This window comes from Syngnathus acus, chromosome 2 (assembly GCF_901709675.1).
Source record: "Syngnathus acus chromosome 2, fSynAcu1.2, whole genome shotgun sequence".
NCBI lineage: Eukaryota > Metazoa > Chordata > Actinopteri > Syngnathiformes > Syngnathidae > Syngnathus > Syngnathus acus.
Genome location: NC_051088.1, coordinates 2,156,267 through 2,228,355, shown reverse-complemented (window position 1 = coordinate 2,228,355; position 72,089 = coordinate 2,156,267). Strand labels below are relative to the sequence as shown.

At 45.1% G+C, this 72,089-nt stretch overlaps 1 protein-coding gene across 1 annotated transcript; it reads right to left on the bottom strand.

The window, feature by feature from the left end:
- Positions 1-36,003: 36,003 nt before the first annotated feature.
- Positions 36,004-64,781, bottom strand: LOC119119493 (peptidase inhibitor 16-like). Its single transcript, XM_037245920.1, has 6 exons — positions 64,405-64,781; positions 58,433-58,583; positions 46,024-46,091; positions 38,688-38,797; positions 38,299-38,390; positions 36,004-37,002 (listed from the first exon to the last, which is right to left on the bottom strand). The coding sequence occupies exons 1-6, from the start codon at positions 64,696-64,698 to the stop codon at positions 36,386-36,388; spliced, it is 1,332 nt and encodes a 443-aa protein (XP_037101815.1). The 5' UTR covers positions 64,699-64,781; the 3' UTR covers positions 36,004-36,385.
- Positions 64,782-72,089: the final 7,308 nt, after the last annotated feature.

The window sequence follows — 72,089 nt, the reverse complement described above, 5'->3', positions numbered from 1 at the left end:
GATTCGGAGGTCGAACGTCGCGAGATGAGCCGAGAGGACCCGAGAAAACCCAACCGCGTGACCCGGATGCCGACTGACTCCGTTCGTTGTTATTGTATTTTCGTTACTTTGAGGATTGTATTAACCCCTAATCATGCCTCCAAAGAAAGCAAGTGGGAGCAGTAAAGCCATCCTAAAACACAAAGACGCTCTTCAAGCAATGCGACAGTGAGCGCCCGGTGCACTGCAGTTGCGCGATCGGACCAAATTAAGCTCCCTGCGCACTGAGGTCCACTTAAATTTTGGAAAGTACATCAGGACTTTAAAAATATTTTCTAAATTTCAGCGACGGCTCTGTCACAATAATGCGACCAGCGCGGTGTAGTTGCGCGGTTGGCAACGCGATACGGTTGCGCGTTCGGCGGAGCGCTGCAGTTGCGCGATCGGACAAAATTAAGCTCCCTGCGCACTGAGGTCCACTTAAATTTTGGAAAGTACATCAGGACTTTAAAAATATTATCTAAATTACAGCGACGGCTCTGTCACGATAATGCGACCAGCGTGGTGCAGTTGCGCGGTCGGCGGCGCGCTACGGTAGGCGCATTCGGCAGTGCGCTGCAGGTTAGACATATGTTTCCTCAATTAAGAAGTTTTATTTTGACTTTTAAATGTTTTCTTAATTTGGAAAAAAAATCCGCGATGTAGTGAAGCTGCGATAAACGAAACGCAAAGTACAGAGGGATCACTGTATTATCAATTGATCCAATTATACAGAACCAACAAATCCACTATTTATCAAATGAAATATCATGAAATTCTCTAATCTGGTTGAGTTTAAAATAGCACAATTAATGTACAAAAAAAATGGTGCTCTGCCACAATACTCAGAAGCTGTTCGAACTTAGAGAGTAGCTATAACTTAAGATACGATCATAATAATAATAATAATAATCCTAATCAGATGCCCGAGCCACCTCATCTGGCTCTTCTTAAAACAGAAAAGCAGCAGCTCAACTCTGAGTCCTTCTCGGAATGCTACAACACCGAGTCTACTCTCACCTAGACTAGGGAAGAGCCACAGCGAGGATTCTCTTCCTGGACATCTCTATTGCCTTCAATACCATCCGCCCCCCCATGCTTGGGGACAAACTGGGCAGGATGGGAGTGGCATTTAATGGCATGGATCTCTGACTACATCACAGGCAGGCCACAGTTCATCAGGCTGAGAGATGCCATCTCTGACACTGTGGTCAGCAGCACTGGGGACCCCAGGGTAAAGTGCCGACCCCTGTCAACTCTGAGCTGTGTTACATACAGAAATATGCAGATGACACAGCCATGGTGGGGTGTATCAGGGACGACAATGAGGAGGAGTATGGTGGAGATCTTTGCCGCCTGGTGCCGCTCCAACCATCTGGAGCTCAACGTCTCAAAGACAAAGGAGCTGGTCATCGACTTTGGGAAGTCTGGATTGAAACTCAGCTGGATGGTAAACTGGACTGGTCAGCACACACCAGCCAGCTGCACAGGAAAATGCAGAGCAGGATGTACTTCCTGAAGAGGCTGCGGTCGTTCAACATCTGCAAAAAGCTGCTAGAGATGTTCTACCAGTCTGCGGTTGCTAGTGTCCTCTTCTACACCGTGGTGTGCTGGGGGAGCAGCCCATCCAAGAAGGATGCTGCCAGATTGGACAAATTTGTCAGGCGAGCCGGCTCTGTGGTTGGCAAGAAACTAGGCTCCCTGGGGGGGATGGCAGTCGAGGGCACTGAACAAATTGGGGACATTATGGACAATGCCAGCCACCCTCTGCACACCATAATCGTCACTCAGAGGAGCCTGTTCAGTGGGAGGCTGCTCCTCCCCAAATATAGGACCAACAGATTACTGAACCCCTTTGTTCCGCATTCCATCAAACTGTATAACTCCTCAATTGAGGGAAGGTGCTCATAGGAACGGGGACAAAGGGAGACATCTCATGATTGGCATACACAAGTGGAATTACCTTCAATACTTTATTACTTGATGATTATTATTTTTTATTATTGTCATTTATTTCTTACTCAACACTTTTTCTTTTTTTAATTATTGCTATTGCTATGCACTTTATTTATTACTCTCCTCTTTCTTTGTTACTAATGTGCAATGTTCTCTTTTGTACTATTTTTGTGTGAGCTACTGTTACCAGAATTTGTTGAGGGAGCAATCCTAAGGGATGAATGAAGTTAATTCAACACAAGAGCCTATGCTCCGAAAGAAAAAAGAAAGGTGCATTTCACAGTTAATACCGTATTTTTCGGACTAAAAGTCGCTCCAGAATATACGTCGCATTAGCCATAAAATGCACAATAACGTGAAAAAAAACATATATCAGTCGCTCCGGAGTATAAGTCGCATTTTGGGGGAAATTGATTCGACAAAATCCAACACCAAGAACAGACATGAACGAGCAACAACAGGCTAAACGATAGGTATGCTAACGTAACATAAAAACAAACGAAGAGCTGAGAACGGGCCTGACGTAACATTCAGAGTTATTGAAATAACTATTACATAAATAACACGTTTATAAACCATCTGTGTCACTCCAATTCCTTAAATCCATCGATCGTCCTTTATGTCAACAACGGCTGGGTGCGCGCCGCTGACGGCGGTTGCACTTCAAAATATTCCACAGGCCCATATAACGATATATGCTGTGATTTTCCATGCATAATGCGCAAAATTTAACTAATTTATTGTCCTAAAATCTGAGGTGCGCATTATGCATGGGTACAACAATTTTTGAAGAAAATCTCCCTCGAAATAAAACTTGAAATCACACCTTTCTTCTTGTTTGTTGTCAATCGCGCATCGCATTCAGCCATCCTGCCCAACACACTTAGTCAGTAAAATTCATAATTGACGACACATCGTTTGATGCGATGGTGCAATCCTTGATGGTGTGTTATTGTCAAATATTGTTTGTTTTTTAATCTCCATTGCAGACCGGATATCATACGGAGGCCGCCATGACAGTATGCGCAGAACGGATGCGCAAGACACGTCAGCTATATAAAAAGCGAGAGTTCAGTTCTCTACCTATTAGTTTCAATTCACAGTTTAATTAGCAGTTTCAATCAGCAAATAACAAAATGCGTATTACAGGTAATATTTTATTTCACAACACTTTGCCTTGTTCCTTTCTTCTCTGCTGTTCACTTGAAACACGCTCCATACGAACACAATGCTCTCGTATCAGACGCTTGCTCGATCACCTGCTCGTTTGCTGTCACAATGTACCCTACACAAATCCGAAACATTTCTTCGCTATCGAGTTTGCTAGTGCATGCGCAGTGATACTGACCGGCAGAATAACATCCGGTTGTTCCCAAAGATTATCTTTTTTCTGAAATAATTTTACGTTTACGGACTTAAGTAAGAGTCCAAATTTGGGTGCGTATTATACATGGGTACAGGCTTTTTTCCAGCATCGACATTAAAAGTCCCAATGATCGTCACACACACACCTGGGTGTGGTGAAATTTGTCCTCTGCATTTAACCCATCCCCGTGTGATTTTAATCCATCCCCTGGGGGAGAGGGGAGCAGTGAGCAGCAGCGGTGCCGCGCTCGGGAATCAGTTGGTGATCTAACCCCCCAATTCCAACCCTTAATGCTGAGTGCCAAGCAAGGAGGTAATGGGTCCCATTTTTATAGTCTTTGGTATGACCCGGCCGGGGTTTGAACCCACAACCTTCCAGTCTCAGGGCGGACACTCTACCACTAGGCCACTGAGCTGGTGCCATTTTTAGCGTGCGTATTATGCACGGGGGCGCATTTTGCATGGAAAAACACGGTAAATCAAATAACTATTATATAAGCAATAATATTACCAAACCATCTGTGTCACTCCAAATCATTAAATCATTGATCAAATTCCTCGTCCTTTGTCAACAACGCCGCACGTGCGCCGCTGACGTCAGCCTCTTCGTTACTCCACAGATCTAGTACATAACTATATTGTAGCGTTAACAAAGTACCAGGAAAGACGTGGGTCTGGTAAACGGCTCTTTATTTAACAAAACAATAGTTCAACGAGCCAACAACTACTGAACTGTAACGATAAAAACATATACAAGTTGCTACACGAAATAAAATATATCAAATAACTATAACATAACTAACTATAAATAAATAGCGGCATGGACTTCCATCCCCGGAGGTGGCACTTCCAGCCACGGAGGTGGCTAGGACCTACGTAGAGTAGGATCGGGCGTGTGTAGCAGCAGTGTCCGAACCCCATCCACCGTCCCCGGACAGGCACCCGGCCGAGCGCTGGCCCCCGACTTCCATCCACAGAGGTGAAAGAGAGCTCCGTAGAGTAGTACCGGGCGTGCGTAAAAGCCATGTCTGAGCCCCATCCACCGTCTCCAGACAGCCACCTGGCCGAGCGCCGGCCCCCGACTTCCATCCACGGAGGTGAAAGAGAGCGCCGTAGAGTAGGACTGGGCGTGCGTAAAAGCCATAATAGTTTCTCAAACCTTCTGTGTCATTCCAAATCAGTAAATACTTCAAACTCTTCGTCCTCCGTGTCACTTACAAACAAAGCCGCTAATGATGCCGGTAGTACATTCGTTGGGGCCCTTCGTCATCTTCGTCATCCCGTGATCCAATCTTTGTCCTTTATGTAAATAACCGCCGCACCGCTGACGTCACTTGAACTTCAAACTACAGTAGTCCCTTGCTACATCGCGGTTCGTTTATCGCGGTTTCACTTTTTTTTTTTTTTTGAATTTTGAAAATTTGTGAAAAAATTCACATATAAGTCACTCCTCAGTATAAGTCGCCCCCCCACCCAAACTATGAAAAAAAACGCGATTTATAGTCCGAAAAATACGGTACCAGAAAACGCACTTGAAATATGAATTTACAGCAAGAGTTGAAACTCCAATAAGTCAATGATGCTTGTTATAGCCAATTTATTAGAAATTGATTTTGATTCTTTTTTTGGGGGGTTTAATAAGTCAGAGGAATGTTTAGTAACGCTTTTAACTACCGTATTTTCCGCACCATCAGGCGTACTTAAAACCCTTTAATTTTTTCAAAAAACGAAGGTGCGCCTTTTAATAAGGTGCGCCTTTTGTGTGGACCAAATTCCAAAATCTGTAAAGTTTTTACAAAGCCAGTGTACGTCTGTTACTGTTAACATATTTTCCGCACCATTAGGCACACTTAAAAGCCTTTAATTTTCTCAAAAAAACGATGGTGTGGCTTTTAATGAGGTGCGCCTTTTGTGTGGACCAAATTTCAAAATCTGTAAAGTTGTTTTGTGTGGCTTCTGTAATATACAAGCGTAATATGAAGACCCAATGAACCAATCAGAGGACATTACGTTTTACGTAGATCGGGGCAAAAAAACAATCAGAGGACTGGACGTAACACGTAGAGTACGTACCTCCGCCCCCATTGGTAAATAACTACTATCGTTTGTGCAAATCTGTAAAGTTGTTTTGTGTGGCTTCCGCCACATAATAATAATAATAACAATAATAATAATAATAATAAATAATAATAATACATTTTATTTATAAGGCGCCTTTCAAGGCACTCAAGGTCGCGGTACAGACATAAAATAGTATACACAATTAAAAGAAAAAAAAGAGTATAAAAGCAAAGAAACATCTGCAGCAGAGTGATGAGTTCAGACATGCCTGCCTAAACAGGTGGGTTTTGAGGTGGGATGCAAACAGATTAATGGAGTCAATGGTTCTGATGTCTGGGGGGAGAGAGTTCCAGAGGCGAGGGGCAGAGCAGCTGAAGGCTCGAACCCCCATAGTGGACAGACGGAATGGGGGGACAGTGAGGGTGATAGTAGAGGCAGACCTGAGAGATCGGGTGGGAATGTTGATGTGGAGGAGGTCTGACAGGTATGGAGGGGCGAGGTTATGGATGGCCTTGAATGTGTGGAGGAGAATTTTATAGTCAATGCGCTGTTTTATAGGAAGCCAGCGGAGTTGGTGTAGAACAGGGGTGATGTGATAGTGGTCAGGGGTTCTGGTGACGATGCGAGCAGCAGCATTCTGGACCAGTTGCAGTTTATGAAAGAGTTTGTGGGGGAGACCAACAAGGACGGAGTTGCAGTCATCCAGACGGGAGGTGACGAGAGAGTGGACCAGGATAGCAGAGCTGTTTGGAGTGAGTGATGGACGGAAGCAGTTGATGTGACGGTAGTGGAAATAGGCAGAACGGATGATGTTGTTGATGTGTTTGCTGAATGATAGGGTGCTGTCGAGGACGACAACCAGGCTTTTAACCTGAGGGGAAGGGGAAACCGAAGAGTTGTCAATGGTGAGTGTAAAACTGGGCTGTTTGTTGAGGGAAGCTTTGGAACCAATGAGGACTACCTCAGTTTTGTCACTGTTGAGTTTAAGGAAGTTTGAGGTGAACCAGGATTTGATTTCTTGAAGGCAGGCACGGAGGGAGGAGGATGGAAGGGGGTTTGGAGGAGACGTAGAGCTGGGTGTCGTCCGCGTAACAGTGAAATTTGATGTTATGTTTCCGGAAAATTAGGCCGAGTGGGAAGAGGTAAAGATGGGACCAAGGACAGAGCCCTGGGGAACACCAGAGGACAGGGGGGAGAGATGAGATGTGAATGACTTCAACTGGATAAATTGATAAATCAGACAGTCCGATAGAGGCTAGTCGGTCAAGGAGGATGGAGTGGGAAATGGTGTCAAAAGCTGCGCTTAAATCAAGGAGAATGAGAATGGATATTTAACCAGAGTCAGCTGCAATTAGGAGATCGTTTGTGATTTTAATGAGGGCTGTTTCTGTACTGTGATGAGGGTGAAAACCGGACTGGAACTGTTCATATATATTATTACTGGAGAGGTGAGTCCAGATCTGCGATGCAACAACTTTTTCGAGAATTTTGGAGAGAAATGGAAGGTTGGAGATGGGGCGGGCGTTACTGAGGATATTGGGGTCTGAGCTGGGTTTTTTCTTAAGAGTTGGTGTAACAGCAGCAGATTTGAAAGATAAAGGGACAGAACCAGAGGGGAGGGAAGAATGGATGATGGCAGCAGAGAGGGGAGAGAGGCTATGACCAGGGAAGAAGGCAGGGGGTCAAGTTGACATGTAGATGGTTTTGAGTTTCGGATGACTTTAAATAGGTCAGCAGCAGAGGGAAGTTGGAAGATGGAGAGAGAGGGGGGGATGGGATGGGGGAAGAAAGGAGATGGACAGCTGGACGAGTAAGGGGTCAGTTGCTGGTGGATGGTGGCTATTTTGTTGTCAAAAAAGGACATCAGGGTGTTACAGTGGTCAATAGAGTAGAAGTGTAGGGGGAGGGAGTCAGGGGGGTGGGTTGAATTGTTAATCACGGAGAACAGGACCCTGGTGTTCCCCGCACCGGCAGTAATTTTCTCCGCAAAATACTGAGATTTGGCGGAGGAAATTGCATCCTTATATTGGAGAATGTGGGTGTGGAATAACTGTTTGTGAATGGTGAGTCCGGTTTTGCTAGAAAGCCGCTCCAGCTGTCGTCCTTTAGCTTTCAGTTGATGTCGATGAGGAGAGAACCAGGGAGGAGAGTGGGGGAAGGAAACAGTCCGGGTTTTGAGGGGGGCAAATGAGTTCAGCAGAGTTTGTAGTCCATTGTCGTAAGTAAAAACCAGCTGATGTGGCGTGCATGGGGAGGTGAGGGTGGGAAGACTGCCAATGGCTGAAATCTGCTGAATTGATGTTTTTGATGTTGCGGAAGGATATGACACGTGACAGTTTGGTTTTGGACAGTGTGAGACTATGATTAAATGAAACCAGCAAGTGATCAGACAAGCCTGTTCCCAGATCCACAGCAGAGCAGTTAAAAGGAGTGACACCGGAGCAGCAGACTAAATCTAAAATATGGCCTTTGGTGTGGGTAGGGAAATAAATGTGTTGTGTGAGTCCAAAACTGTCCAGGCAGAAGGTGAAATCCTTAATAAGAGTGGTGTTAGTGTTGTCCATGTGGATATTTAAATCACCTAGCAGAATGATGTTGGATGAAAGTGAGCAGATGTGGGTGAGAAATGTGGTGAATTCATTGATAAAGTCTTTATTTGGTTTGGGTGGGCGGTAAATATTAACTAGAATAATTGGTGTGGGTCCATTCAGCTGCAGAGCCGCAGGTTCAAAAGAACTGGACACTGGCACTGAAACAGATGAGACCTTCCAAATTTTGCAGTGAAGTATCGCAAGACCTCCTCCTCGACCGGTGAGACGTGGTTTGCAAGTCTAAACAAACCCCAGGTGGAACTGACTCGTTCAGTTGAGAGAAATCGCCAGGATGTTGCCACGTTTCAGTTAAACACAAAATGTCATACTCGCGGTTGAGGAGGAGGTCCTGTCGTAGTTGTCCCTTGCCAGTGAGGGAGCGGATGATGAGTAGTCCCAGTTTGACGCCGCAGTGTTGATTGGAGAAGGAAGCGTTAGCTGACAGCTAGGCTAGCTAACGTGCTGTGGTCCACCTTCCTGTGGATGTTTCTCGGTGGATGGCGGCGGGTGAAGGACCAGATGGAGTTTATGGCAGTGGAGTCATCAATGCAGTAGCTTCGTCCAGCACCATGGTGGATGTATCTCCGGGGTGAAGGCAAGCAATGGCCGGGAAGTGTTGCAGTACAGGTGGGAGAGCAGACCGGAGGAGCCGGACTGGGAGAAGCTCCGCATTCGTGTACTGGATCAAAGTTGACACTGGATAAATCATGATGGACAGGATAGTCCACCAGAGCACAAAGCTCACAGCAAGGTTGTACAAACCGGATTCGGTTGAAGTTGGGAATATGTGTAAAATGTAAATAAAAACAAAATACAACGATTTGAGAATCCTTCTCAACCCATATTCAATTGAATACACTACAACAGGGGTGGCCAACCGGTCAGAGACTAAGAGCCACATTTTTCTACTGTGTACCGCAAAGAGCCACATCCCCCCCAACCCCCCCGAAGCGAAGCGAACACGCAGCGTTTGACGTCCCATTAACACAACCGCGCCCCCCCCCCCCCCCCCCCCCGGAGCGAAGTGAACGTAAAGGAGCCGCATGAAACACGGCAAAGAGCCGCATGCGGCTCGCGAGCCCGAACGTAAAGGAGCTGCATGAAACCCGCGGGTTGGCCACTCCTGCACTACAAAGACAACATATTTAATCTTCAAACTGATAAACTTAATAGTTTTTTTCCAAATAATAATTAACTTAGAATTTCATGGCTGCAACATGTCCAGTAGAAGTTAGGAAAGGCGGCAAAAAATACTGAGAAAGCTGAGAAAAGCTCATCAAACACCTATTTGGAACATCCCACATGTGATCAGGCTAATTGGGAACAGGTGGGTACCATGATTGGGTATGAAAGGAGCCTCCCTAAACATGCTCAGTCATTCACAAGCAAGGATGGGGCGAGGTTCACTACTTTGTCCACATCTGCGTGAGAAAATAGTTGAACAGTTTAAGAACAACATTTCTCAAAGCAAAATTGCAAGGAATTCAGGGATTTCAACATCTACGGTCCATAATATCATCAACAGGTTCAGAGAATCTGGTGAAATCGCTGCACGTAAGCGCCACGGCCGGAAACCAAGACTGAATGACCGTGACCTTCGATCCCTCAGACTGCCTTAAAAACCAACATGAGTGGCCCAAGCTCATGTATAATAGACTGCTGCACAATGGAAAAGTGTTTTGTGGTCTGATGAGTCCATTTTTCAAATTTTTTTGGGAAACACTGTACGTCGTAACCTCCGGACCAAAGAGGAAGCGGACCATCCGGACTGTTATCAATGCAACGTTTCAAAGCCAGCATCTGTGATGGTATAGGGGTGCATTAGTTCCCATGGCATGGGTGACTTACATTTCTGTGAAGTCAACATAAATGCTGAAAAGTACATACAGATTTTGGAGCAACATATGCTGCCATCCAAGCAACGTCTTTTTCATGGACGCCGCTGTTTATTTCAGCAAGATAATGCCAAGCCACATTCTGCACGTGTTACAACAGCGTGGCTTCGAAGTAAAAGAGTCCAGGTTCTCCCCTGGCCCGCTTGCAGTCCACGCCTGTCTCCCATTGAAAATGTGTGGCGCATTTTGAAGCGTAAAATACGACAGGGAAGACCCCGGACTGTTGAACAACGGAAGGGGTTCATCAAGCAAGAATGGGAAAGAATTCCACATGAGAAGCGAAGAGAATTAGTCTCCTCTCTTCCAAAACGTTTATTGAGTGTTATTAAAAGGAAAAGTGATGTAACGAAGTGGTAAACATGCCCTTTCCCAACTTCTACTTCACGTGTTTCAGCCATGAAATTCCAAGTTAATTATTATTTGAAAAATCAACTAAAGTTTATGAGTTTGAGCATTAAATATGTTGTCTTTGTAGTGTATTCAATTGAATATAGGTTGAAAAGGATTTTCAAATCATTGTATTTTGTTTTTATTTACATTTTACACAATTTCCCAACTTCAACTGAATCCGGTTTGTAGATTGGCATGATGCACGGGACCGGGGAAGCAGTGACCAGGTAAGTCCCAAGCCCGCCGCTGGAGAAAATGTTAGGTACCAGGAGTGGATTTTTTTTGTCACCTCAGGAGGGGGACGTTGACTGGTTCGGTGTCCGGGGGAAAGTGCTCTTTTCTCGGGCCGGAGAAAGATTAGACCCCCAGCCCGTCGCTCTTGTGTAAAGCAAACACACTCGCACACAGATAGCACCTGGGCGGTCAAAGACACGCTAAAGACAGACAGGTCTGCTTGGGAGTTGACCCAGAATGAAAGCCAACAATCCCACATTCATCAAAATTTAGTGGTCTGCTGCAGACTTTGCAGAAAATCAAAGCAAAACGTTAAAAATGACTGGAGAACAGCGGCAGCAAGTCGCGCCAGCGTTCATTCACATCCGGGGAATCATAGAGACGCAATAGACAAGCGTAATATGTGGACCTGATGAACCAATCAGAGGACATTATGTTTTACGTAGATCGAGGTGGTAAACCAGAGGACTTCATGTAACACGTAGAGTACGTACCTCCGCCGCCACTGATAAATAAATACATACTATCGTTTGTGCAACGAAAACAGCATTAGGACCCTCTAAAATGGCATAGACAAAGAGACATGCTTACGAGGCACAATTAGAGCTTTCTGGAAAGCCAGGATCATTGCAGAAGAGCAACTTGACAACAACGAGACAATGACGAGAGGGAACTTGGCATGTTTAACGGCGAACTTGCCCAACTGTTTAATTTGGATACAGAAAATGAGGACTCAGACGGATTTAGGTATTAATATCAATCAATAATAATCTGAGTACAGTAGAGTACATGGTTAAACAGTAGAATAAAGTACAACTGAACTCACTGTCTTGCTCTCGGGACCAGCTCAGTGGCCTAGTGGTAGAGCGTCCGCCCTGAGACTGGAAGGTTGTGGGTTCAAACCCCGGCCGGGTCATACCAAAGACTATAAAGATGGGACCCATTGCCTCCCTGCTTGGCACTCAGCATTAAGGGTTGGAATTGGGGGGTTAGATCACCAACTGATTCCCGAGCGCGGCACCGCTGCTGCTCACTGCTCCCCTCTCCCCCAGGGGATGGATCAAAATCACATGGGGATGGGTTAAATGCAGAGGACAAATTTCACCACACCCAGATGTGTGTGTGACGATCATTGGGACTTTAACTTTTAACTTTAACTTAACTTTTTTGTTTACCGTAAGTCATGGCATGCATGTACCCTATAATGTGTGGATTAAATACAAAATAGACCCCACACTTGACTTTGCGCCTTTTAACCTGAAGCGCCTTATGGTGCGGAAAATACGGTAGGTTTCGATGGATATGGGTGATTTAGAATAAAAGACGCCCCGGAAGAGCACAGGGACAGCAACGAAGGCATATAGTTTTTTTTACCTTGTCCGTATCTGGTGCCTTATGAGATCGATAGTGTATGATCGAGTGAATTCGCTATGTTATTTGAACCTTCTTATGTGTTGTATCGACATGACACTTAGAAAGTAAATTTCAGCGAACGATCCTGAAACGCAGGAAACTCTGTCAAACCTTGGCCGGAAAGCAGCCACGTACGCCAACTATGACGCGCATGTAAGCGCCCATGGTGGGTACGCACACAACGAGCAGCGTGAGGCGATCGTGGACACGAATTAACAAAACCAAGGAACAAACAAACAAAAGGAAACTCAACTGGTCCGTGAGTACACAGAAGTCATGACGGAAATGCATTGAATATGGATACGAGTCACAAAACCTTAAACTGCCCGCATGAAGAAGTGGTTTAATTAATGGAACCCATGAAAGAAATGTTGCCACTACATTAAGTCAAAAAACTGTCTGTTTTGTGGAAGTAAGAAGAGTTTAATGCAGCTAAGTGACTTGCAGTGTGTTGAGTTTAGCTAATTAAGTTGATAGGAGGGTACTCTTGGCAGGTGTCCTAATTGAAGGGGTTTGTGCAGCTACTTTCTACTGCCATTGGAGGTGAAGAAGCCCGTAAGCTTGCAGTCACTTGTGATAAGCCAAAACCGAAGACTGTTGGGCTCACCTGAAATGAGGCTGTGGAGTGGAGTAACTGAGTAAAACCTTGTGGATGATGCTAGATGAGAACCAAGACGTTCCGAGTGACACGCGTCATGGCAAACGACAGAGAGCGTTGACAGCTAAAGGACTGGAGGACACATTACACTGTTCAACAACAACCAGAAGAAGTAAATTAGGACAAATGACAGCAAAGTCAAACGAAATAGAGAAGCTCTTGCAACTTAAAAATGTACTAGCTCTGGAAGATTTTAAAAACGAAATGAAAGTGTACAAGTTATATGAAGTTGTATGAGTTCATTGAATCAGGCAGTGTTGCTGTATCTTATTAAGGATAAAGAAAAGGAAACTGAAGGAAGGAAGCTGTGGTTTCAGTCAAAGTCAGAACAGTGCTTACAGTTTATTACTAAAATAAAGAATTGGATTGAAGCACAAGTAGCTGATCAAGAGATAACACCAATGGACAGTGTAAAGCCATCCACTAAAAGACCTATAGACCAGACACCTTCTAATAGTTATCAAGGTGCGTCGGCCGGTGTCATACCGAAACAAACCAGAGGTCTACAGCCGCCACCAAGAGCTGCATCGCTGTCGCCGCGTAGAGCTCCCCAGCAATTGTCTGGTGTGACGCTGCAGCAACCCAAAGCTATGCAGCAGCCGCCTATAGTACCCAGAGGTACTTCATACCAAGACACTGCTACCAGTGTGACTAATGCTACGCTGCAACCGCCTATGCTACTCAGAGGTACTTCAAGACACTGCTAATAGTGAGATGTATTGTATGATGGAAAAACAGACAAACATCACAGAGATGCTTGCAAAACAACAGCTGTTACGCCTACCTCAAAGAGAGGTGCCGGTGTTCCAAAGGGATCTGCTGGAATACAGGTTGTTTATGAGAGTCTTCCTTCATCCCATTGACTCCTGAGCAGACAGTGATGCTGGCAAGCTGTACTTTTTTTTATCAGTATACCAGAGGTGAACCTTGCGATTTAGTGAGGAGTGGTCAGCATATGCCTGAGAACGCGGCTACATTAGGGCGTTGAAGATGCTTCAAGAAAAGTATGGACATGAGCTGAAGGTGGCTACAGCGCTAGTTGAGAAGGTAACCAAGTGGCCTCAGATTAAGGCTGAGTATGAGAAAAGTCAGAGTGCATTCTCTGTGTTCATGGTGAGCTGCTGTAATGCCATGGAAGATTTGAATTACATGGAAGAGGTGGATAATCCCACTGTCATGAGGGCCATCAAGATGCGAGAAAGATCATATGTATTCATTCATATGTATGATATCCAGGAGAAGCGCAACAAAAGAGCGAGATTCACAGAGCCAGTGAGATTTGTGGTCCAGCAAAGATTGTGTCTGACCCACTTTTCAGAGATGTTGATGCCATAGGTAAGGTCAGGAAGAAACCACAGAAAGGAAAAGGAAAGCAAGAAAGTAGTTTTGCTACAAAAGTCGGAAGTGAGTCAAGCGACACAAAGTCGAAGTCGTATGTGTCACTCAGCAATGCCTTCACAAAGCCCTTTTTGTTTTGTGAGAAGAATAACACATTGCAAGAGTGTCGTAAGATTAAAAAAAAGGCGCATAATGAAAGGGTGGCCTTCTTGAGAAAAAAATTGACTTTGCTACAGTTGCCTAGTGAACAGTCAACTGAACAAGAAGATGACATGCGATATTTGCGCTCTGAAGCATCCAAGCCTGCTGCGTTTCTCTAAGGACATTACAAAGGTGAAAAAAGTTGGAATTGAAGTCAACAAAGTCGGTGGGACCAGTGAACCAGGTGTCAAAAGAGAAGGAGACTAGTGCTTGTACTGGGTCTGGAGACGCATGTGTGCTTGCCATCGTTCCTGTGCGAGTGAAAGTCAGCAAGAGTGACTGTTGAGCTCTACGCATTCATGGACCCCGACAACTCTGCTTTATTTTGTACGGAAGCTCTGGCAAGCAGGCTGAATGTGTCAGGCAGATGCACTGATCTTATTTTGCGTACCATCAATTCCAAGGGAATGGTTAAAAGCTATGTTCTCACAGATTTTTGGAGGTCAGCAGCCTTGAAGACAACAACTTCATCGCATTGTCAAAGGTTTACACGCGAGAGCATTCCTGTGAACATCCCGCTTCAGAGAGAGATCAACAGGTGGCCGTACCTCAGTGAGGTTAGGCTGCCTCAGATCGATGATGGAGTGGAACTCCTCATCAGAACCAAAGAATGCACCATCTTGGAGCCATGGAAAGTGATCCTAAGTAAGTACAATGGACCATATGCTCTGAAAACTGCACTTGGATGGACACTGAATGGGCCGCTTAGAGAAGCAGACACCACAGCTGATGGTCTTGCACAATCTCATGCTGTTGTGAACAGAATAGCTGTCGACAGCGTGGAACATCTGCTTAAACAACAGTATAACCATGATTTTCCTGAGTGTCACTGTGGACCACAAATTCATGAACTCTGTCCAATTCGTCGATTTATGGATGGACACTATTACATCAGTCTGCCAACAAAGACGTTGTGCGTCCAGATGCCAAACAACTGCAGTTCAGTGCTGCAGTGTGCATTAAACCGCAAAGTTAAAAAGGAATCCTGAGTTCAATGAAGAACTGAGCAAAGCACAACTGAACTGTCATGATGGAATACTGTGGTATATTCCCCACCACAGGGTATATCATCCACAGAAGAAGTTCTTTGACGGTGCGGCCAGCTGCCAGGGAATCTCATTGAACAGTGAGCTACTTCAGGGACCTGAGTTATCAAATTTACTGATAGGAGTGCTCCTCCGGTTCAGGCAAGAACCAATTGCCACGATTGCAGACATAGAGGCGATGTACCATCAAGTCCACATTCCTGAAGATGACACCCACCTGCAGCGCTTCCTCTGGTGGCGAGCAGGAGACGCAAGACATCATTGAGTACAGGATAGAATAGAATAGAATAGAATAGAATAGAATGCCCTTTATTGTCGTTTTACAACTTAGTTGACAACGAAATTCAGAGAGCTGCTCCCTTCCTAGTGCAAACATTACAAAATTTAAAAAAAGTATAAAAGGAAGTCTGAGAATAAAAGTGAAAGATCTTATTTACAGTATAGCTATTAGTCTAAGAATGAAGGTTAGAAATCTTATTTACAGTATGTTCAATGTGGGTATATGTATTAACATGAATGAGGTTTGTACAGAAAGTAAATAATAAATAGTTATTGCACGTAGTTTTTAAAGGAGTATCGGTGTTGTATTATAGCTGGTGTTGTTTTCTCTCAGAGTTCAGAGCGGTGATGGCTCTTGGGAAGAAACTGTTTTTCAGTCTGGTAGTCCTTGTTCGAATGCCTCTGTAGCGCCTCCCAGAAGGAAGCAGTTCAAACAGCTGGGATGCGGGATGTGTGTTGTCTTTGATGATGTTGTGAGCTCTGCTGACGCACCGGATGTTGTATATGTCCGTCAGGGAGAGGAGAGGGCAGCTGATGATCCGTTGCGCTGCTTTGACTGTCCTCTGTAGCCTCCCTCTATCTGCAGCAGTACAGCTCCCGTACCAGGTGGTGAGGCAGTACGTCAGCAGGCTCTCAATGGAGGAATGGTAGAAGGCGAGCAGAAGCTTCCGATCCATACTGCTCTTCCTGAGGACTCTTAAGAAGTGTAGACGCTGCTGAGCCTTCTTGATGACAGCTGAGGTGTTGCGTCTCCAGGAGAGGTCATCAGAGATCTGGACTCCCAGAAATCTGATGTTGTGGACCCTCTCCACAATCTCGCTGTTGATGCATAGAGGAGGGGGAGAGAGATAACAGTCCACATTGTTGGTGCGACTTCTTCTCCTCGTTATGCGAACTACGCACTTCGAATAGCAGCTGAGGAGAACCGCAGCAAGTCATCACCAGAAGATGTGCCCCAATCATAAAGAACTTCTGTCGACGACTGTTGCCAGTGAAGCTCAAGCAGTCAAACTGTACAAAGACCTCACAGCTTTGTGTACTAGTGGAGGATTTTGTTTAACGAAGTGGACAAGCAACAGTCGTGCTTTGCTCTCCTCTATCCCTGACCATGAGCACGGTCGGATCGTCTGTTTACGCTGTCTACATTTACTCAGTTTACTCTGAGTTCACATCTGGTTATGCTCCTGTCATCTTGCCCGGTTGCTGTCCAATAGGCTACCCGTCTGTTGCCCGTGTTGGTCCCTGTTATCCTGTTCTCCACTACCACGTACCCTTCAATAAACCTTTGTCCAAGCATTTGGTCGCCCTGCTCCATTCCGTGACAGTATATCGGTCCACAGGAGTAAAAAGGTATCTTTGCCTCGGTTCTCGGACAAAGCTTCGGAAACAGACGTGACTTGGCGTCGTTTCGCGGATTTTAAACCATTGTGATGCCCTTATTTATTATGTTATTTTTATTACTTTTTTTTTAAATTATTTATTCATCACTCTTATTTATTCATTGTTTGTGCCTTCTTGTTTTTACTTTTTGTGTTGTTTACTTGTATGTATATTGTGTACTATGTCTTGTCACCGTGGGATAGTGGGAACGTAATTTCGATCTCTTTGTATGTCTTGACATGTGAAGAAATTGACAATAAAGCAGACTTTGACTTTGACTGTGGTCGTGTGCGGTGGGGTCCTGAAAGCTGCACCGGCGAGACCACAAACAAGATCACGCTGAAGAGTTGAGTTCAAGCGATAACAACCGTGTAAAAAGAGAGCTACTGTATTTTATATTTTAGAGGCTGGAGGACGGATTCTTTTAAGAGCAAGCTTCAATGAGGGCCCTTTTCAGTAATGAATATCCACGAGATGCAACACACTAGCTCAACATGCGCAATCACACAGTAGGTAAGGGTGCCTCTGTGCACTTCCATACATCACTGTATTTGTAAACAATAGTTATCCTTTCGTTCACATTGATTCGCTTTAGGGACATTATTTCCGTGACTTTGGCTCTTATGCCATGAGTACCGTATTTTTCGGACTAAAAGTCACTCCGGAATATAGGTCGCATTAGCCATAAAATTCACAATAACGTGAAAAAAAACATATATAAGTCGCTCCGGAGTATAAGTCGCATTTTGGGGGAAATTCATTCGACAAAATCCAACACCAAGAACAGACATGAACGAGCAACAACAGGCTAAACGATAAGTATGCTAACGTGACATGAACACAAACGAAGAGCTGAGAACGGGCCTGACGTAACATTCAGAGTTATTCAAAAAACTATTACATAAATAACACGTTTATAAAACCATCTGTGTCACTTCAATTCATTAAATCCATCGATCGTCCTTTGTCAACAATGGGTGCGCGCCGCTGACGGCGCTTGCACTTCAAAATATTCCACAGGCCCATATAACGATATATAAATTATATATCAAATAACTATTATATAAGCAATAATATTATCAAACCATCTGTGTCACTCTAAATCAGCGGTGGCCAACCCGCGGCTCGCGAGCCGCATGCGGCTCTTTGGCTAGTTTCATGAGGCTCTTTTACGTTCATATCAACATTTGTGTTTATTTTTCGTGCGTATTTGCTTCGCTTGAGTTCAATATGGTATTTTGGTCAAACGCGCATGCGCGTGAGGTGAAATCCCGAAAAGGAGGAGGGACAAACAGAGCGATTGGTTTTGCTGGCTTTTTAATGAATGGCGACTGTGACTACGGGGGACCATTAGGTCCAGAAAAGCTGACAAGACGCTTGCCAAAATGGCAAGGAAAAAATGCACAGCTAAACGAATATATGACGATGAACACAGGACGTTTTTAACAGAGTTAAAGTTGTTTTTTGTTGAACGCTATGGCAAGCCATTCTGCCTGATATGTCGGACGTCATTGGCACATTTAAAAGCTTCAAATGGTCAGCGCCACTTCAGCTCACTTCATGCCAATATCGATAAGGACTTTGCAAAAGGGACTGAATTTCGCAAGCACAAGTTTGGAGACTTTGAAAAGTCAGGCAGAAAAATAGGTACAGTTTTCCAAAAAAATTACGAAGCACTCAGAGACGGTCACACTTGCATTGTTTCAACTGGCTTGGAACATTGCACGGGCTAAAAAGCCATACAATGAAGTGGACTTCGTTAAAATATGCCTCAGTGACGTTATTGAAATCTTGTCTCCTGAAAACGACGAACTCAAACGAATGGTCTGTCTCGCCACACATAGTAAGTGAAAAAACTTGTGTTTTTGTTTGTGGAATTTGTTGAACTGAGAGTTTGTCTGTGTGAGACAATGCACACAATGTTCATTGTTGAAAATGTGGTCTTTGGTCTGTGGTTTTAGTACTGTAGGAGTCAATTTGTCATTATCATGTTGGTGCGTGACATAATAATGTCACACAATAAATTTGGCTGAGCAGAGGGGTGTGTGTGTGTGTGCGCGTGCGCGTTTGTGTGCGTGTGTGTGTGTGTGGGGGGGTGTTCATGTGTGCTCATGTGTATGTGGCTCTTCGCGATGACACAGTAAAAAATGTGGCTCTTAGTCTCTGACTGGTTGGCCACCCCTGCTCTAAATCATTAAAGCCATCGATCAAATTCCTCGTCCTTTGTCAACAACGCCGCGCGTGCGCCCTGACGTCAGCCTCGTCGTTATTCCACAGATCTAGTGTATAACTATATTGTAGCGTTATCAAAGTACAAGGAAAGACGTGGGTTTGGCAAACGGCTCTTTATTTAACAAAACAAGAGTTCAACGAGCCAACAACTACTGAACTGTAACGATAAAAACATATACAAGTTGCTACACGAAATAAAATATATCAAATAACTATAACATAAATAATTAACCGCCACACGGCCCCAAGCACCGGCGTGGACTTCCATCCCCGGAGGTGGCACTTTCAGCCACGGAGGTGGAAGAGAGCTCCATAGAATAGGACCGGGCGTGCGTAAAAGCCATGTCCAAGCCCCATCCACCGTCCCCGGACAGCCACCCGGCCGAGCGCCGGCCCCAGACTTCCATCCACAGAGGTTAAAGAGAGCTCCGTAGAGTAGGACCGGGCGTGCGTAAAAGCCATAATAGTTTTTCAAACCTTCTGTGTCACTCCAAAGCATTAAATCCTTCAAACTCTTCGTCCTCCGTGTCACTTACAAACAAAGCCGCTAATGATGCCGGTAGTACGTGGGGCCCTTCGTCATCTTCGTCATCCCGTGATCGAATCTTTGTCCTTTATGTAAACAACCGCCGCGCCGCGCTGCTGCTTACGTCACTTGAAATTCAAATTACAGTAATCCCTTGCTACATCGCGGTACGTTTATCGTTAACTGAAAATTTTTGAAAAAATTCACATATAAGTCGCTCCCCCACCCAAACTATGAAAAAACGGGACTTATAGTCCGAAAATTACGGTAAGTACGTTTTGTGTTTAAATAGTGTTATTTTGTCATGTTTAATTTAATTCGAGCAAATTTTTTGTCTTAAATGTCCAACTTGTGTCAAGTGCCGCATACGGACCGCGTAAGGCTGTGCTCCAAGCTTTTACTGTACTGTATTTTCATTATTTTTTGTGGTTTATGTACTGTTTTAGACAAAATTAGACACATTTCTTTGGAACACGACAGCTTGACTTCTCGACGCTCCTTCTGGAATGAATTAGCGTCGAGATCCGGGGTTCTACTGTATGTGTCTTGTTTGCATTAGCTGCTATCTGCTGCACAACCCTAATTCTAAATGGGTCAACTGCATGTCACTTGCTGTACTTGTATTCTCACATTTTCATAATCACATTGCGACAGTAAAATGAACAGAACGTATATATTTGTAGGAATCTACAGAGAATACTTTGACACATCTATCGGAGTCTCTGCGATGCTGCTACAGTAGCACACAAGTGCAGTCAACAAACCCCAAAAATACAAAAGTAATGAGACTCACACAATGTAGGTCGGAAGCACTTTTTCACCCTGCCTCACTCTTATGCTCACTATGAATGCCTCAGGCACACACAAGCACGGTGACGGTAACACCAATTGATTCAAGTGGTGCTTCATTCACGCTTTGGCTTTCACTCATTTGTTTCTGGTTAGCTCTCAAATATCTTGCCCTCTTACTTCTCTCACTATATCATCACAATATATTGCCATACTATCCATGGATCTGTTTTCCACATCGTTTGTCCTCATTGGGAGTACAGGTGAACTGGAGCTTATCAGAGCCGATTGCAGTGGGGCAGGACACATAATGGACAGACTATCACACTCACATCTGTGCACAATTTACTTTTGGTTTTTGGATGTGTTTTTGGAATGTATGAAGAAGTCTGAATACCTGGAGGAACAGTGAAACAGACAGATAGTTTAAGACGCGTTATTGCCCTGGCCGCAAAGTTGAATTTAGTGAAAGAATAGATTCATTCATTCATTCATTCATTCATTCATTCATTCATTCTTCATCTCCATATGAAGAGACTCAAGTCCCAAGTAGGCAGGGTAAGTCTTTGTTTTATTACACAACTTACTTTTTCACTTGAATGAGAGTCATGTTTAAATGTTAGTTGGTCAGCAGACCTTGTATATGGAAAATGACAAAAGGGGGCACTGGCAATATTATCCTCATCAACACGAAATGGCTTCTACAAAGGTTTTAAATTAGGTACACCACTTGATGTCTTCAGGTCTGAATTGAACCATGCTTTGATGAACTTATAGTGGATAACAGCCAGAAGATCATCATGTGATAGTGTAAAGAAACAGTGGATAAAAATATTGCAGAAGTGAGTGACAACATTGCCAGTGTGTAGGAAGAAAAATAGGCGGAGGATGGGGATGAGTCACTTTCTTTTCTCCCATTTTATTTATTTATGGTGGTACTGTTTTGTGTAAATAGAAGTAACACATCACATTTTCCCCCTCTGTGAGTCGTCACCTTATCGTGGTGGAGGGGTTTGCGTGCCCTAATGATCCTAGGAGCCATGTTGTCTGGGGCTTCATGCCCCTGGTAGGGTCACCCATGGCAAAAAGGTCCTAGGTGAGGGGCCAGACAAAGCACGGCTCACAAAACCCCTTATGACAATTAAGAAAATTGGAATTAGTTTTCCCTCGCCCGGGCGCGGGTCACCGAGGCCCCCCTCTGGAGCCAGGCCTGGAGGTGGGGCTCGAAGGCGAGCGTCTGGTGGCCGTGTCTTCACCCATGGGGCCGGGCACAGCCCGAAAAGGAAACGTGGGTCCCCCTTCCCATGAGCTCACCACCTGTGGGAGGGGCCAAAGGGGTCGGGTGCAAAGCGGGCTGGGCAGCGGCCAAAGGCAGGGACCTTGGCGGTCCGATCCCCGGCTGCAAAAGCTGGCTCTTGGGACATGGAATGTCACCTCTCTGGCTGGAAAGGAGCCTGAGCTGGTGTGCGAGGCAGAAAAGTTCCAACTAGATATAGTCGGACTTGCCTCCACACAAAGTTTGGGTTCCGGTACACTCCCTCTCGAGAGGGGCTGGACTCTCTTCCACTCTGGAGTTGCCCACGGTGAGAGGCGTCAAGCAGGTGTGGGTATACTTATTAACCCCCAGCTGGGCACCTCCACATTGGGGTTCACTCCGGTGAACGAGAGGGTAGCCTCCCTCCGCCTTCGGGTGGTGGGACGGGTCATGACTGTGGTTTGTGTCTATGCACCAAACGGCAGCTCAGAGTACCCACTCTTTTTGGAGTCCCTGGAGGAAGTGCTGGAGAGCGCTCCTTCTGGGGACTCCATCGTTCTACTGGGTGACTTCAATGCTCATGTGGGCAATGACAGTGAGACCTGGAAGGGCGTGATTGGGAGGAACGGCCCCCCCGAGCGGTGTTCTATTATTGGAATTCTGTGCTCGACACGGATTGTCAATAATGAACACCATGTTCAAGCATAAGGGTGTCCATGTGCGCACTTGGCACCAGGACACCCTAGGCCCCAGTTCGATGATCGACTTTGTAGTCGTGTCATCGGATTTGCAGCTGCATGTTTTGGACACGGGTGAAGAGAGGGGCGGAGCTGTCAACTGATCACCACCTGGTGGTGGGTTGGCTCCGATGGTGGGGGAAGATGCTGGTCCGACCTGGCAGGCCCAAACGTACTGTGAGGGTCTGCTGGGAACGTCTGGCAGAATCCCCTGTCAGGAAGAGCTTCAACTCCCACCTCCGACAGAGCTTTTCCCACGTCTCGGAGGAGGCGGGGGACATTGAGTCAGAGTGGACCATGTTCCGCGCCTCCATTGTTGAGGCAGCCGACCGGAGCTGTGGCCGTAAGGTCGCCGGGTGCCTGTCGTGGCGGCAATCCCCGAACCCGCTGGTGGACCCCGGCGGTAAGGGATGCCGTCAAGCTGAAGAAGGAGTCCTATTGGGCCGTTTTGGCCTGCGGGACTCCGGGGGCAGCTGACAGGTACCGGGTGGCCAAGCGGAACGCGGCTTTGGCGGTTGCTGAGGCATAAACCCGGGCGTGGGAGGAGTTTGGCGAGGCTATGGAGAATGACTTCCGGACGGCTTCGAGGAAATTCTGGTCCACCATCCGGTGTCTCAGGAGGGGGAAGCAGTGCACCGTCAACACAGTTTACAGTGGAGATGGCGTGCTGCTGACCTCGACTCTGGACGTCGTGAGTTGGTGGGGACAATACTTAGAAGACCTCCTCAATTCCACCGACACGCCTTCCATTGTGGAAGCAGGGCCTGGAGACTCTGAGGTGGACTCTCCAATCTCTGGGGTCAAAGTCACTGAGGTAGTTAAAAAACTCCTCGGAGGCAAGGCCCTGGGGGTTGATGAGATCCGCCCGGAGTTCTTAAGGGCTCTGGATGTTGTGGGGCTGTCATGGCTGACACGCCTCTACAACATTGCGTGGACATCGGGGACGGTGCCTCTTGATTGGCAGACTGGGGTGGTGGTTTCCCTCTTTAAGAAGGGGGACCTTAGGGTGTGTTCCAACTACAGAGGATTCACACTCCTCAGCCTCCCTGGTAAGGTCTATTCAGGGGTGCTGGAGAGGAGTGTCCATGGGGAGGTCGAACCTCGGATTCAGGAGGAGCAGTGTGGCTTTCGTCCAGGCCGTGGAACAGTGGACCAGGTCTACACCCTCGGTAGGATCCTCGAAGGGGCATGGGAGTTCGCTCAACCAGTCCACATGTGTTTTGTGGACTTGGAGAAGGCGTTCGACCGTGTCCCTCGGGAAGTTCTGTGGAGGGTGCTTTCGGGAGTACGGGGTGCCGAGCCAACTGATAAGGGCGGTTCGGTCCCTGTACCATCGATGCCAGAGTTTGCTCCGCATTTCCGGCAGTAAGTCGGATTCGTTCCCAGTGAGAGTTGGACAAGCGGATACAACCGGCCGAAATGAGTTTCCTCCGCAGGGTGTCCGGGCTCTCCCTTAGAGATAGGGTGAGAAGCTCGGTCATCCGGGAGTAGAGCCGCTGCTACTCCACGTTGAGAGGAGCCAGATGAGGTGGCTCGGGCATCTCATCAGAATGCTTCCTGGACGCCTCCCTGGGGAGGTGTTCCGGTCATGTCCCACAGGCAGGAAACCCCGTGGATGACCCAGGACGCGCTGGAGAGACTATGTCTCTCAGCTGGCCTGGGAACACCTTGGGATCCCCTGGGATGAGCTGGACGAAGTGGCTGGGGAGAGCGAAGTCTGGGAGTCCCTCCTAAAGTTGCTGCCCCCGCGACCCGACCCTGGATAAGCGGAAGAAAATGGATGGATGGCTGGACTTCCCATTTTTTGTTGTATTGTCAAAGGACATCAAGTGAAGCCTGTCATGCCAAAATTTCGGAATGACGCTCATCGAACAAGCTTCACTTTGTGTACGACAGGCAAAGTAGAAAAACATACAGCACAATAGTATATGCAGAAAGACACCGCAATAATCAACAGTATTACCATGAGGCTCCCTCGTTTAACCCTGTAAGACCCACCGTGGCAGATCTGCAACATTTTTTTTAAAACTATTAAAAATAGTGTTTTCTTTTTTTGTTTTGTTTTTTCCACATCAACATGAGTCAGGTAGTCCTATTGTTCATTATCCACACAGCGATACAGCTGGAGAGGATGCTCTCAATGGTGCCTCGGTAGAATGTGGTCATGATGGCTGGTGGAGCACTTGCTCGCCTGAGTTTCCGCAGGAAGTACAGGTGGCGCTGAGCTTTCTTACCCAGTGATGCAGTGTTGGTGGTCCAGGAGAGGTCTTCACTGATGTGCACCCCCAGGAATCTGGTGCTGCACACTCTCTCCACCACAGCACCGTTGATGGTCAGCGGCAGGTGTTGGGTGTGACCCTTCCGGAAGTCAACAACAATCTCCTTGGTCTTGTTGACGTTCAGCAGGAGGTTGTTGTCCCTGCACCACGTGGTCAGAAGGTCAACCTCCAACCTGTATTGAGTCTCGTCGCCCTTGGTGATGAGACCCACCAGAGTCGTGTCGTCAGCAAATTTCACTATGCGGTTGTTGCTGTAGGTTGCAGTGCAGTCATGCGTCAGCAGGGTGAAGAGCAGCGGACTGAGCACGCAGCCTTGGGGGCCCCCGTGCTCAGCGTGATGCTGGCGGAGATTTTGTCGCCAACACGTACCACCTGAGGCCTCTGACAGAGGAAGTCCAGTAGCCAGTTGCAGAGGTAGGTACTGAGGCCCAGCTTGTCGAGTTTGCAGATGAGTCGTTGTGGCACAATGGTGTTGAAGGCAGAACTGAAGTCCACAAACAGCAATCTCACATACGAGTCCCTTCTCTCCAGGTGGGTGAGGGCCGAGTGGAGGGCAGAGCAGATGGCATCCTCAGAGGACCGTTTGGCTCGGTACGCAAACTGGAAGGGGTCTATGGTGGGGGGGAGAATGGATCTGATGTGCTCCATGACAAGCCGCTCAAAGCACTTCATGATGATGGGCGTCAGTGCCACGGGGCGGTAGTCATTGAAGCAGGACGGAGCGGGTTTCTTCGGCACAGGTACGATGGTGGCAGCCTTGAAACACAAAGGGACGATGGCTTGCTGCAGGGAAATGTGAAAGATGTCCGTGAAGACACCCATCAGCTCCCCAGCGCAGTCCTTCAGCGCTCGACCTGGGATGTTGTCAGGGCCCGCCGCCTTACGGGTGTTGATAGCGGCAAGCGCCCTCCTCACGCTATCGGCAGAGAGGCACAGGGGCCGCTCGTGTGGAGAGGGAGGGGTCTTCAGCGGGCAAGTGCTGTTCCTAGCGTCGAAGCGAGCAAAGAAGCGGTTAAGATCGTTGAGCAGACGGACGTCGCCCTCACAGCTCTGCGGCGCGGATTTGTAGTCCGTGATGGTCAGAATGCCCTGCCAAAGGCTCCGTGCGTCCCTGCTGTCCTTGAAGTGGGCGGTAATCTTGCAAGAGAACGCCCTTTTCGCTTCCTTGATGCCCCGGGACATGTCGGCCCTCGCTCGTCCATCTATCCATCCATCCATCCATCCATCCATCTATCCATTTTCCATACCCCTTGTCCACACGGAGGTCGTGTGCTTGCTGGAGCCTATCCCAACAGTCATCGGGCAGTAGGCAGGGGACACCCTGAACCGGTTGCCAGGCAATCGCAGGGCACACAGAGACAAATCACCATCCGCACACGCATTCACACCTACTATGGGCAATTTGGAGCTCAATCGGCTTACAAGCATGTTTTCCATCCATCCATCCATCCATCCATCCATCCATCCATCCATCCATCCATCCATCCGACCATCCATCCATCACGACGTCTTGAGTCGAGGTCAGCAGCACCCCATCTCCACTGTACACAGTGTTAACAGTGCACTGCTTCCCCCTCCTGAGACGTTGGATGGTGGACAAAAAATCGTGGGCAACTCGAGTGAGAGAAAGTCTAACCCCTCTGGAGAGGACTGGTACTAGAACCGAGGCTGTGTGTGGAGGCAAATCTTGTCTGAACCTTTCTGCCTCACACACCAGCTCGGGCCCCTTTCCTGCCAGAGAAGTGACATTCCACGATCCTTGAGCCAGCTTCTGTAGCCGGGCATCAGACAGCCAAGGCCCTGAATTGGTTACCAGCTAATCACAGGGCACACATAGACAAACAACCATTCACACTTAGACCCACAGGCAATTTTGAGTGCTCAATCGAAAAGCATGTTTTTTGGGATGTGGGAGGAAACCGGAGTACCCAGGAGAAACCCATGCAGGCACGGGGAGAACGTGCAAACTCCACATAGGAAGACTGGAGCCAGAATTGAATTTGCAACCTCTGAACTGTGCGGTGCACATGCAAACAAGTGCTCCGCCAAATACAAATACTGTACAGTCAAATAAAATAAAAAGTTGACTCAATACAGCAATTCAAAATTTAAGGATCTCCTGCATTAGTTTCACTTCAGCTTCACACAATCTGTTATAAAAGATTAATTGATTATAAGAAAAATTGGTAGTTCTAAATTGGAAATTTTATACCAAAGCCACGTTGTCACGACTCGTCCCCAGTCGTTTTATGTGTATATGTTTGCCATGGTTTCTGTTCGCGTCGCCCCTCCCCTCCTGCGTCACCTCACAATCTATGTAATCACAGTCACCTGCCTCTCGTTACCTGTCGTGTATTTACAAACCGGATTTGGTTGAAGTTGGGAAATTGTGCAAAATGTCAATTAAAACAAAATACGATTTGAAAATCATTCTCAACCCATATTCAATTGAATACACTACAAAGACAACATATTTAATGTTCAAACTGATAAACTTAATTATTTTTTGCCAAATAATAATTAACTTAGAATTTCATGGCTGCAATACGTCCAGTAGAAGTTGGGAAAAGTGGCAAAAAATACAGAGAAAGCTGAGAAAAGCTCATCAAACACCTATTTCCCAATTAGCCTGATCACATGTGGGATCAGGCTAATTGGGAACAGGCAGGTACCATGATTGGGTATAAAAGGAGCCTCCCCAAACATGCGCAGTCATTCACAAGCAAGGATGGGGCGACGTTCACCACTTTGTCCACAACTGCGTGAGAAAATAGCTGAACAGTTTAAGAACAACATTTCTCAAAGCAAAATTGCAAGGAATTTAGGGATTTCAACATCTACGGTCCATAATATCATCAAAAGGTTCAGAGAATCTGGTGAAATCATTGCACGTAAGCGCCACGGCCAGAAACCAAGACTGAATGACCGTGACCTTCGATCCCTCAGGCAGCACTGCCTTAAAAACCGACATGAGTGTGTAAAGGATATCACCAAATGGGCTCAGGAAAACTTCAGAAAAACACTGTCAGTAAATACAGTTCGTCACTACATCAGTAAGTGCAGGTTCGAACTCTATCATGCAAAGCAAAAGCCGTTTATGAACAAAATCCAGAAACGCCGCCGGGTTCTCTGGGCTCGAGCGCATGTAAAATGGACCGATGCACAATGGAAAAGTGTTTTGTGGTCTGATGAGTCCACTTTTCAAATTTTTTTTGAAACACTGGCAGCAAGATAATGCCAAGCCACATTCTGCATGTGTTACAACAGCGTGGCTCCAAAGTAAAAGAGTCCAGGTTCTCCCCTGGCCCGCTTGCAGTCCAGACCTGTCTCCCATTGAAAATGTGTGGCGCATTATGAAGCGTAAAATACGACAGGGAAGACCCCGGACTGTTGAACAACGGAAGCGGTTCATCAAGCAAGAATGGGAAAGAATTCCACATGAGAAGCGAAGAGAATTAGTCTCCTCTCTTCCAAAACGTTTATTGAGTGTTATTAAAAGGAAAGGTGATGTAACGAAGTGGTAAACATGCCCTTTCCCAACTTCTACTGCACGTGTTGCAGCCATGAAATTCTAAGTTAATTAGACCCCGGACTGTTGAACAACGGAAGCGGTTCATCAAGCAAGAATGGGAAAGAATTCCACATGAGAAGCGAAGAGAATTAGTCTCCTCTCTTCCAAAACGTTTATTGAGTGTTATTAAAAGGAAAGGTGATGTAACGAAGTGGTAAACATGCCCTTTCCCAACTTCTACTGCACGTGTTGCAGCCATGAAATTCTAAGTTAATTATTATTTGAAAAATAAAATAAAGTTTATGAGTTAGATCAGTGGTCCCCAACCTTTTTTGCGCCACGGACCGGTCACGTGTCAGAAATATTTTCGCGGACCGGCCTTTATATAAATAGATAAATAAATAAATAATACATTTATATGAATAAATAATACATTTATATAAATAATCAATACATTTATAATAAATATATAAATACGATTAAATACAATGGGCGGCTCGGTGGCGCACTGGTAGCACGTCCACCTCCGGCCCTCCCTGTGTGGAGTTTGCATGTTCTCCCCGGGCCCGTGTGGGTTTTCTCCGGGCACTCCGGTTTCCTCCCACATCCCAAAAACATGCTTGGTAGGCTGATTGAGCACTCCAAATTGTCCCTAGGTGTGCGTGCGAGTGCGAATGTTTGTTTGTCTCTGTGTGCCCTGCGATTGGCTGGCAACCGGTTCAGGGTGTCCCCCGCCTACTGCCCGATGACGCTGGGATAGGCTCCAGCACACCCGCGACCCCCGTGGGGACTAAGCGGTACAGAAAATGGATGGATGGATGGATGGATGGATTAAATACAATGATACGACTGGCATAAAAACAAATACGAAGCGCATAAAAATAAAACCCACCATTACTTCCGTAGCTTTGTTTTGGTTACTGTAACCGCAGAAAATCCCGCTTCACAAAGATACGATGTTGGAAAGGGAAGCAGGGTTTTCATTGCTTTTGTGGCGATCTCGGGATATTCTGCCTTGATTTTAATCCAGTTTTCTTATTCTTGAAAATTTCTTTTTTAGGGCCTACGGGCCTTTAAGGTGTGGCGAATAAATACAATAAAGTAAAATGATACAACTGGCACAAATTTTTTTAATTTTTTATTTTTATTTTTTAAAGAAAATCATGGTACAACAAAACCAACAACAGGACTGACCGACAAAGACGTGGAACAAAAAGACAGGGTGACATTACCAAAGACAGGAACAGAAACCAAACAGACATCATGACAGTAACACATGCAATGATCCGACGGTGAGCGAGGGGCAGACAGGACTTAAATACAAAACACGTTACAAGAACAATAGTGTGCTTGTACTGTGCTCTGGTCATTTCGTCAAAGAAGGGATAATAGTCCTCTTCTCTTCTTGACTGACAATGAATGTGATAGTTTGATACAATCAGCAAATAACAAAATGCGTATTGAAGGAATAGGGTCAAAAGACACAAAACCTGCCTAGCCACAATAACAGATACGCTGATATAAGATAATAACAGAGGTTGCTACAACTTCACGATTCAATATGTATTTCTGTGCACTGCAAAATAAATGTCTTTTGATATGTTGCCTAAATAGCTTAATGACCCTTAAGGAACTGTGTAATGCATGCCTGATGTTTTCTCTCTAAATCATGGACACGGCCAGAGTCGTCTTGACCGTTCAGTACTTGATTATATCTTGTGTTTTGACTAAACGTCATATGTCGCCTAATGCGGGACGCCAGCTTTTCGATTACTACTGAACGCTCTGCACAGAGGGAAATGTTTTGCCTAACAAAGAAAAGATATGGTGGGAAGCATGATTAAACTAAGAATATAATGATGTGAGCAAAGACATGGAGTATCAAAAGAACTAACTTTGCATAGTCAGGGAACAGTAATAGATTAATGATGTTACAGCCAAAAAGCTCACATTAATTCGTACAAAATGACAAAAGTGAAAGAATGAGGTACGACAGCATATGTGCAAGAATGGAGGAGAATGTTTACAGGAAGGTCACTCGGAGATAAAAACCAGCTGGTGCCAGAGGGAGACAGCCAAGGACTCGGCCAAAGATGATCACCAAGGCCGAAAGACGGGATGGAAGACGGCAGCCCCCACACACACACCGAATCGTCCATACCAGCACCCACTCCCATGGAATCAAACTCTACTGCGAACTCGCCCCACCCCAACGACTCATCACCCATCAAACTCGCCCCACACCGGCATGAGCAACTGAATATAAGCAGACCAAAGAACCTTGAACGTTGCCTTTTCTGAATGGAGACTTTCTGCTCTTGAAAGGCCCAGCGCTGTATTGTACTTTCCTGAAAACAGAGCTTTCTTAACAAGAATTATGATTGAACTCAACCAACCTGTGTAGGTCTAATTTCTGCTTCAGTGTCTTTGCATTTTCCTAAATCTGAAGAAATTAAACGAGCACGCAGTGAGTGAATTGGATAACAGGTGATTGGCAATGGCTTTTGCCGTGAGGCGCAGATAGCGCTCCCTAAATTGTGGACAAAATCCAACAGTATTACAGGTAATATTTTATTTCACAACACTTTGCCTTGTTCCTTTCGTCTCTGCTGTTCACTTCAAACACGCTCCATACGAACGCAATGCTCTCGTATCAGACGCTTGCTCGATCACCTGCTCGTTTGCTGTCACAATGTACCCTACACAAATCCGAAACATTTGTTGCGGCTCCGAGTCACGACGAGGGGCAAGTTTTGGTTTCCAAGGGTGTTTTTATTCCTCTTCAACGTCTCTCCCATACAGAGCCGCCTTTTTCACATGTCCGCACGTCACTTTCCTCTCTTTTCATCTGATCGCGGTGGTGCCTTTATGGGCAGTCGGAGAAATCAACGCTAACAAAAAAAATACATCCAGCCTAGTTAAGACCATACCAAAGACTATAAAAATGGGACCCATTGCCTCCCTGCGTGTGTGACGATCATTGGGACTTAAAAAAAAAAAAATTTAAAAAAATTAAAAATAAAATAATTGGGTGCGTATTATACATGGGTACAGGCTTTTTTCCAGCATCAACATGCCATTTTTAGGGTGCGTATTATACATGGGGGCGCATTATACACGGAAAAAAACGGTAATATCCACTGTGCCCTGAACACTCTTTGACTCTGGTCGCTATGGTAACGTTTAAACATGGATGAACAAATAAGATTCAGATACAACACAAAAACAAATATATAGTGGATGAAATGGAGAAATGCCCGCCGCATATTATGCAAAGTGGGCTCGGTGCGTAAGCGTCACCTGTTGCAATAAAGCCGTATTTTAAGTAGGACTCCTGGTATAGTCTGTGGAATGCGGGTTTCTTTTTCTTGGGAGTCGTCGGCTCTTGTTCTGTCTCATCACTGGGCCTTTTCCCCTTCACAACGAAACTTTTCAAAGACGTTTGTTTTTTATTCATTTTGCTAGCTTGTGGGTGACAAACTAGCGTTCGCGTGACCGAGATGTAGGAGAGAATCCGGTCAATTTTCAAAATAAAAGATCATTCCGGAAATAATGCAATTATTTTTTCTTTCTTGTGCGGACCGGTACCAAATGCTCCGCGGACCGGTACCGGTCCATGGACCGGGGGTTGGGGACCCCTGAGTTAGAGCATTAGATATGTTGTCTTTGTAGTGTATTCAATTGAATATGGGTTGAGAAGGATTTTCAAATCATTGTATTTTGGTTTTATTTACATTTTACACAATTTCCCAACTTCAACCGAATCCGGTTTGTAAGTCCTGTCTGCCTCTCACTCCCCTGTCGGATTGTTCTCGTCTGTAGTCTCGTCTGTCGTCTCGTCTGTCGTCTTGTTTCTCGTCGTTTTGTCTCGTCTTTCTGTTCGGTTAGTTTCTCTGCAAGTTGGTCTGTTCGTCTGTCGGTTACCCCTGTCTCGCTGCCTCCGTTAAGTTATGTTAGTTTGCCGGTTCTGTTGGTTTGTTCCCCTCACCCTCCCTTCCAACTACCTTTTCCCTCAATAAACCCTGGTCCAAGCTGCATTTGGTCGCCCTGGCTCCATCCGATCCGTGACACGTGATCAGTATTGGCTCAGTTTCGGACAATCACACTCATGGACGATTGGTATCAGTAGGACAAAATACTGATCGAACATCCCCATTTCTAATTTTTTGCATTTTATTTCTTCTAATTGTTTAATTTTTCCCCATTTCATCACACTTTTTGTGGAAAATGGACCACTCAAGAGTTTGGCTGCCCATCCCTGTTTTAAAGGATGAGATGATTCAAGACACCAATTATGCAACTGAACATTTTGATCAACATGACGAATAATAATGTAGTAAATGGGTGAGGATTGTACATGATCATTTGTATGGACATACCAAGCAAATTGTATAAAACATATGGACATACCAAGCAAATTGTATTAAAAAATGATAGACATTTTTTGATATGCAAAATTGACACAATGATGTGAAAATTGAACAAGTAGTTTCGAGATTTTAAATGCTGATCTGAGAAAGGTACCAAAGCGACTTAGAAAAAGGTTTCCTCAGATGTTGTCATAGCACATAACCACAACCAGTTTCAGCACAATATTTTGAACCTTATTTCCATAGTAACCACAAATCAACAAGTATCCAAAGAAACATGTCTTTGACTTGATTTTCTCCCTGGAAAAGGTCACTCACCTTGGTCCTAGTGAAGTGACACCCCATGCTTGCTGCAGGCCAGGTTTTACGTGCTGTTAGGAAGGCGAGGATGGCAAGGGGGAAGGGGGGGGGGGTGAAAGTGGACAGCGGAGAATGACAGGAAGAATCCACAACGCCGGCTCCTCAGTCTTGCTCCTCCTGGTGGGAAAAGGCAGACGCCATGATGGATCCGCGTGCAAGGCATTCCATCGTAGGAAAAATAGATGAAATGGTGAAGAGTTTCTTCCTCCTCTTCCTCTCTCCATTTCTCTCGCTCTCTGCCTTTGACCAGCATCCAATCACAAAGCATAGATGGTTGCCACACACTGTGATTGGCCAAGACCATCACCGCTGAATACATGCATTCTGGCTTTTCTCTTTCTGCCTTGTCGCTCTTCTCTTATCCGGCTCCTATCTCATATTTTACAAGACCATAGTTCTTTTGGTCATGATTTGAAAGATAACAATGGTCATCAATTTTTTTACATAATTTTTAAATCAGAGATGGAAGTAAAATTTCAACATTTCATGTAGATTCAGAACCTGCTCATAATTTTTTGCTACCACATCAGGTTTTTATGATCATAGTAATACTGTAATAATACTGTAATAATATAATGTGTAATATAAAATACCTTGTAATGTATATGAATTAAGAGTTGGGTTCAGCAACAGGTGGAATCTTATCTGCAAATTACAAGGCACCGTAAACCATACTGTGTAAGCTTTTATAGGTCAAACAGACATTCAAAATCAGCGTCAACATTTTGTTTAGGGACACTCAGACACTGATTAGAATTAAAATATCATGCGAAGTCTTTTGAGGAATATCTGTGAGTAAGGGTTGTATAAATAAATCTGACTTGTCTTAACTAACCAGTTTCTCTCTCAATGTTAGTTTCACATTCAGAAATACTTAACGAAAGGAAAGGAGGACATGAATGACGTCACTTGACAATTAGACCGGGCTATAACGCCTTGGCTGATTGGATTATGCCTGCAGAAATAATGAGTGTCAACCAATCACAGAAACGATTACTCCACGGTTGCGCAACAACGAAGACGTCCGCTCTTCATTCTCGAAAACTGCTTAGCTTTTATATTTTGTTTATTTAATAACTAAGAATTTTAAAATAACATTTATCGCTATATGTGTACAGGGAAGGTTCATCATCAACTAAGTAAGAATTTGAGAAAATTCTCAAATATCGTGGCATACATAATCTTAAATCGAGGGGTGGTTCCAACATATGTATATATATATATATATATATATATATATATATATATATATATATATATACCGTAAATTTCGGACTATAAGCCGCAACCTTTTTCTCAAATTTTGAACCCTGCGGCTTATAGTCCGGTGCGGTTTATATAGGATTTTTTCCGTGATTTTTGTGATGACTTGATCACTTTTATACACTCGTAAAAAGGCTGTGGACCGCTGTTGTGCGGCACCGCTTTGCTGGGCGGAGGGATGTATGACACGGTCACTGGGGAGAAAAGTGGTGTGTTGATCGCATGTCCATCCGCCAGGCAAATAGTGCCGTAAAATTTACACAAAGATGAGACAGAACGAGATCAAGACGGACATTACTGAAAGGAAGCTTTTATACACAAACCGTCATTATGTGGGGCTTATATATGATTTTTTCCGTGATTTTTGTGACGACTTGATCACTTTTATACACTCGTAAAAAGGCTGTGGACTGCTGTTGTGCAGCACCGCTTTGCTGGGCGGAGGGATATATGACATGGTCACTGGGGAGAAAAGTGGTGTGTTGATCGCATGTCCATCCGCCAGGCAAATAGTGCCGTAAAATTTACACAAAGATGAGACAGAACGAGATCAAGACGGACATTACTGAAAGGAAGCTTTTATACACAAACCGTCATTATGGGGGACAAAAGAAATGCATATGATGCCGCTTTTAAGCTAAAGGCAGTCGATGTTGATGACATTGTGTTGCATCACCCTTTTCTTTATTTCGTGGTCCCGTCTACTCTGGAGCTATACGTGTCGCTCGCTAGTTTAATGTAATTTAGCGCTTCGTGCATGAATAAAATTAGCATGAACAGACCCTCATCATGGAAAATGCTAGAAAAAATGCATAAAACCGATGACGAAAGAGATACTGAGAAAGTGTGTGGCAAAGGATAACTAACGCTATTCCAATCGGAAGACTTCGATGGTTTCAATGCACAGGAGGAAGATGAAGACGATGAAGCTCTTTTTTTTACTTTTACTTGTATGCTTTTTTAATCAGCCCTGTTAGTGCTGTGCTACCGTGTTGCTGCTGTGTTACTGCCGCGTCTCAGTGACTTTTACCGGTATGTTTTATTTAATCAAACCCTATTAGTGCTGTGTTACTTATTTGTTGCTGCGGTATTACTGCCGCGTCACAGGCAGTGTTTGGAAAGAAATGTTAAGGTATGTTATTAAAACTTTAAAAAAGCTTTCTGTGTCCAGTCTTTCTTTGTTAATAACTCGCGTGCACACTTCCGTGTTGCTGCGGTACTACTGCTGCATCACAGGCAATGTTTAGAAAGACATGTTAAAGTATGTTATTAAAACTTTAAAAAGGCTTTCTGTGTACTGTCTTTCTTTGTAAAAAACACGTGTGCACGTGCGGCTTATAGTCCGGTGCGGCTTATATAAGAAAAAAACTAAAATATCCCCGGATTTTAGCTGGTGCGGCTTATAGTCCGGTGCGGCTTATAGTTCGGAAATTACGGTATATATGTATATATACATATATACACATATACACATGCAGACACACACACACACACACACAAGCAGGACAGGAACACATGGCGCAGACACAGACAGGAGACAACAGTAGACACCGACAGGGAGAAACACACGGGCAGGGCTTAAATACGCAAGGTAACAAGAGGGAGCAGGTGACAGACATAACGGTAAAGAAAGGGTGTGACTGAGGGAAGTTGACGGCCGAGTGTGCTCTGGCACGGGCGTGACAACACATTTTATGAAAAAAAGAAATTTTATTATATTTATATACAACTATTGTTCTTAGCTGTGCTGGTAGCTACAGTATGATAGCTATGAGGTGTTTATACTACCTGTTTGCAACTTTAAACCTCAAAGAAGGCTCGTCAAACTCAAAACAAATACATAACATTTTCAAAAATGTCCTCGTGTCACTCAAGTTCATTAAAGGGACACCTTGAAGGATTTACATTTAGCAGCAGACTAAAGAAAACTAACAATCGTCACTCTCGCCTAGTTATCTCATCAGGTTTGTTTGCATCCATTGCTCAATATCATCGAGTTAGTCATAAAACCTAAAAACTCACAGCAGAGTATGAGTTGACTTTCGAAACCAGAACCTCTCAAAGGTGACCATGCTGCGTGTAAATATTGTACTTAATATACTGAAATATATTTCCGATACTGTAAATGTACACACATCCCCACATCCACAGCATTTTCATGATTAGTATTTTTTTACAAACTGATAGAGATGTGTGTTTGTACATGTGTGCTGGTGTGCATGTGTGTTGTCCTGTTTTTCACAATGGTAGCATGATGAGGATGAAGTTAAAGAAGAGTAAAGAGGCAAGCACGAGTGTAGGTGAAGATAGTGAGGATGCCTCACTCGTAATCTCTTTTTGAGGTATTGTTATGATTGGCAGGCCCTCAAGTCTTGTTTCTTGTTGTCCTGTCCTGTCTTTGAATCCTCCTCCTTCTTCATAGCTGCTTTCCCCTGGGCTGCTGCTGATGTCCGCTTGGTGGTATGACTCTGTTGTTGCAAGGGAAAGAACTAGCACACCCTCCTTCTCCTCTTCTTCCTCACCTGAGAACAATTTGGGCTTGGGTGTCACAAGAGGAAGAGTTGGGGTCATTGACGAATGGGTGGTCCTGCTAGTTCTGGTGGTGATATCCCTGTCGTGGTGAGACTCTGTTGTTGCGAGAGGATGAACAAGTACACCCTTTTCCTTATCCTCTTTATCACCAGGGGTGAAGTTGGGCTTGAATGTCAGAAGAGGGGGAAGAAGAGTGGGAATTATGGACTGAGGCATATGTCTGCCTGTTGTGCTGGTTTTGGTGATCTGGTAGAATGACTCTGTTGTTGCAGCATCTTCCTCCTCTTCCTCTTCTCCACCGTCACTGTCATCCATGTCAGGAACTACAAACCACACCCAAAGATAATATCTTAATAGCTTTTACCATTATTTTTTGTGCCTTGAACAGACTTTAGCTGACATATTGTGACATATTTCATTAAGCAAGGATCTCATCAAAGAACACAACAGGTCCCCCCTTACCCTAACATTTTGTTCTTCCCTTTTTTTATGTTTATATGTATGAATCTTATTTTCAGGCAATATAAGACTTTTATAGTAAAGTTTTATTTTAAGGTGCATATTACAACAGGTGATAAGTTATTAAATATATATAGACTGAAGACATTTATAACCAATGTCTAATAACACGTAACAGCAGCACCATCCAGTGCTCAATACATTCTCTGTAGTGGAAATATAAAATTATGAGATCTGAACAACAGTTTGTACTGTATGTAACAACGTAATAATCAATCAATCTTTATTTATTTATTTATTTATTCATAAATAAATAAGTTACTAATTGGATACTACGCCTGATCTGACTTACTGCATATATAGTAGTGAAAAAGGTTTTAAGACGCCCCTTATAATTGTTTACAATCTCAAACATTATCAAAGCATCAAATTAATGTAACGTGGTTAAATATTGGCATGTTTATGTACTATAATGTAAAAAATCCATGTAATGTAGGCAATTGTAGTGTCTGGTCCTGTCAGACAATGTAATTCATTATACAAATTCAAATAATGAAGTGTGTAATGTTGCGTCATAGTGTATGTAATATTAAAGATTAAAGATTAAAGTAATATTAAAGATTAAAGTCCCAATGATTGTCACACACACACCTGGGTGTGGTGAAATTTGTCCTCTGCATTTAACCCATCCCCGTGTGATTTTAATCCATCCCCTGGGGGAGAGGGGAGCAGTGAGCAGCAGCGGTGCCGCGCTCGGGAATCAGTTGGTGATCTAACCCCCCAATTCCAACCCTTAATGCTGAGTGCCAAGCAGGGAGGCAATGGGTCCCATTTTTATAGTCTTTGGTATGACCCGGCCGGGGTTTGAACCCACAACCTTCCAGTCTCAGGGCGGACACTCTACCACTAGGCCACTGAGCTGGTATGTAATATGTATGTAATGTAACTCAATCAAGTCGTTTTTAATTTGGTCAAATAATGTCTCATGTAAAACAGGAAAACAGTGTAATAAGTAATGCAGCCAAAAACTGTATAGCATAGTCAAATTACATATGTAGTATATAATGTAATAAAAATAAACTGTATTTAAAAATTGTGCATGTGCGTACGTGCGTAGGGGCATGTGTATTAGCAGTAAAGTAATTAGAAAAATGTCATACCACAAAGGTTGTTTTCACATGTTTGTAGTTCTTCCGGACATCGGGAGCAAGAGTCTCCTTCCACATAAGGACGCTCAGATTCGTAGTTCCCACTGCGCACGCACGCGCGCACACACACGCGCACACGCACGCACACACACACACACGCACACACACACACACACACACACACTTCAGTGGAAGCACATTGCACACACTGATCTCACTACTCTTAACATTAGCATTAGGTGTGGTAAGAAAAAGAAAGTACCACTAATGGTGAACAACTGTACTGTTAGCAATAGTAATAGTAATAGTAATGATGAAAAAGCAGCACTAGCACTGTCATTAGGTAGCAGTGATGTTACTATTATCATTAACTCTATTAATCTAGAGAAATTTGCACTGACGCTGGGTAGTAGTTGCACACCAGGAAAGAGATCTTTTCCCACGCCAGACCCTCCATTTTGTTACACAGGTGGGCGGCACAGCCCACTCTGTGAGTATCCGACCACACCATCTGCAAAGTCACAGCAAAGTCTCTCATGCTTTGTTACACCGACAGCTGTGTTGTGAAAGCGCTTTACACGTAAATGAAATGTATTGTATTGTATGTCACTTAGATCCGCACGACTGTAGATAAATGCAGCAACCTTGTCCACTGTGCTGAACATGACAGACACTGAGCTGGACCAGCTGTTTAAGGACGTACTGTACAAGAGTACTCCGTGAGACCAGCAAAGTTTTGATGGTACAGTGTTCCCTCGCTATATTGCGGTTCAGCTTTCCCAGCCTTGCTTTTTTTTTGGGTGTCAACATAGCATTTATTTATTTATTTATTTTACTGCATAGGAATGGTAAATGTCAAATAGTGTGAAGTTACACATCACTTTTAGCTCAAAGCGTCTCACAAAGTCTCACATTCACCTATCCACACCCATTCATTCCCGCAATGAGTTTTGCAGCAGCTCGTGCTTTTCAAGACAAAAGAAGACAACAGAAGACGACAAGAATAAGGTAACAGAAGACTATGACAGAAGATGACAGAAGATGACAAAAGACAACAACGACAGCAGAAGACAGTGACGACAAAAGACGATGACGACAGAAGACAATGGCGATGACAGGGAAAGACGATGACTGAGGAAGACTACGACGATGACAGAAGAGGACGACAGCAAAAGAAGCTGACAACAGAAGAAGAAGCCAATGACAGAAGAAGAAGCCGATGACAGAAGAACAAGCTGACAACAGAAGAAGAAGATGACGAGAGAATAAGAAGAAACAGCACCAAGAGAAGTAGGAGTCATGGCCACCAACTTTCGTTTTGCACAACAAATGTTTGAATTTGCATTAATATACCAGGACTGTACCTTTGTCGAAAAAGGGATAAAGGCGTGGCGGACCTCAGTAACAGGCTTCTCACCCAGCAGGCCTACAGTTAGGGTTGGGGTGATGTCATGTTCTCAACTCCCTTCATGTCTTGGTGGGAAGCCTGGACACATCTACTTAGGCCTATTTTAACCTCTGAAAACAGCATAAAACCATTTGCCTTTTGTTCAGGTCTGAACTGTCCCTTTAAGGCAGTGCTTTTCAATTATTTTCTGACGCCCCACCTAGGGAGAAGAAAACATTTCGCGCCCCCCATGCTTGTACCATTAACATTAAAGAAAACCATTTAATAATTAAAAAGAAAGATCAACTTACAACAAAGAATAACTTTATTAATAACATTGTTTTTTAGTCTGTAACAGATCAGATTCCAAGTGCATCACTTTGCCTAAAGTTAAAAAATAAACTATACTTACTTAAACTATAAATAGTCTTGACCAACTGCCATTTTATGCTAAAAAATACAATAAAATAATAATAAACATAAATAATATTAAATAACAGCAATAAATAATATTCAATTCAAAGTAATCAACAACGTTAACTCAGAACCACAATATATAAAACATTTTAACCTACAAAACAAAAATGAATAAAACCAGGGCTGTGGACTCGGTCGGATTTTTGCTCCGAGTCCGAGTCCGGCCTTTTGACCACCGAGTCCGAGTCCGGCAAAAATGGCCGAGTCCGACTGAGTCCGAGTCCCCGAGTCCGAGTCCACAGCCCTGAATAAAACTATTTGTGCATAAAACATTTTAACCTACAAAACAAAAATGAATACAATTATTTGTGCTCCCCTCCGTGAGTCATCACCTTTTCGTGGTGGAGGGGTTTGCATATCCTAATGAGCCTAGAAGCCAAGTTGTCTGGGGCTTTTTGCCCCTGGCTGGGTCACCCATGGCAAACAGGTCCTAGGTGAAGGGCCAGACAAAGCAAGTAAGAAGTGCTGGAGAGCGCTCCTTCTAGTCCTATCGGGGCCGTTTTGGCCTGTGGGACTCCGGAGGCAGCCGACAGGTAACGGATGGCCAAGTGGAACAGAATGAGTTTTCTCCGCAGGGTGTCCAGGCTCTCCCTTAGAGATAGGGTGAGAAGCTCGGTCATCTGGGAGAGACTCGGAATAGAGCCGCTGCTCCTCCACGTTGAGAGCCAGATGAGGTGGCCCGGGCATCTCATCAGAATGCCTCCTGGACGCCTCCCTGGGGAGGTGTTCCGGGCATGTCCCACCGGCAGGAGACCCCGTGGATGACCCAGGACGCGCTGGAGGGTTCATGAATGTGCATATGATGGTGGTGTTCGGTACCTCCAACAAGGTTAAGAACCACTGCCAGCTCAGTGGCCTAGTGGTAGAGTGTCCGCCCTGAGACTGGAAGGTTGTGGGTTCAAACCCTGGCCGGGTCATACCAAAGACTATAAAAATGGGACCCATTGCCTCCCTGCTTGGCACTCAGCATTAAGGGTTGGAATTGGGGGGTTAGATCACCAAATGATTCCCAAGCGCGGCACCGCTGCTGCTCACTGCTCCCCTCTCCCCCAGGGGATGGATCAAAATCACATGGGGATGGGTTAAATGCAGAGGACAAATTTCACCACACCCAGATGTGTGTGTGACGATCATTGGGACTTTAACTTTAACTTTTAACTTTTATAGAGCAAATACTCCCTACGCACACCCTTACAATAATACCGCCACTCCCACCTACTGCCGTGGATGTCTAATTACCCTTTAATTTAGTACAGCCAAAAAAAAGCATGTTCCCCGGGGTCACACGCGCCCACCCTGGCATCGCACCCACTGCCGGGGTTCATCCTTTCATAATCTGCAGCTCAGTATTCTTCAATTTGCATTTTAAAACTTCAATTTAGTAATTGTTACAAGTATTTAGAATAAAGGGAACCTTGTGTTTATGGCGGGGTGGATGGACGTGTCGTAACGGCATAATAGAGGTATATAATCCCCCAAAAATAAATAAAAAGTAAAAACTAAAATAACTAATTCATCCATCCATCCATCCATCTTCTTCCGCTTATCCCAGGGATGAGAACGGCAAATAAAAAAACACTGGAAAGTAGCCGGGGTCTGGGGGCCGCAGGCCCCCCCACTTGCCGCAGGGGGGCCAGGGGCCGCAGGCCCCCCAATGGGGGCCGCAGTGGGCCAGGGGCCACAGGCCCCCATTGGGGGCTACAGGGGCGACAGGCCCCTATTGGGGTCCACAGGGCCCACAGGCCCCCATTGGGGGCCGCAGGGGGCCAGGGGCAACGCCCCGGAGGGGGCTCAGGGGTAAAAGCTCCCTTGAAACTCCTGGATTTTGGCAGTATAGCAACCCCAAAACCATTAATTTCATCACTCAATTTAAACCGTTTTGTTAAAAAAATATTCCTGCTTGGTGGGCTACCAAGGTGAATATAATACAGTGGAGCCTCGGTTTTCGACCACAATCCGTTCCAGAAGGCTGTTGGAGAAGTGAATCGTTCGAATTCGAAATCATGTTTTCCCATTACAAATAATGGAACCAAATTTAATCCGTTCCAAGCAAAAAAAAAAAACGCCTTTTTTAAGCATTTTTTCATTTGCGCATTTCTGTCCAATCGCACAACTGGAGCGCACCGCCGACCGCCCAACTGCACCGCGCTGGTCGCATTATTGTGACAGAGCCGTCGCTGAAATTTAGAAAATATTTTTAAAGTCTTGATGTACTTTCCAAAATTTGAGTGGACCTCAGTGCGCAGGGAGCTTAATTTTGTCCGATCGCGCAACCGTAGTGTGTCGCCGACCGCGCAACTACTCAGCGCTGGTCGCATTATTGTGACAGAGCCGTTGCTGAAATTTAGAAAATATTTTTAATGTCCTTATGTACCTTCCAAAATTTAAGTGGACCTCAGTGCGCAGGGAGCTTAATTTGGTCCAATCGCGCAACTGCAGCGCGCCGGGCGCTCACTATCGCATTGCTTTAAGAGCGTCTTTGTGTTTTAGGATTTGTTCGAGAACCGGGACGTTCGAAAACCGGGGCTCCACTGTACAGTCAAGCCTCGGTTTTCGACCACAATCCGTTCCAGAAGGCGGTTCGAGAAGCGAATCGGTCGAATTCTGAATCTATTTTTTCCATTACAAATAATGGAAAAAAATGTAATCCGATCCAAGACTTTTTTAAGCATTTTTTCATTTGCGCATTTTTGTCCGATCGCGCAACTGCAGCGCACCACCGAACGCGCAACCGTAGCGCATCGCCGACCGCGCAACTGCACCGCACTGGTTGCATTATTGTGACAGAGCCGTCGCTGAAATTTAGAAAATATTTTTAAACTCCTGATGTACTTTCCAAAATTTAAGTGGACCTTAGTGCGCAGGGAGCTTAATTTAGTCCGATTGCGCAACCGCAGTGCGCCGGGAACTCAATGTCGCATTGCTTTAAGAGCGTCTTTGTGTTCCGAGTTGTAAGATGACGCTGCTCTCGAGCCATGCCCATCTGACGCAGTTCTTGATCCCGTTTGACTTGTCTATTTCCCTGGCACGATCCTTGTCTTTTTTCTCTAAAACCTTCACCATACTGGCTAAAACGTTTGCTAATTAGGCAAATGAGTAGGCAAATTATGTGACGAAAGTAGCGCCAAAATGCTGCCGAAAATAAGGCGGCTGTTGTCGCAATACTGCTGCCAGCCGCCCAGACCCCCCCCCCCCCCCCATATAAAAACAATTTTGTCAACGGATCTACACGATTCACGAAAATGAAACTCCAGACGGAAAAAAACACGGAAATCCGCGGATCTGCGGAAGATTCTCATCCCTGTTATCTGGGGTCGGGTCACGGGGGCAGCAGCTTTAGGAGGGACTCCCTGACTTCCCTCTCCCCAGCTACATCATCCAGCTCATCCTGGGGGATCCCAAGACGTTCCCAGGCCAGCCGAGAGACATAGTCTCTCCAGCACGTCCTGGGTCGTCCACGGGCTCTCCTACCTGTGGGACATGCCCGAAACACCTCCCCAGGGAGGCGTCCAGGAGGCATCCTGATGAGATGCCCGAGCCACCTCATCTGGCTCCTCTCAACGTGGAGGAGCAGCGGCTCTACTCCGAGTCACTCCCGGATGACCGAGCTTCTCACCCTATCTCTAAGGGAGACCCCGGACACCCTGCGGCGGAAACTCATTCTGTTCCACTTGGCCATCCGGTACCTGTCGGCTGCCTCCGGAGTCCCACAGGCCAAAACGGCCCGATAGGACTCCTTCTTCAGCTTGACGGCATCCCTTACCTCCGGTGTCCACCAGCGGGTTTGGGGATTGCCGCCACGACAGGCACCGACCACCTTACGGCCACAGCTCCGGTCGGCTGCCTCAACAATGGAGGCACGGAACATGGTCCACTCGGACTCAATGTCCCTCGCCTCCCCCGGGACGTGGGAAAAGCTTTGCCGGAGGTGGGAGTTGAAGCTCTTCCTGACAGGGAATTCCGCTAGATGTTCCCAGCAGACCCTCACAGAGGGTTTGGGTCTGCCAGGTCGGACCGGCATCTTCCCCCACCATCAGAGCCAACCCACCACCAGGTGGTGATCAGTTGACAGCTCCGCCCCTCTCGTCACCCGAGTGTCCAAACCATGCGGCCACAAATCCGATGACACGACTACAAAGTCGATCATCGAACTGCGGCCTAGGGTGTCCTGGTGCCAAGTGCACACATGGACACCCTTATGTTTGAACATGGTGTTCATTATTGACAATCCGTGTCGAGCACAGTGGTCCAATAATAGAACACCGCTCGGGTTCAGATCGGGGGGGGCCGTTCCTCCCAATCACGCCCTTCCAGGTCTCACTGTCATTGCCCACGTGAGCATTGAAGTCACCCAGTAGAACGATAGAGTCCCCAGAAGGAGTGCTCTCCAGCACTTCTTCCAAGGACCCCAAATGGGTGGGTACTCAGAGTTGCTGTTCGGCGCATAGGCACAAACAACAGTCAGGACCCGTCCCCCCACCCGAAGGCGGAGGGCGGCCACCCTCTCGTTCACCGGAGTGAACCCCAATGTGCAGGCGCCCAGCCGGGGGACAATAAGTATGCCCACACCTGCTCGACGCCTCTCACCGTGGGCAATTCCAGAGTGGAAGAGAGTCCAGCCCCTCTCGAGAAGGCTTGTACCAGAGCCCAAACTATGTGTGGAGGCAAGTCCGACTATGTCTAGTCGGAACTTTTCTGCCTCACACACCAGCTCGGGCTCCTTTCCAGCCAGAGAGGTGACATTCCATGTCCCAAAAGCTAGCTTCTGCAACAGGGGATCGGACCGCCAAGGTCCCTGCCTTTGGCCGCCGCCCAGCTCGCTTTGCACCCGACCCCTTTGTGAACCAATGGGAAGGGGGACCCACGTTTTCTTTTCGGGCTGTGCCCGGCTGGGCCCCATGGGCGAAGGCCTGGCCACCAGGCGCTTGCCTTCGAGCCCCACCTCCAGGCCTGGCTCCAGAGGGGGGCCCCGGTGACCCGCGTCCGAGCAAGGGAAAACTAGCTCCATATATTTTATTCATCATAAGGGGTCTTCTGAGCCGTGCTTTGTCTGGCCCCTCACCTAGGACCCTTTTGCCATGTGTGACCCTACTAGGGGCATGAAGCCCCAGACAACATAGCTCCTAGGATCATTAGGGCATGCAAACCCCTCCACCACGATAAGGTGACGACTCACAGAGGGGAAATGTGAAGTGTTACTTCTAGTTACACAAAACAGCCCCAGACAACATGGCTCCTAGGATCATAGGCGCACGCAAAGCCCTCCACCATGATAAGGTGATGACTCACGGAGGGGAAATAACTAATTCATTCTTCTAAACCACTTAACCTCATGAGAGTCACCGGTGTGGTGGAGGCTATCCCAGCAGTCTATGAGCCGTCAGTGCAGTGCACCCCATAATGGTCGCCAGGCAATTTGGTGTAGTCTATCGGCGCACTATACATGTTTTTGAATTGTGCGAGGAAGCCAGAGCACCCGCAGGAAATCCACGCAGCATGCAAACTCCACTCAGGAAGGCTGGAGCTGGAATTGAACCCTGCACCTCTGAACTGTGAGGCCAACGTGCTAACCAGTGCACCACCATGCCGGCAACTGAACTAAAAATAATTTATACAAAGTCAACCTCTACTTCACGGATTTCAGACGTAACCCTCGCAATAAACAAGGGAACACTGTGTTTGGACAAGGAAGATCCGTCCAGTTTCAAGGTCAAATAACAGACATACCCAGTTTGAGTATCTGGAAGGGGACGAGGGCTTGATTGCATGCCTCTGACCCGGGGAGACTCTGTATGTGTGTGTGTGCGTGTGTGTGCGTGCATGTGTGTGTGTGTGCGTGCGCGTGTGCGTGTGTGTGTGTGTATATCACTAACCTGTGTGTAGTGTCCACACATCTTGTCCTCATCACAACTGTTGTTATGAAAGTCATAGAAGAGATTTTCTACACAAACGCACACATGCACACGCACACAAGCACACACACAAACACACTTTTTTAGTGATTGAATTTGGAACTAGTAACAAGTGTAGCACTACAGTCATTATAATCCAGACAGTTTATATGGCATTAGGCTGCTTTTAATTTCCACTTGAAGAAATGAATGAGATGAACAAAACAAATGGTGTATTGGAGGTGAGATTTCAACAGACCACTCCTCTTATGCAGTATGCAATGTGACCAATATACCGTTTTTTTCCGTGTATAATACGCAAAATTTAACTAATTTATTGTCCTAAAATCTGGGGTGCGCATTATACATGGGTACAAATTTTTTTTTATTTTTTTTTTAATTATTATTTTATTTATTTATTTTTTTTTATTTTTTTTTAAGAAAATCATGGTACAACCAAACCAACAACAGGACTGACCGACAAAGACGTGGAACAAAAAGACAGGGTGACATTACCAAAGACAGGAACAGAAACCAAACAGACATCATGACAGTAACACATGCAATGATCCGACGGTGAGCGAGGGGCAGACAGGACTTAAATACAAAACACGTTACAAGAACAATAGTGTGTTTGTACTGTGCTCTGGTCATTTCGTCAAAGAAGGGATAATAGTCCTCTTCTCTTCTTGACTGACAATGAATGTGATAGTTTAATACAATCAGCAAATAACAAAATGCGTATTACAGGTAACATTTTATTTCACAACACTTTGCCTTGTTCCTTTCGTCTCTGCTGTTCACTTCAAACACGCTCCATACGAACGCAATGCTCTCGTATCAGACGCTTGCTCGATCACCTGCTCGTTGCTGTCACAATGTACCCTACACAAATCCGAAACATTTGTTGCGGCTCCGAGTCACGACGAGGGGCAAGTTTTGGTTTCCAAGGGTGTTTTTATTCCTCTTCAACGTCTCTCCAATACAGAGCCGCCTTTTTCACATGTCCGCACATCACTTTCCTCTCTTTTCATCTGATCGCGGTGGTGCCTTTACGGGCAGTCGGAGAAATCAACGCCAACAAAAAAAAATACATCCAGCCTAGTTAAGACCATACCAAAGACTATAAAAATGGTGTGTGACGATCATTGGGACTTAAAAAAAAAAAGAAAAAAAAAAAATTGGGTGCGTATTATACATGGGTACAGGCTTTTTTCCAGCATCAACATGCCATTTTTAGGGTGCGTATTATACATGGGGGCGCATTATACACGGAAAAAAACGGTACATTATTGCTCACATTGCATAACCCAGGTCCATCCATCCATTTTCTATACCGCTTGTCCCCCACGGGTGTCACGGGCGTGCAGGAGCCTATCCCAGCAGTTTCGGACAGTAGGCGGGGACACCCTCAACCGGTTGCCACAGAGACAAACAACTATCCGCACTCATACTCACAGGGCAATTTGGAGTGCTCAATCTGCCTACCAAGCATATTTTTGGGATGTGGGAGGAAACCGGAGTGCCCGGAGAAAATCCACGCACACAGCCATGGGGAGAACATGCAAACTCCACACAGGGAGGGCCGGAGGTAGAATTGAACCCTCCTAACTGTGAGGCAGACGTGCTAACCAGTGCCCTTCCTAGCTGTGAATAATGCAGGTGTTAGGCAGAATTTTTGTACCTCCAAAATCATCACTTTTCAGGAGACCCAAAAGCTGGCATGTTCATTTAAATATCAACATTGCATCAAAAAAGTGCATGCCAATTTAAACACTTAGACTTAGACTTAGACAAACTTTATTGTCATTTTGTAAACACTGGGTGCACACAAAACGAAATTTCGTTGCATACGGCTTCCAACAATGTGGTGATATTGCGGCTGAATAAAAAGTGACATTCTATATAAAAATATGAAATAAGATAAGTATAAAGTGCAGCAGTGATAAAGTATGTAAACAGTGCAGGAAACAAAACAGTATTTACAAAGTGTGCAGAGGAATGCTAAGTTGAATGTTCAACAGTCTGACGACAGCAGGGAAAAAACTATTGCAGAACCTGGTGGACCTGCAGCGGATGCTGCGAAACCTCTTCCCAGAGGGCAGCAGGGAGAACAGTCCATGGTGGGGGTGTGATGGGTCACTGATAATGTTACGGGCTCGGGACACGCAGCGCTGGGATGACATGTCCTGAATGGAGGGAAGAGGAGCCCCGATGATCCTCTCTGCTGTCCTCACCACTCTCCTCACGTTCTTCCAATCGGAGGCGCTGCAACCTCCACACCACACCGAGAGACAGCTTGTCAGAATGCTCTCTATGGTGCTTCGGTAGAACGTCCTCATGATGGGTGGGGGCAGGTGGGCTCTCCTCATCCTCCGCAGGAAGTACAAGCGCTTCTGTGCCCTCTTGACCAGTGTCGTGGTGTTCACAGTCCAGGTGAGGTCGTCTGTGATGTGGACCCCCAAGAATTTAGTGCTGCTGACCACCTCCACAGCTGAGCTGTTGATGATCAATGGAGCGTGGTGAGGCTGGTTCTTCCTGAAGTCGACGATGATCTCCTTCGTCTTCTCCACATTCAGGATCAGGCTGTTGTCTCTGCACCAGCCCACCAACTGCTCCACCTCCTCTCTGTAGTCCAGGTCGTTGTTGTCACTGATGAGGCCCACCACCGTTGTGTCGTCTGCAAACTTCACAATGTGATTGGTGGTGAACCTGGGGACGCAGTCGTGTGTCATCAGGGTGAACAGCAGGGGGCTCAGGACGCAGCCCTGAGGGGAGCCTGTGCTGAGGGTGATGACATCTGAGGTGTTCTGTCCGACCCGGACTGACTAAGGTCTGTTGGTGAGGAAGTCTAGCAGCCAGTTTCGAAGGGGGGTGCTGAAGCCCAGGTGTTCCAGTTTTCCCACCAGATGCTGTGGAATGATGGTGTTAAACGCTGAGGTGAAGTCCAGGAACAGCAACCGCACGTGGGTGTTCCTCTCCTCCAGGTGAGCCAGGCTCAGGTGAAGAACGGAGGAGATGGCATCCTCAGTAGAGCGGTTCTGCCGGTAGGCAAACTGGAACGGGTCGAATGTTGGGGGGAGTCTGGAGACGATGTGTTCTTTGAGCAGCCTTTCGAAGCACTTCATCATGATGGGAGTCAGTGCCACCGGTCTGTAGTCGTTCAATGAGGTGATTTGAGGTTTCTTCGGCACCGGAATGATGGAGGCAGCCTTGAAGCATACTGGCACTGTGGCTTGGCCCAGCGAGATGTTAAAAATGTCTGTGCTGACACCAGCCAGCTGACCTGCACATTCCTTGAACACCCGCCCAGGTATGTTGTCGGGGCCTGGGGCCTTACGTGGGTTGACTCTTCTCAGAGTCTTCAACACGTCGGCTGAGTCAAGGCAGAGTGCCTCCTCTTCCTGATGGGGAACAGATTTAACTGCAGGAGTGCTGTTTAGTGCCTCAAACCGCCCAAAGAAGTTATTTAGACCATTTAGGAAGTCAGCATCAACCTCACCCACCGGGGGGGAGGGTAAGTTGTAGTCAGTGATCGCCCGTATGCCTTGCCACATACTCCTGGTGTTATTGGCGTCGTGGAAAAAATCCTGAATTTTTCGACTGTGGCTTCGCTTCGCTAACCTGATGGCACGGTTCAAGGTGGCTCTCGCTGTCCTCAGTGCCTCCTTGTCGCCAGACTTGAAGGCTGAGTTCCGTGCTCGTAGCGTATGACGTACCTCCTCAGTCATCCAGGGTCGTTGGTTGGCTCGGGTGATGATGTTCTTAGTGGTGCTGACGTCCTCGGTGCATTTGTTGATGTAGGCTGACACAGTCATGGCGTACTCATCAATGTCGATCTGATTGTCATATGTTGCTGCTGATTTGAACATGTCCCAGTCAGAGCACTCAAAGCAGTCCTGGAGTGCCTCCATGGCCCCCTCAGACCACACCCTCACCTGCTTCACTGTGGGTTTTGCTCTGATCAGCAGGGGCCTGTACGCAGGGATTAGCATAACAGATAGGTGGTCTGAAGAGCCGAGGTGGGGGCGGGGGGCTGCTCTGAATGCATCTTTTATATTGGTGTAAACCAAGTCCAGAGTGTTCTCTCCCCGAGTTGGAAAATCCACGTGTTGGTAAAAATGAGGGAGAATAGTCTTCATGTTAGCCTGGTTGAAGTCCCCAGCAATGATGAAAACTCCCTCTGTGTGTGTGGATTGCAGCTCACCGATTGTCCGATAGAGAACTCTCATGGCCTCTTTAGTATTAGCGCTAGGAGGCACATACACAGCCGTGATGCTAACAACAGTAAACTCCCTGGGCAGGTAGAAGGGTCTGCAGTTAACAGTCAAAAGCTCGATGTCCGAAGAGCAGAAGCTGGCGACAGATCTAGCATTTTTGCACCAGTTGTTGTTGTTGATGTAGACACACAGCCCACCTCCTCGGGATTTACCGCTTAGTTCGCTGTTTCTGTTGGCGCGGAATGTAGCGAGCCCCTTCAGGCTAACGCCGTTGTCCGGTATTGATGAGTTCAGCCATGTCTCCGTCAGGATAAGGGCGCAGCAGTTTCTGACCTCCCTCTTTGAAGAGAGTTCCAGTTGTAGATGGTCCATTTTATTATCCAGTGAGCGGACGTTGGAGAGGAAGATGGATGGAAGCGGCGGTTTGTAGGGGTTAGCTTTTAGCTTAGCCGTTAGCCCACCTCGACAGCCGCGCTTCCGCCGCCGGTCACACCGCCTACGCTTACTCCTCCTCCGGCGTGTGCTGCCCGGCGAGCCCGCTGCATCGTGAGCTTCTGGGGCTAGTGCCCGAAGCACTCCGAGGCTACGTAAACAGACTAGGGTAGTTGTGGCTACGAGTCCAAAAACACTTGATGACCGTACCTCCAGCAGGCGCTGGCGATCATATACTAACCTACTGGATGGATAGACTAAACTTTGTGTTGTTTGTAGTGTCCTAGGCGGCATATTTTGTGAAAATGCTCGTCGGTTGTCGAGAGCCGTCGCAGCCGCAGCCGACTGGGGCGCTGCCATCTTGAGACACTGTAGATGTGTGGACTGACCCATAGTATACATTTGTAAAGGAGGTTTGGGACTAGCGTGACTAACATGATGAGGATTAAATTATGTAGTATGCAATACAGTATTCAAGTCAAGTCAAGTCAAGTTTATTTGTATAGCCCTAAATCACAAGCAGTCTCAAAGGGCTTCACATAGACAAAAATTGACAATTATTCTCAAAGCATCCCCTGATCTTAAGCTCCCAAAAGGGCAAGGAAAAACTCAAAACCCCTGCCCGGGGAAAATGAGAAACCTTGAGAAGGGACCACAGATGGAAGGATCCCCCTTTCAGGATCACCAGGTTGTAATGGATGCAGAGAGGGCACAAATAATACATAATATGAAAATCAAAAAAGTGGATGTCCAAGTCAGAGCGAAGGGCTGCCGGAGGAGCCCTCTACTATCCTGGCAGTGGAGGTTGAGCTGCAGTTCCCCCAACCTGAATTGGCCCACGAGAATCCAGATAGCCGCTGTCAGCTTGGGTGCCACCTAACCCCCTCCCCGGCCGGGGAGGGGGGGGGGAGAAAACAAAACAAACTCCGGCCGAATCGGCCACTACAAGTTAGTTAAAGGCCATGTCATAGAAATGTGTCTTTAAACGTGTCTTAAATGTTTCTACTGAGGTAGCAGTCCTAATATCCATTGGGAGGGCATTCCAAAGCTCTGGAGCCCGGATAGAAAAAGCTCTAGACCCTGCAGACACTTTCTTGGCCCTCGGTGTCGCTAAAAGGGTAGCGTTTTGCGAACGAAGGTTACGAGACGGAACATAAGGAACAACTAGGTCGACGAGATACGAAGGCACTAAGCCATGCAGTGATTTATAGGTTAATAGAAGAACCTTGAAGTCACATCTTAAATGGACCGGGAGCCAATGTAAGTTGGCTAATATTGGGGTAATGTGATCAAATTTTCTTGTCCGTGAGAGCAGCCTTGCAGCAGCATTTTGTACTAACTGTAGACTTTTGATGCGGGACTTAGGAAGACCAGAGAATAGTACATTACAGTAGTCCAGGCGCGACGTGACGAACGCATGTATAATAGTTTCCGCATCACCGGTCGAGAGGATCGGACGAATCTTTGCAATATTACGAAGGTGAAAGAACGCAATTCTGGTTATATTCTTAATGTGCTTTTGAAAGGAGAGAGTTTGGTCAAACATTACCCCGAGATTAGTTACAGTATCGCTCTGAGTGATAGTACGGTTATCTATAGTTATAGCGGTTTCCTTGAACAAGTGTTGAAAACGAGTTGGACCAATTATCAACATCTCAGTTTTATCTGGGTTAAGACGAAGGAAGTTGAGAGACATCCATTGCTTGACCTCCGCAAGGCATGCCTCAAGATTACAACAATCCCGCGGCTCTGTCATCGATAACGGCATATATAATTGGGTGTCATCCGCGTAGCATTGAAAACTAATATTATATTTACGTATTATGTCCCCAAGCGGAATCATATAAATATTAAATAAAATTGGTCCGAGAACCGATCCCTGTGGGACACCACACGTAACATTATAGAGCTCAGAGGACGCATTGCCATGGACCACTCGGTGCGTCCTATTTGATAGATAGGAATGGAACCAGCCTAGTGCTGACCCTGAAATACCAACACAACTTTTAAGACGCCCTAATAAAATATCAAAGTCTACAGTGTCGAAGGCAGCACTAAGATCGAGTAGTAACAGTACAGATGAAGTGTTTGAATCCATAGCTATGAGGAGATCGTTAGTCACTTTAGCAAGTGCTGTCTCAGTGGAATGATTAGCTCTAAAACCAGACTGAAAAGAGTCATATCGATTATTGGCGACCATGTAATCAATAAGCTGCTGTGCTACTACTTTTCAAGAAGTTTTGCTATGAATGGGAGGTTTGAAACTGGCCTATAATTACTGAGACAGTCCGGGTCAAGATTTGGTCGCTTAAGTAACGGTTTAATGATAGCGGTTTTAAAGGCTGTTGGCACTATCCCAGAGGAGACAGACAGCTTGATTATATTTAAGACAGACGGTCCTAAAATTTGAAATAATTCTTTAAGTTGTTTGGCTGGAAGAGGGTCGAGCAAACATGTTGTTTGTTTAGCCGCACTAACCATTTGTGTAAGCCTTTCAAGGGACACGCTATTAAAAGTTGAGAGGGTTGTTGCATGATCATCAGCGTTGGTAAACGGCGGGCTCGACCGAGCGATTGGAATGGTATTCTTGATCTCGTCCCTAATGGACTCATTCTTTTGAGCAAAAAATTTCATGAACTCGTCAGTTGAGTGGAAGGAATTATCGGGGGTCGGCTGGCGTAGAGTCAGCTTTGCCACTGTATCAAATAGGTGTTTCGGATTGTTTTTATTGAGATTAATAACTTGCGAAAAATACCGAGTTTTTGCTAAGATAAGCGCATCTTTATATTTCAGGAGGCTATCCTGCCATGCCTGATGGAAAACCTCAAGTTTGGTTAGACGCCATCTGCGCTCATGCTTTCTACATAATTGCTTAAGCGTACGCGTTTCATCTGTGAACCACGGAGTAGGCAATCTACGGCGAGTTTTCAGACATAACGGCGCCACAGAGTCAATGGCATTTAACAATGTTGCATTGAATTCATTTGTAAGATTATTGTTAGTTTATGTGGTCATGTGGTCCAAATTAACAACAATGATAATAATAATTGTCACGTGTGGAGCAGGATAAGCAGATATGACACGAATCATGAAAAGAGAGTTGAAAAGTCTTGAGGAGGTAGATTAAAATTCCCTGTTAACAAAACACATATTTACACACATCAATTGCTTTAAAGTGCATGTGTTTAAATGTAATCATATATTTTACCTGTATGAGCATGTTTTAATAATTTTGCGTGCATACGCTCTGCACTTTAGACAACATTAGCAGCCTGCGTGTTTTAGAAGGCCAGCATGACCTAGAAGCTAAGACCCAATAAAGCATTCTGAGATTTGAGCACAGATTAACTATTTTGAACATTTGATAATGTTATCAGTAAACAGTCTGTTCACAGTCAGCATAACCTTTGAGATGTGATCACAGATGATGAGGTATGAAACTGTTTCGAACATTTTATAATATTATCAGTAAACAGTCCGTTCACAGTCAGCATAACCTTTTGGAAGTACAGTGGAGCCTCGGTTTTCGACCACAATCTGTTCCAGAAGGCTGTTCGACAAATGAATCGTTCGAATTCCGAATAATGTTTTCCCATTACAAATAATGGAACCAAATTTAGTCCGTTCCGAGCGAAAAAAAACCCGCCTTTTTTAAGCATTTTTTCATTTGCGCATTTTTGTCCAATCGCGCAACTGCAGCGCACCGCCGAGCGCGCAACCGTTGTGCGCTGCCAACCGCGCAACTGCACCGCGCTGGTCGCTTTATTGTGACAGAGCGGTCGCTAAAATTTAGAAAATATTTTTAAAGTCCTAATTTACTTTCCAAAATTTAATTGGACCTCAGTGCGCAGGGAGCTTAATTTGGTCCGATCGCGCAACCGCAGCGCGCCGGGCGCTCACTGTCGCATTGCTTTAAGAGCGTCTTTGTGTTTTAGGATGGCTTTACTGCTCCCACTTGCTTCCTTTGGAGGCATGATTAGAGTTGATGCAATTCTCAGAGTAACGAGAATGTAATAACGAACGGAGTCAGTTGGCTTGCTCATCTCGCGAGGTTCGACAACCGAAATTTCGTCTGACATCCGAAGCAAAAAAATCTCGAATTTTTTGTTCGAATTCCGATTTGTTCGAGAACCAGGACGTTCGGAAACCGAGGCTCCACTGTATATTGAACATTTGATAATATTATCAGCAGTGTTGGGACTAATGGCATGGGAGGTGACGGCGTTACAGACGCCGTTCTAGATTTCCAGTACAGTAATCCCTCGTTTATCGCGGATAATTGGTACCAAAAACCACCCGCGATAAGTGAAATCCGCGAAGTACGGTCACCAACAAGAATTACTGGGCAGGCTAAAGAGTTAGCGGAAAGATGCTAATTCGCGATCGTGCTAATACGCGAAAACGGACTTCTAAAGGAACATAAACGTACATTTGGAGCAATACTACGTTGTCCTAAAGGTTAGACACATGTTTCCTCAATTTAAAAGTTTTATTTTGACTTTTAAATGTTTTTTTTAACTTGGAAAAAAAATCCACGATGTAGTGAAGCCGCGATAAACGAAACGCGAAGTAGCGAGGGATCACTGTAATGGATAATTACTATTACTATGTCAATTGTTATAACACCGTAACAGTTACTAACAGTAGGAAATCACATCTTAATCTCTGACACCTCCAGCTCTACTTACAGCCTTTTTGGTAGTGCCATCATCTCTAAGCAGTGCAACATAGCTGGTTGCACCTACTGCCTTGTAAATTTCCTCCTTCACTAATAATAATAATGATAATAATACTTTTAAATAATAATAATAATAAATACAATGTTACAAATGAAAAAATCAAAATGGAATAAGACTTTTTGTATTCACCAAGGTCGCTTTGACCCCTGCTCTGCCCCTCTGTTGTAAGACGTTCCACAGGGGTCTATTTTGGGGCCTTTACTGTTTTCATTAAATTTGTTGGTCCGAGGCTCCATCCAATGAAAACATGATATATCATTCCACGGTTATGCAGGTGACAGTCAATCTATGTCCCACTAAAAGGATGCGTTCTCCTTAAGGATGCATTCTACTTAAGATATTTTTCCTCTACACCCAGCGAGCTCTACTCTTTATAGGGTTCTCAAGGGAGCATGGCGATTTTGCCCAACCAGTCTGCATCTGTTTTTGTGCACTTGGAGAAGGCATTCGACCGTGTCCCTCGGGAAGTTCTATGAGCTGTGCTTTGCGAACTAATTGATAAAGGTGGTTTAGTGCCTGTATCGCAGATGTCAGTTTGATCCGCATTGGCAAAAAGAAGTTGGATTCCATCCCGGTGATGTTTTGACTCCGCTAAGGTTGCCCTTTCTCACTAATTCTGTTCATAACTTTTATGGACAGAATTCTAGGCGTAGCCGAGGTGTTGAAGGGGTTTACTGAGCTCAGTATTGCATCTCTGCTATTTACAGGTGATGTGGTGCTGTTGGCTTCTTCAAGCAATGATCTCCAACTCTCACTGGAGCAGTTTGCAGTCGTGTGTGAAGCGGTTAGGATGAAAATCAGTACCTCCAACTTTGAGACCATGGTCCTCAGTCAGAAAGGGGTAGAATGGCTTCTACGGGTCAGGAATGAGATTCCAAGAGAATTAGTTCAAGTATCTTGGGATCTTGTTCATGAGTGAGGCCAGGATGGAGCATGACATAGACAGGCAGATCGGTGCAGCCTCTACTTTGATGCAGACCGTCATGTCGCTCTATTATGGTGAAGAAACAGCTGGGTTGAAAGGCAATGCTCTCGATTTACCAATCGATCTACGTTCCTATCCTCCCCTATGGTCTCAAGCTGTGGGTCGTGCCAGAAAGAACAAGATCTCGGATCAAAGTGGCCAAAATGAGTTTCCTCCACCGAGTGTCCGGCTCTCCTTTTGAGATAGAATGAGAAGCTTGGTCATTCGGTTGAAAAGAGCCAGATGAGCTGGCTTGGGCACCTGATTAGACTGCCTCCAGAATGCCTCCATGGTGAGGTGTTCCGGGCATGTACCGCCAGAAGAAGGCCTCTGGGACAACCCAGGACACGCTTGAGAGACTGTCTCTTGGCTGGCTAGGGAATGCCTTGGGATTCCCCAGGATGAGCTGGACGAATCTCCAGTTGTTGAATACAATTAATTTCATTTTAGACAGCCGGCTTTAGTAAAGCCCTTCTTTCTCAACAGTAATCCGTGCCTGGGCTTCTCAGCTCGATTTTTCGAATGGCGACGCCTTACAGGACAAGTTAAAAGGAACAGGATAATGTAGTCAAATAACGTAGTATGACAAATTAATACTACTACTACTACTAATAATAATAATAATAATAATAATAACAATAAAAGTTTGAGTTTAATATAGTCATGAGTTGAAAACGAATGAGCAAAAGAAGATGGCATGAAAATAAACAAAGATAACAATTTTACAAAACAGTTAAAATACGTAATACTAAGAATAATGAAAGAATAACAAGCTTGTAAAGCATACAAAATTTGTAAAGCAAAGTTATTTGCAATGAATGAGTTAAACAACAAGTTAAACAGTGATAGAAAGATAAATAATAGTCATGTTAGTGTTTATCTTTGTGCAGTTATTTTTCAAAAACAGAATGCATTTGAACCCAAATGAACAGTTTAAAAAAATGTCAGTTGGAGGAGGATGTGATCAGAACAAAAGTGAAGAGAATTATTGGGATCAAATTAATTACTTGAATGTACCCAACACAGTACGTACTGGGCACAACATTTTGGCCACAGGATTTTTACTCCTTCACCGACAGGCAATGTGCTCTGGTTTGAATCCCTGTACTGATGTCTGAGAGGGAGGATGGCGCATCATCCATTAAAGCCTGGCACCAACTTACTACACAAAAGACATACATTTTAAGCATGCTGTGAATTGTGCAGCTTCACCATTATTGCAATATGTTTTATATGCTGTGTGACTCAGGGTTAGGGGTTAGGGTTAGGGCGGCTACAAATGTGGTTCTCTCACTCACTTAAAACCTGCAAATGAAGCTCTTATTAGCATTTGTGATGTGTGAGTGTGGTATGCCATTTCACTGGCTCTGCTCTGATGTGATGCGTTCAAGTTTGCCATAGAAAATTTCCAATTCTTCCACCCCCAGATGTATAAAATTATGCAATGTAAAATGTATTTAAATATTATAGCATGTAATGTGGTTCAATTATGTAATTAGCGATGGGGTCAGATATTGTGGTATGTAATACCTATGAATATTCTCTGTGGTATTGATTCAATTGGCACTATACGGTTCTCGTGGGCTTCGAACACGTTTCAATTCTCATCCAAGCAGACTTCATTAGTTCATGTACAAGGCTAAATAGGATAACATTAACACATACGTAATAAAGTCAAGTAATCCACTGAATTCGTTTTATGCTTGCTGTACAATGACAGTCAAGGCATTTAATTCAATTTGGTTCTATTTTATTCTATTTCATGTCGCGTTGTCAAATAATGTAGTTTGCAATGTGGTCAATTAATGTAGTGTATAATGTGGCAAAAAATGAAACATGTAATGTTGTCAAATGATATAGTCCGTAATGCGGTAAAAATAGGGTAGCATTAAACGTCAAATAATGTAATATGTCATGTCATCTGTAGTGTGTAATATTTTCAAGTAATGTATATAATGTGGCCCCATAATGTAAAATTAGCTGTTTCACGAGTTTTCATTGACATCTTCATGTGCGTCCTTTGCAGTCTCACTCACCCAGAAACCACTTCTCCAGCGCCACCCGCAGATCCAAGGGTCCAGTGCCAGCGTACAGGTTTTCTCCGGTGTCCTCATTGTCTGGGTTATGGTTCCAGATGCACTTGGCGGCATAGCCCTCAGCCAGTAGCTTCAGCCTTGGGTCCCATTTCTGAAGAAGCAGTGAGTGAGTTGAATGAGGCCTCACAGGTCATTATCATATCTTGTCACACACATATCTTTAACTTGAAGATTGAAAAGCATTGACATTTACTCAACTGCAGCTGGAGGGAGACCTTTATTTGTCTAACAAAATAAGAGACTATGTTTGCGCTATGATGGTTGAAATACAGTTCCAGTCATCCATCCATCTTCTAAGGCAGTGGTTCTTAACCGGGGGTGCTCGCACCCCCTAGGGGTGTGAGAATGCTTCCTAGGGGGTGCGAGGATACCCTGGGGGAAATTTACAATTTTTCGGGGATAATGGTCGGTTAACCGAAAAAAGTGAGAAATTCTGGAAATCTAGAAGTCATTGTGTTAATTGGCATATGGGATAATGCTAATTAAGCCTTATAGCTGTAAAGTAAACCAATTATTATTATAATAATTATTTAATATATATAATATATAATCATTTTTATTTAATTATTATTATGATTATGATATCAATATTGCTTTTCATCAATTCTGGAAGGGGGCGCGAGAACTGGTTGGTGAATTTAATGGGGTGCGAACAAGGAAAAAGGTTAAGAACCACTGTTCTAAGGCTTATGCGGAATCAGGTTACTGCGGCAGCAGCCAAAGTAGAGAAGCTAGAATTTTAGGCCCTGCCCAACCACTTCGAAAAGCTATTTCATGGTATCACAAGGCGGCCAGTCAGAAGAAAAATATAGGGCCCCAAGTGGGCCCCAACCTTGCATCGACAAGAAAATGGAGTTAAGCCCATTTATATCCGGATCGCACAGGCAGTCGTTTATCAAAATAGAGCACGTAGTCTTTCCAAAGCACCCAGAGTCAACCCTGTGCACTGAACAATGCATCAGGGAGATGTCCAGGAGGCATCCTAACCAGATGCCCAAGCCACCTCATTTGCATCCTCTCAATGCAAAGATCAGTGGCTCTGCTCTGAGCTGGATGACAAAATTTCTCACCTATTTCTAAGGCTACGTTTACGCTGCAGCTAAGTTCAGATTGTCTTGCCCATATGCAATACGTGTCCGTATTTTTTTTTATGCAGTGTGAACAGACAATTGTGATATATTCAAACGCGACCATTGCTTCTTTGATATGTGGATATGAATCACATATGTATGCGATGCTTCTGCAGGATGAGCGCTCATCTGATGGAAACAGATGGTTCACTGTGGCGACCCCTGAGGGGAAAAGCCGAAAGGAAAAGAAAAAGAAGAAGGTTGTTCGGATCAGCAATTTCAGTTAAATATATCATATAGCAGACAAACACAATGATATTTGAGAAGTGAAATGAAGTTTATAGAATGTACAGAAAGAGTGCAATCAATACTTAAACAAAAGTAGGCAGGTGCATGCATTTGGGCACCCCAACAGAAGAATGACATCAATATTTAATAGATTGTCCTTTTGCAGAAATAACAGCCTCTAAACACTTCCTATAGCTTCCAATGAGAGTCTGGATTCTGGTTGAAGGTATTTTGACCATTCTTCTTTACAAATCATCTCCAGTTCAGGGTATTTAAGTTGGCCAGTTGCAAGTTGTTCTCCTCTCTGCATCTTCTCTGAAGAGTGGTAGCATGGGAGCCTCTAAACAACTGACAAAGGACTTAAAAACAAAGATTGTTCAACATCCTCCCTCCCTTCCTCCCTCCCTCCCTCCCTCCCTCCCTCCCTCCATCCAACTTCTTCCGCTTATCCGGGGTCGGGTCGCGGGGGCAGCAGCTTTAGGAGGGACTCCCATACTTCCCTCTCCCCAGCCACTTCATCCAGCTCATCCGGGGGATCCCAAGACGTTCCCAGGCCAGCTGAGAGACATAGTCTCTCCAGTGCGTCCTGGGTCGTCCACGGGGTCTCCTACCGGTAGGACATGCCCGGAACACCTCCCCAGGGAGCGTCCAGGAGGCATCTTGATGAGATGCCCGAGCCACCTCATCTGGCTCTTCTCAATGTGGACGAGCAGCGGCTCTACTCCGAGTCTCTCCCGGATGACCGAGCTTCTCACCTTATCTCTGAGGGAGAGCCCGGACACCCTGCGGAGGAAACTCATTTCGGCCGGTTGTATCCTGGATCTCGTTCTTTCGGTCACGACCCATAGCTCGTGACCATAGGTGAGGGTAGGAGCATAGATCGACCGGTAAATTGAGAGCTTTGCCTTTTGGCTCAGCTCTCTCTTCACCACACTGTCACGTCTCGTCCCCGGTTGTTTTATTATGTGCATATTGTCATAGTTTTTGTCCGTGTGCCTATGTGCTCGCCCCTCCCCTCCTGTGTCCCCATGATCAGTGTGATCATTCTCACCTGCCTCTTGTTACCTGTCGTGTATTTAAGTCCTGTCTGCCCCTCACTCCCCGTCGGATCATTGATGTCGTCACGTTTGATGTCTTCACGTTGATGTCGTTCTTGGTTCTTTTGGTTCCTGTCTTTGTCAGTTCTGTTTCGGTTAGCCAGTCTGTCAGTCGGTCCGTTAAGTCAGTTTGCCTGTTCTGTTAGTTTGTTCCCCTTATCCTCTCTTCCAACTACCTTTTCCCTTCAATGTCCAAGCTGCATTTGGTTGCCCTGCTCTCTTCCGATCCGTGACAGACGACAGACAGAGTCCGCATCACTGCCGATGCTGCACCGATCCGCCCGTCGATCTCGCGCTCCAGCATCATGGATACAAAAAGCTAGATTTCAGCTAGAAAAGATTTCAGCTGTCAGTTTGCACTGTGAGGAACATAGTGACAAAATGGAAGACCACAGCCATGGTTGTAGTTAAGGCCTGGAGTGGCAGGCCAAGAAAAACCTCAGGTAAGCAGAGGCGAAGGATGGTGCGAACAGTCAAAGTCAACCCACAGAGCAGCTCCAAAGACCTACAACATGATCTTGCTGCAGATGGAGACACTGTGCATCGTTCAACTATTCAGCGTACTTTGCACAAGGAGATGCTGTATGGGAGAGTAATGCGGCAGAAGCCTTTTCTGCGCACATGCCACAAACAGCGTCGCTTGAAGTATGCTGAAGCACATTTGGATGAGCCAGTTTCATTTTGGAATAAGGTGTTGTAGACTAATGAAACTAAAATAGAGTTATTTGGACATAACAAGGGGCGGTATACATGACGGAAGAAGACGTCTCTGACTGGGCAGGGGAGAGATTGCTTGGAAGATTACTGACATCGTCCGTGAATCTTAAAAATTGTTTCGTCAGTTGTGGTTCTACCATGTTACTTTAATTTAATCCCACTAGAAACATGAGTCCTAAAGTTGTGGGACCACTGAAATTGCTGCACACAACACTTTTGATTATCTATACACTGGCCTCTTAATTGCACACAAAAAATTTCAGTGCACTGCAGAGCAGCAGTTGGTATCGCACCTGGGTCATTTGCACCATTGTGTTTACCCCATATTTGGTAAATGGACTACACTTATACAGCACTTTATCTACACCATTCGGTGCCCTTACAATGCCTCACATTCACCCATCTACACACACACACACACACACGCGCGCACACACACACACACACACACACACACACACACACACACACACACACACACACACACACACACCACACACACACACACACACACACACACACACACACACACACACACACACACACACACACACACACACACACACACACACACACACACACACACACATACATTCATACACCAGTGGGAGGTTGCTGCCATGCCCAATGAGAGCAAATTAGGGTTCAGTGCCTTGCTCAAGGACACTTAGACATGGTCACCAGGATTGAGGTTTGAACCCACAACCATCGAGATGAGAGACAGGGTTGAGGATAGAACCCATAACCATCGAGGTGGGAGACAACCACTGCATGCCACAGAGGGAGTATCAACAGCAAAACTGTTAATATATACCTCATCCACACCACCTCGACCGCCTCCCCCCCGCCAAAAAAAAAAAAAACATTCTGGAGTAAGTGGGCAGCAGAATGGGCATTTTTTTTGCTGCAAACTTGAGTTTGAGCTACACAAGTGACATGATGTGAAGATTGGGTACCAAAGTGATTGTGTGTGGGGGGGTGCGTGCGTGCTCGTAATTATTTGTAACACGCAACAAATGCGACAAGTGTAAATAATTAGGGCTGCACATTCTCCTTTTTCTTTCAAGGCTCTCTGCATCTGTACTTACTTAGAGTTTGGGCACACACACACATACACTCATACGCAAACACGCACTCACCAAAAGAACAATTTTTACAGTTTTTCTCAGTTGCTTTGGTTTTCTCAGATCAAAACTGAAATTCACAAAACTACTTGTTCAATCTTCACTTTATGGTGTCACTCGTCTATGTAGTATGTATGTGTGTGTGCGTGTGCGCGCGCGTGTGCGTGTATGTGTTCACACCGCAAATCTTAGTGCTCAATTCGGATTTTTTTTTGTGAAATCCGAAAAAAAATTGTGTTTGTGAAGGTGTTCACCTCCATATTAAATGTGACCTCACTCAGTCTGTTGTGTGAACATATGCGTCCCCAAAGTGACCCGGCAAAAGAAAGAGATGACGTAGCTGCCAATGTAGCGTTTGCGGAAATAGCGGTCCAAATATGCAAGTTCTCGGACAATCAAAATAGTCACTCTCCCTTCCAAGTAGTCTAACGCTCCTCGCTTGCACGAAGCGCATGATGATGCCCTCGGATATACGCGACCTGGTCGTTCAGACCCTGGTTGCATTGCAAAAGATCTGATATCTATCCAATCTAGGACTACATGTATGAAACTGCCCCAGGTTGGGCTTGAAAGAAGGGAATTGAGACATTCAGATGGTCTTAAAAAAATCAGATGCAGGTCTCATATTGACCAAAAAAAGTATTGCAAGCCTCGTTTTGAACTGGGGTCGAGCCACAGTGGAGAGCGGGCTTTTTAGACCTGCCATTTGGCTTGCCAGGCTAATAAAATGTTTCTTGTAAATCTAAGTAAAAAATGATGGTGTTAGGCGTTATGATTTGAAGTACCTACTTATTTAGTGCTCAACTCTTTGTTTATTACTTATGTGCACTATTGTCTTTTGTTCTGTTTTTCTGTGTTACAGAATTTTCCGAGGGAGTAATCCCAAGGGATAAATAAAGTTGAGTCTAAGTACCAAGAGAAGATTTAAAGTTAAAACCTCTTCGTTATTGTACCTTTTACCCATAGTAATCTATAGCCTGGCAAGTCAAACCCAATGCTGAACCGTGTGGGGAGGGCCATTCAGCGCGGCTCGACTCGTTAACTTGCTGTGCACAATTTCACATAATGGTGCAATAGTTTTACATATCTAGAAACATATAGAGGCATTATAATCCCAGGTTTGCCCCTCTGAGAAATGCGTATCAATTGGTCAGGCTTGCCATCGATCGAGCCATCTATTGATCGATTGATCTATCCAAAAAAAGAAAATTTGATATGTGCCTGCTTTAAAAGTATTCAATCATCCATTTCTTTATACTGTCTATCCTCGCGAGGCTAATAGGTGGAATCTATCCCAGCTGACTTTATGTGAGTGCCAGGGTACGTATACCCTGAACTTATCACCACGTATAGAGAAACAGCCATTCACAGACATTCAAAACTAAGAACAGATTTCGAGTATGCAATTAATGTATGAAGCTGTTTTTTCTTTGCAATGTGAGTGAAAGCTTAAGTTCCTGGATAAAACCAATGTAAGTACAGGAAGCACAAATTCAAGCCCAAGCTCATTATTGTGAAGCAGATGTGCTCACTCCGTGACCATCATGCCTTCCTTAATGAAGATAATTTATAGGTATTCAATACATAACTATTGTGTGCAGTTTTCTTTATCTTACCAGGGGCAACATGGCAGAGGAACTCGGGGACACCTGTCCTCTGTAGTAGTTGTGGAGCTCAACCAGCAGCTCTTCCTCCTCCTCACCGAGGAGGCTCCAGGCTCCAGGAGCCAGTAGCATGCCCAGCAGCAGCCAAGTCCACAGAGGTACACCTGAGGCTGTGGAGAAATTGCACATGCACCCCCTTTTCACTGGCAACTTGCTGACCTTCTGTAGCTCTAACGTGTCCCGTAGTTGCATGTTGGGAAACAAAGTCCTGGGAGTGTTGGAGGAGGGTCCGTCCAGAATTGTCATTGTGTGTGTGCTGTCGTAACCAAGGTGCAGATGTGTGCCTTGATCGCCCCCACAGCAGCTTTAAGTGTGCACGGGTCCTTCCCCCATACACAGGCACACACATATTGCATCCTCCTCTTCCTCCTCCATCATCCCTCCCTCCTCCTTGTTTCATCAAGTGAACGTCAGAGTCACAACATAACATCCAAACTTTAGCCACCATCTACACCAGGCATGTCAAACATACGGCCCGCGGGCCGGACCCGGCCCGTTGGATGATTTAATCCGGCCCGTCATAAATTTCTGAGTATGTCAAAAAAAGAAGCGAGTCACTAGCTCATTTCTATCAAAAGTTATGATTCTTTAAAATAAATACAACTCAAATGCTCCCTCCGGCCGCTAGAGGGCAGTAAATGTGTAAAAGAGCTCACGTCCAGCATGCGGCACTGACACGAGTTAGTACCAGGAAAGAAACATTCGCAACGTGGTGTCCAACTAGAAATAACTACTACTAAACAAGTTATCGGTCAACACACCGTTCCCAAAATGGCACTCTCAAAAAAAAGAAAAGTGGACACGGAGTGCAGGGTTTTCCAGGAAAAATGGACTGAGAATTATTTATTCACAGAAGTGAAGACAAAACCAGTGTGCTTGGTTTGTAATCAGCAAGTTGCAGTGTTCAAAGAATTTAATATTCGGCGCCACTACGAGACTCATCATAAAGACAAGTATGACCACTTGAAAGGACAAAGAGGTGCAGTACTCAAGCGCTTCTTTGAGCTACGAGGCGAAATTGGACATTTTATGGAGAAGAAGGGACGCCCAGTAAAGGAACTTCAATGCAAGGAATGGGTGCAGGATCTTGCCTTCATGGTAGATATTACGCAACACTTGAATACACTTAACACTACATTGCAGGGCCGTAACAGAGTTGTCACTCAATATTACGACAGCATAAGTGCGTTCAAGATGAAACTGTCACTGTGGGAGACGCAGCTATCCAGCGGTGACACCACGCACTTCTCATGTCTCACAGCTGTGCGTCCGAAGGCACCGGATCGTCCCGATTTGGATAAATATAAAGACAACATAACAGATTTGCTGCGAGAGTTTGAGCGGAGGTTTCAGGTTTTCAGTGAACTTGAGAACAAGTTCGGCTTTTTTCGCTCGCCATTTACAGTGAAGCCTTCTGATGTGCCAGCGGACATTCAGCTCGAGCTTATTGACTTGCAGTGCGATTCCGCTATGAAGGATAAATTTGGGTCCGTGGGATTGGATACGTTTTATCAGTATCTTGTGCCAGGTTACCCCAAATTAACAGCCATGACTGCAAAGGTTCTCTCCATGTTTGGGACTACTTATCTTTGTGAACAGGTGTTCTCCGTGATGAACAATAATAAAACAAAGCAGCGCTCAAGGTTGACAAATGAACACTTGAATGACATTGTTAAATGTGCTGCTACTCAGGATTTGACACCTGATATCGACGCACTTGTAAAGGCAAAAAGATGCCAAGTTTCAGGAGCCAGCAGCAGCAAGTAGACTGCAGGAGTGCAGTGAGAGAGAGAAAAAAAGTGTGATGACACGACATTTGTTTGCACTCATGAATACAGATCATTAAAAATAAGATTAATCTGGTTTCATATTAAAGACAATTAATATTGTGCAGTATATTCTCAGCTTCAGTAGGCCCAGCCCAGTAGTTTGAGCTGATGTAGTCTAATCTTATTGCCCATGCACTGCTAAAACTTTTATTTTGTATTTTTATTTATTATTATTTCAAAGCAGTATGACAATTAAGGCAAAACATTTTTTTTCATAGCTCCCACTTGAGTTTGTTTAGTGTGGTGAGTTGGTTCAGGTGTAAAACTGCATTCACTCAACTGTTAAAATAAACCAGTTGTTAACACATTCAATGCCAAACATGAAAATCATTTTTTTTCTCCATTGTTTGTGAATAAATGTGTTGTGCTTAGAAAAGATCCCTTGTCATCCGTGATTATAATATGTAGGGTAGGCTACAAATGTAGGCTGAATGATAAAGCATAGTACTGAAAAACAAAGCTAAATAGTTGGAGTTGACATTCTTTTACTGATCCGGCCCACCTGAGAACAGAAAGTCTGGATCCGGCCCCAGAGCCAAACTGAGTTTGACACGCCTGATCTACACACAGCCCAACTAAGCAGGATATTTCTTTAACTGTGTGCTTTCTTTCAGAAATGCTGCATCCTCCATTCCAATTATTAGCATCTGCAGCGATGTCTCGTGTGACATGAAATTTTGCTTTTAACACAAGAAAGAATGAAATGTGTCAGGTGTCTTTGCTATAACAGTAATCCAGGATGGCACCTTACATTCAGATGCTCTGTAACTAGTGGGGAAATTCGCTGGTTGATTTGAACACCTTATTGATGACATACTCATGACCTGGTAAAAATGTGTATTTTCTTTGTTTTTGAATCATGATCTGATTCCTGACTTCTTTGTTGAGTTGTTTTTGGCTTGATTTTTGACATAGTTCTTGGTCCCTGACTTAATCCTTTTGGCTTTCTTCTACTTGTTGACTTGTTCTTCGGTTCTTGACTTGGTTATTTCATTTTTGACCCTGACTTGGTTAGCTTGGTAGTTTCTGGACCTGGGTCTTGACTTAGTTCATTGGTTATTGACTTGGATCTTGACTTTGTTCTGTGGTATTTCTTGGATTGCCTCTGACTTGGTCTTTTCATTCTTGACATTGTTTTTTACTTATAGTTCTTTCAAAATTTGGCACTTTCATTCCTTCATAGGTTAATTCATTCCGTTTTGGATTTTAATTTGGAACGTGACTTAGTTTTTGACCTGGGTCTTGACATATTTGTTGACTTAAGTTAATTATTTCCTGCCTTGTAACTTAGGCTATATTCACACTTCAGGTCAATTCCGATTTGTGCTTTCTGGGCGTCAGACATCACAACAGACTCATTCCATTCACATTAGAAGTCACATTTGTTTTTGAGTAAAAAAAAATCTGACTGTTAATCAAATAAACCAGATGAGGCATCATGCCCTGCGGTACGAAATGTAGCATTTGTTTTTGTGAGTAATCAATATGGTTAAAGTTCAGGCAGAAAATTCAATACAGTTGAGAAATTACACAAATACATATGCAGGTCTGTGAGTGTTGTGATACAGGACAACAAGATGTAAAAAGAGAAGAATAAACCACAACAAATGTGTTTGAATCACATCCTGGACGTTCTACATGTTCCTAAGCGACAGGGTGGAGTCATCGGCAGTCATTTATTCTGTTCACACATTGCTACATTGCATCGTGCGTGTGTGTGCGTGTTTGGTGAGCGGCAAGCATGCTAACCTTGGATGGAATTCCCCTTTCGTCACAATGTGAAAATGATGAAAACACACACACATCATGAGAAGACTATGCAGTGATGTGAGCCTCGCCCTTGTGGTATTCTTGCCATTGACATGTTTGCTAATGGATAACAGATGATTGTTCGTACATTAATGGCTTTCTACGGGTAGATCACACATGCTTTGACGTGTTGTGTGTCTGTATGGTATATGTTGGTATGGTCTGCAGCCAGGTAAAACAAACTCCACAAACTTAACAATAGACACACATTTTATCGATGCTTGAAGACATATGCACACTGTTGTGATGTGAATGTTTGTGTCGCTTTTCCTTGATGCCTCCTCCGTTGAGAACTAACCTCTCATCAAGGAATAAACTAGGCGTTCACATCAAGTACTCAAGAGAGCCTGATGATGATGTCATAGCTGTGGAAGCTGACGCCTCCTTAGAGACCATGTCAAACATTTCAGCAAACATCTGGACTAGTAGATCCCAACCCAAGAATTGCATTCACTGGAGGCTTGCTCTGCCCACATATCCAAGAACAAAATACGTTGTGGTCTATTATCTTTACTTTACGCTTGTGCTGGTTTTAGGAAGCTAGTTTGCTTCTTGACTACTGTTGAGCTGCCCTTGATACTGGCATCAACGCTCCTCAACTTAGCTGTTGAGCAGCCCTTTCTTGTGTTCTGCGTCACTCCAACATCTCTCCTTGAATGCCTGTATGTGTGATTTAGAGCTGCAACTAATGATTATTTTAATTATCGATTAAGCTGTTGATTATTTTGATAGTAAATTGATTAGTTGGATAAAAACGTGTTAATTACAAAACTTTTCTTCAAAAACATACACCACTACAAATTACCATTAGCTCGGGCCAAACAGAGTCCAAGCATCTCGCTACACACCGGATCAGGCAAACGGGAATCAGGTGGCAGGCGTGCGTGTGTCAAGGCAGATGAACCAGCCAGGCGTACGGCTACAGAGCTTATCAGGTAAACAGGAATCAGGTGGCAGGCGGCAGCCAGCCACGCGCGAGGACATGTGACAATATTACGAGTTTGTTCGTTTATTTACTACAATACATGCACAGAACAGTGTGGGAATGGTTATTAGGGAATAAGAAAGGTTTAAAAGATCCTCGAGGGCCGGTGTCCTGCATGTTTTCTATGTCACCCTGTTGCAACACCTGATTCAAATGGTCTTTGCATTGCTTGACAAGGTAAACCACACTTCAAATTAACTAGCAACACCCATGCCCTCTAGCGGACAACAAGAAACACTACGCGTTGGAATTTTCAATACAATGGTGTTTAGATTTCTAAATAATATCCCGCTTCTACTTTGCGGATCTTTGTTTATTGCAGGTGGTCCTGGAATGCATCCCCTGTGATAAACGAGGGATCACTGTATTGTACAGTAAGTGATTAGTTGATTAGCTGTTGACAGATGCAACAAATGATGTGCCTCCGATCAGTATACAACAAAACAGCGATATAATGCTTTGTTTTGGGAGGTAATGTTGGGAAAGTTCATTTTCTACACAAACTAGTTCAAAGTTAAACATTTGAATTAAACTTGTTCAGGTTATCGTTCACAATTGACGATTTTTTAAGTTCATTGTTCCAAAAATGAAAAAGTTCATAAACAACCCCATCCCCCATGCCATAAAATATTGCTGTGAGCTGTTACCCTCTGGCATATTGGCATTTTCTTATTGTTTGCACCTATTCCATTCACACTAGTATCCAGGTGGTGTGATCACTCTACAATCTCAAATACAAGAGAACATTTCTTGAATTGAAACAGAAATATGACTGGGCCAGATTGTGCAAACACAGGGTTAGGGTGGGTGGGGGTCGGAATTATGCTTCTCTTCGGGAAATCTTTATTTTATAATACTTACAGTAGTTTTTAAACAACATGTGTACGCATATATATGCCTAAATATTGCAATTTCACATTAGATTGCTGGTTTGAAATTTAATTTTATTAAGTTGAAGGACATCACGGCCCCCCTGCTCGACCCCCCTGCAGTTTGCCTACCGGGCAAACAGGTCAGTGGACGATGCGGTAAACATGGGACTGCACTACATCCTGCGCCACCTAGACACCCCAGGGACGTACGCCAGGATACTGTTTGTGGACCTCAACTCGGCGTTCAACATCATCGCTCCCGACATCCTCCACCAGAAGCTCATCCACCTCGCGGTGCCTGCCTCCACCTGTCAGTGGATCACCAGCTTCCTGACCAACAGGAGACAGCATGTGAGGCTGGGGACCATCACATCCGACACCCGGACCACCAGCACTGGCGTTCCCCAGGGGTGCGTCCTCTCCCCACTGCTCTTCTCTCTCTACACCAGCGATTGCTCCACAGGCAACTCTTCTGTGAAGCTCCTGAAGTATGCGGACGACACCACTCTCATCGAACTGATCCGGGACGGTGACAAGACTGCGTACAGACAGGAGGTGGAGCAGCATGTCCACTGGTTCAGCCAAAACCACCTGGAGCTGAACCCGCTCAAGTCCGTGGAGATGACAGTGGACTTCAGGAGAGACCCTTCACCACTTCCACCCCTCACTATCCTCAGTAATTCTATTTCCTCCACAGACACCTTCAAGTTCCTGGTTCCACAATCTCTCGGGACCTGCAATGGACCGGCCACATAGACTCTGTCCGGAAGAAGGCCTAGCAGAGGCTGTACTTTCTGAGACAGCTCAGGAAGTTCAACCTACCACAGGAGCTGCTGAAGACCTTCTACACTGCCATCATCCAGTCTATCCTCTGCACCTCCATCACTGTCTGGTTTGGATCGGCCACCAAACAAGACAAGCACAGACTGCAACGGACAATCAGGACTGCGGAAAAGATAATCGGGACCAACCTCCCATCTATCCAAGACTTGTACCTGTCCAGGACCAGGAAACGTGCAAGTAACATCTCTACAGACCCTTCTCACCCAGGTCACAGTCTGTTCGACTACTCCCCTCCGGACGGTGTTACAGAGCGCTGTACGCCAAAACCAGCAGACACAGCATCTTTCCCCAGGCTGTCACGCTGATGAACTCACACCACTCATAGAGTCTCAGAGACATCACTGGGCAATAATATCCTGTTCTTGCCACTTAAATGTTGTTAGTCACCTGAATGTTGTTAGTCACTTAAATGTTGTACAGAGGCTGAGATCAACCGAAGTCAAATTCCTTGTTTGGCATGCACAAACTTGGCCAATAAAGCTGATTCTGATTCTAATAAACTTTTATTTTAAAACTTGTCTGGTGTTTGAGTGTTTTATTCATTGTTTTTATTTTTGCGCATGAAAACACAAAAATCTGACATTTGGTGAACTGCTTTATATGACTATATGTATTTTACGTTATGTGTCATACGTGTTGGTGTCCCCCAAAATAAAATGTCGGCATATTGTGTAACGAGTTCACCTAATGGCCCAATGTCTTTGTTTCAGTATCTTTTTATTTATTTCCATATTTTATTATTTTTATTTGTGTGCATTGTGCAATAAACCTTCAATTGAAAATCAATTCTAAGACCTTATTCGAATCAAAAAGGGTAAATGGGTGGATAATAAATGATCGCATCAATTTTAATGTTCACACAGTTCTGCACACATTGATGTCATTATTATAAATGTCATGTTTTCTTGTGAATAGAGCAAAAAACTTCACATGCCTCAAGTAGGGAGCAGTGCTACCCATTTGATACCCCCAAGGGGCTTTGTCTGATGGGCAATCATTTACATGTATGTTAAGTCAAGTAAGTATATTTATACTATATATATACTGTATATATACTATATATTTACCAGCTCAGTGGCCTAGTGGTAGAGTGTCCGCCCTGAGACTGGAAGGTTGTGGGTTAAAACCCCGGCCGGGTCATACCAAAGACTATAAAAATGGGACCCATTGCCTCCCTGCTTGGCACTCAGCATTAAGGGTTGGAATTGGGGGGTTAGATCACCAAATGATTCCCGAGCGCGGCACCGCTGCTGCTCACTGCTCCCCTCTCCCCCAGGGGATGGATCAAAATCACATGGG

Coding starts and splice junctions, on each gene's coding strand:
- LOC119119493 (XM_037245920.1), bottom strand. CDS start 64,698: ATGACAATTCTGGACGGACCCTCCTCCAACACTCCCAGGACTTTGTTT. Junction 46,092..58,432: donor GCTGGAGAAGTGGTTTCTGG/GTGAGTGAGACT, acceptor GCGTTTGTGTAG/AAAATCTCTTCTATGACTTT. Junction 38,391..38,687: donor GTGTGCAACTACTACCCAGC/GTCAGTGCAAAT, acceptor GTGCGTGCGCAG/TGGGAACTACGAATCTGAGC.